This window comes from Argentina anserina, chromosome 6 (genome assembly GCF_933775445.1).
Source record: "Argentina anserina chromosome 6, drPotAnse1.1, whole genome shotgun sequence".
NCBI classification, from domain to species: domain Eukaryota; kingdom Viridiplantae; phylum Streptophyta; class Magnoliopsida; order Rosales; family Rosaceae; genus Argentina; species Argentina anserina.
In genome coordinates, this window is record NC_065877.1 from 2,712,393 (window position 1) to 2,773,721 (window position 61,329).

At 38.0% G+C, this 61,329-nt stretch overlaps 9 protein-coding genes, 1 long non-coding RNA gene, 1 other non-coding gene and 3 pseudogenes across 13 annotated transcripts; 12 read left to right on the plus strand and 2 right to left on the minus strand.

Annotated features, from left to right (window-relative positions):
- The first annotated feature begins 14,646 nt into the window (after nt 1-14,646).
- On the plus strand, nt 14,647-16,167 carry LOC126798880 (stress-related protein). Of its 2 annotated transcripts, none has more exons than XM_050525959.1 (3): nt 14,647-14,837; nt 14,936-15,160; nt 15,647-16,167. In XM_050525959.1, exons 1-3 carry the CDS (start codon nt 14,796-14,798, stop codon nt 16,040-16,042), a joined length of 663 nt encoding a protein of 220 aa, XP_050381916.1. In that variant the 5' UTR covers nt 14,647-14,795; the 3' UTR covers nt 16,043-16,167. The 2 variants fall into 2 exon arrangements, with proteins under 2 accessions (XP_050381916.1, XP_050381915.1); XM_050525958.1 differs by having other exon boundaries at nt 14,662-14,837; nt 15,626-16,167.
- A 526-nt stretch (nt 16,168-16,693) lies between these two features.
- Nucleotides 16,694-20,149, plus strand: LOC126801131 (ATP-dependent Clp protease proteolytic subunit-related protein 3, chloroplastic). Its single transcript, XM_050528598.1, has 10 exons — nt 16,694-17,040; nt 17,244-17,345; nt 17,606-17,728; nt 17,818-17,877; nt 18,248-18,344; nt 18,423-18,496; nt 18,744-18,797; nt 18,891-18,974; nt 19,062-19,192; nt 19,811-20,149. The coding sequence occupies exons 1-9, from the start codon at nt 16,765-16,767 to the stop codon at nt 19,155-19,157; spliced, it is 966 nt and encodes a 321-aa protein (XP_050384555.1). The 5' UTR covers nt 16,694-16,764; the 3' UTR covers nt 19,158-19,192; nt 19,811-20,149.
- A 289-nt stretch (nt 20,150-20,438) lies between these two features.
- LOC126801130 (uncharacterized) lies at nt 20,439-23,759 on the plus strand. The gene is made up of 8 exons (XM_050528597.1): nt 20,439-20,947; nt 21,731-21,808; nt 21,905-22,047; nt 22,134-22,204; nt 22,359-22,454; nt 22,643-22,735; nt 22,866-22,961; nt 23,115-23,759. The coding sequence occupies exons 1-7, from the start codon at nt 20,534-20,536 to the stop codon at nt 22,946-22,948; spliced, it is 978 nt and encodes a 325-aa protein (XP_050384554.1). The 5' UTR covers nt 20,439-20,533; the 3' UTR covers nt 22,949-22,961; nt 23,115-23,759.
- Nucleotides 23,760-24,355: 596 nt separating this feature from the next.
- Nucleotides 24,356-26,047, plus strand: LOC126799987 (uncharacterized). 2 transcript variants are annotated; one of them, XM_050527249.1, is made up of 3 exons: nt 24,356-24,489; nt 25,028-25,314; nt 25,778-26,047. In XM_050527249.1, the coding sequence occupies exons 2-3, from the start codon at nt 25,062-25,064 to the stop codon at nt 25,810-25,812; spliced, it is 288 nt and encodes a 95-aa protein (XP_050383206.1). In that variant the 5' UTR covers nt 24,356-24,489; nt 25,028-25,061; the 3' UTR covers nt 25,813-26,047. The 2 variants fall into 2 exon arrangements, with proteins under 2 accessions (XP_050383206.1, XP_050383207.1); XM_050527250.1 differs by having other exon boundaries at nt 24,392-24,489; nt 25,025-25,314.
- Nucleotides 26,048-27,378: 1,331 nt separating this feature from the next.
- LOC126800815 (uncharacterized) lies at nt 27,379-28,779 on the plus strand. The gene is made up of 4 exons (XM_050528228.1): nt 27,379-27,688; nt 28,156-28,274; nt 28,367-28,387; nt 28,471-28,779. The coding sequence occupies exons 1-4, from the start codon at nt 27,463-27,465 to the stop codon at nt 28,777-28,779; spliced, it is 675 nt and encodes a 224-aa protein (XP_050384185.1). The 5' UTR covers nt 27,379-27,462.
- Nucleotides 28,780-29,082: 303 nt separating this feature from the next.
- LOC126797657 (F-actin-capping protein subunit alpha) lies at nt 29,083-32,580 on the plus strand. The gene is made up of 10 exons (XM_050524337.1): nt 29,083-29,272; nt 29,432-29,547; nt 29,668-29,757; nt 30,287-30,351; nt 30,626-30,787; nt 30,971-31,049; nt 31,197-31,274; nt 31,832-31,906; nt 31,985-32,020; nt 32,198-32,580. Exons 1-10 carry the CDS (start codon nt 29,164-29,166, stop codon nt 32,303-32,305), a joined length of 918 nt encoding a protein of 305 aa, XP_050380294.1. The 5' UTR covers nt 29,083-29,163; the 3' UTR covers nt 32,306-32,580.
- A 40-nt stretch (nt 32,581-32,620) lies between these two features.
- Nucleotides 32,621-32,810, plus strand: LOC126801314 (small nucleolar RNA snoR127). Its single transcript, XR_007672808.1, has one exon. It is a non-coding gene; the product is annotated as a small nucleolar RNA snoR127 (small nucleolar RNA).
- Nucleotides 32,811-33,179: 369 nt separating this feature from the next.
- Nucleotides 33,180-34,687, plus strand: LOC126797667 (uncharacterized). The gene is made up of 4 exons (XR_007672451.1): nt 33,180-33,282; nt 33,452-33,779; nt 34,126-34,202; nt 34,377-34,687. It is a non-coding gene; the product is annotated as an uncharacterized LOC126797667 (long non-coding RNA).
- Nucleotides 34,688-34,804: 117 nt separating this feature from the next.
- LOC126800816 (uncharacterized) lies at nt 34,805-35,713 on the plus strand (annotated as a pseudogene).
- An 827-nt stretch (nt 35,714-36,540) lies between these two features.
- Nucleotides 36,541-37,818, minus strand: LOC126800817 (F-box/kelch-repeat protein At3g06240-like). Its single transcript, XM_050528229.1, has one exon. The coding sequence runs from the start codon at nt 37,816-37,818 to the stop codon at nt 36,541-36,543; it is 1,278 nt and encodes a 425-aa protein (XP_050384186.1).
- Nucleotides 37,819-39,181: 1,363 nt separating this feature from the next.
- On the minus strand, nt 39,182-39,529 carry LOC126797662 (uncharacterized; annotated as a pseudogene).
- A 3,585-nt stretch (nt 39,530-43,114) lies between these two features.
- Nucleotides 43,115-44,359, plus strand: LOC126800820 (F-box protein CPR1-like). The gene has a single exon (XM_050528230.1). It carries the CDS (start codon nt 43,115-43,117, stop codon nt 44,357-44,359), a length of 1,245 nt encoding a protein of 414 aa, XP_050384187.1.
- A 1,901-nt stretch (nt 44,360-46,260) lies between these two features.
- Nucleotides 46,261-47,505, plus strand: LOC126800821 (putative F-box protein At3g16210). Its single transcript, XM_050528231.1, has one exon. The coding sequence runs from the start codon at nt 46,261-46,263 to the stop codon at nt 47,503-47,505; it is 1,245 nt and encodes a 414-aa protein (XP_050384188.1).
- A 969-nt stretch (nt 47,506-48,474) lies between these two features.
- On the plus strand, nt 48,475-49,725 carry LOC126800824 (F-box/kelch-repeat protein At3g06240-like; annotated as a pseudogene).
- The last annotated feature ends 11,604 nt before the right edge of the window (nt 49,726-61,329 follow it).

The window sequence follows — 61,329 nt, forward strand, 5'->3', positions numbered from 1 at the left end:
CAACTTTCTACAGATATTGGTCGTAATCCATATCTATCCAGAGTCTGGAAACCTTACTTTGTAAGAGATGTTAAAAATAACATTACCAATTAATTATAATATCAACTGAATGAATCAATACATGCAATAGAGGCCCGAGTCACCCCCAATTTAAAAACCAAGGCACAGAGTCCATGATACAAAAATAATCAAAAATAGAAGCTCAATGTAACAAAAGAACTCTGTAAAACTAAATTTGGAACTAAAAGAATAAAATTTTACCTCAAAACTCAAAAGATTGATTAGAGCAAAACTTTTAGAGACAAAGCATTCAACTTTATGAAATTTCTGTATTATATTCCCTAACTTCATGAAATTTCTGTATTATATTCCCTAACTTTTGGGTTGCATGTATTACTTTTAGTTATGGGATGATGACACCCACTTCTACTTCTTGTTTGAAATCTTGTTGTACAACTCACGTATATTTTTGTAAATATTCTTTTGTGTTGGAAATGTAAAGGTTTCTTTCGTTGTAAACTTGTTACCTTACATCATTTCACTAAAAATTTAAGCAAGTTTTCAGTTATCGAGTGTTTTCAAGTTGAATTACATTCGTTTGTTCGCTCGTTAACTTTCTATTTTTCCATTTCAATACAGTCATTTTCCCTTTCGGGATGTGATACTAGGACGTCTTGAAGATCAAAGAAGATGGATTCTTGTTGGACGGTCTCTCTCCCGGAAGTTTTATGCTCCAACAGTCGACGCCGTATGTGGGAAAAGAAGAAAAGAGTAGTGAGACGTCCAAAAGCCATCGACCAAGACGCAGCCATCAAAACTAGGGCAAAAGTGAATGGGGACAGAACGGGTTTTTGGCGGACGATAAGAGAAATTTCTTCCTAGGTTGCACGGACACGTCCTCAATACGCGCCGGACACGCATGTTCGAATTCGGACACGCGAACTGATTTTGGACACGGCCCAGACGCGCGAGTATCCAAATCGGACACGCGGACACGCACCAACTCATAATAAAAGTGAAAGTGCTTATGATGAGAATCGAACCTTGTTCATCCAAGGCACTCATTAACTCCTCAACCATTCAAATAGATTTAGTTTTTGTTATATTTATGCACACTTTAATATATATACATAAGGAGAGAAACTCATGATAAAAATAAGAATGCTTGTGGTGGGATTCGAACCTTGGTTATCCAAGGTACTTATCAAGTCCTTAGCCATTCTAACAAGTTATGTTTTCATCATTTTAATGCACACTTTGACATATATATACATCTAAAATTCTAAAATACTTTCAAATTTATAAAATAATTTTTTTAATAAATATATATATATATATATATTAAAATAACATTTAATTAACGTGTCCACCACGTGTCCGTGTCTAAAAAAATTCTATATGCCGTGTCTATGTATCGAATCGTGTCCAATACGGACACTCGTGTCCGTATCCGTGTCCGTATCCGTGCTACTTAGGTTTCTTCAGTCTCATGTTTCATCTATTTATTATTTACTCAATTGATATGCGCGAGATTTTAAGGGTACAGTTGCTCTTCCAATCATCAAGTTGTTGGAGAATTGATTAGCTCATACACGTGTGAAGGAAAAGGATTTGAACGAGGACAAAAATCCCGCTGCACAAACGGGAACGGCCCCGACGTCGGTGCACCGCGCACCAAATGCACGACAAAGGACTGTGACGGGATGCAAGCAGGAATCCTACCTCAATAGTGTAACTTGACGCGATGGTCTTCCAGATAAGAGTTCAAGATTGTATCAAATAATAAAAACATATTTTGCTTATTTGATTTCGATGGCACAACCCTCTTACTGAGGAAATATTAAAATCTAACTCTAATGGTTTAACGTTGAGCTTAGGTTAATTTGTTATGCCTTGATCGTGGAATTTGGCTCTGTGTGGGAAAAGAAGTCGAGAAGCTTGACACAATTGCATCGTGACATGGGTACTTTCTTCAAAATGGCGACTTATCCTACTTCACTGATTAATTTGGCAGGTTAAGTCATTACTATTTTGAAATATGTGATATTGTGACTTAATTCTACTCTTAAGTGGCAGAAGTCAGGTTTTCATGTAGCATATATCTCATCTCTTTTGCATGGACGATTTCGTTGGCTATGCGAGTATGCGTTGTGCATTGTTTGTATGCATGGAAAGCATGTACATTCGAATTTGTTTCATTGTTAAACCCATTATTGATGAATCATGTAGTGATTGTATGTATGTTAATTAGTGTTGTAAAAAACGGTCTAGGCGGCCGCTTAGGCGCTATGAGGTCACCCACCGCCGCGCTTTTTGCCTCGGCGGCCATCTGTGGTGTTTTGTGAATTAGGCGGCCATATTCGGTCATAGGCGGTCTACCATAATTTTACTTAAAAAAAACTAAAAGAGGCCGCATCTCTCACTCTCTTTTCCGAAAACTGAATCTCGTCAGTTGAAGAAGATGAATGAGATATGGATATTCAGTTTGAGATTTAATATTATTGCATTTGTTTTATTATTTATCTTTTCTTCTAATATTTTTGTATAGACTTTATACTTAAGTTATTATAAATTTCGACTTATTTAAGTATTTTTAAAATTAACATTAAACATCATTGTATATTTTTAATTATTAAAATAGTTTAAATACATGTATAAAAATAAATAAATATTTAATAATTTAAAACCACATATGCGCCGCTTAGGAGGCCGTTCAGTCATCTAGGCATTAGGAGATGGTTGTTCTCTTGCATAAACCTTGATGTTAATTAGGTTCTATGTTCATCATTTTCATAGTTACTTGTGCTTCTTGTCGTTTAAGTGTCTCTATGCATGATATTTCTAGTGTAAGCCTGAGACTGTGTGGATCCTATATATATATATACAGTCTCTATCCAGAGTGAAACTTCATTCTGAAATTTCAGAGTGAAGTTCCAATTTTGGCACACTTTTCGGTCAAATTTTTTCAACATAAGCTATTCAATATTTAGGTATGTTATTCAAGATCATCTATACAACATTTCATCTAATTCGGACATCGTTAATGTATTGAAAATAGATTAAATCAATGAATGAATTAAAACTGTTCAACGTGAACCGTTCATGTAAATCTCAATTTTGAAAGCTCAAATCATTGTCAAATTGGATGAAATTTTGTATAGATGATTTTGAATAGCATACCTAAATATTGAATCGCTTATGCTGAAAAAATTTGACCGAAAAGTGTGTCAAAATTGGAACTTCACTCTGAAATTTCAGAGTGAAGCTTCACTCTGAATATGGACTATATATATATATATATATATATATATATATATATATATATATATAAGGTATGTATTATGCTCAATAGGTATATGTTACGCAGTTCAATGTTCGAGTTCATGCTACGTGACCTTCGTGTGCATGCATGGAGGCGATTTGTCGGGTATTTGTTATATATTGTTTGTCTACATTATGACCCTTTCTTTTATTCCAAAGCTCATACATCAAAGTTCACAACATTCAATCATGGTACAATCTTCTCGAGTCGTGCCTTAGGAATTGAGTCCAATTATAAGCGTCTCTACTATTATATGCATTATTCAGTGTGTAAGTATATATGTTTATACAATTATACAGTTTTAGGCTTCACATAATCTTTAATCTCTTATATTAAGATCAATTGTCTTTGTTTCTAATATATTTTTTAATTTAATAGGACAAACTGTCCCTAATTTATTGAAATCAAACTAACAAAGGAGGGGGACAAAAAACCTGACCTCCTATGTCTGATAAACTCTAACAAAGAGAATAAATAAAAGCTCAATCTGCATGTGTACACTCACCCATGCAAAACCATATATATATATATATATATATAACTCCTAACAAATAGCAAACCCTCAGCCAAAAAACTCTTAATTAAAGGACGGGATGAAGCTGGTAGCATTGGCTGACAGTTGTAAGATACCAAGAATAGAGAAAATAAACATATCGTGATGCTTCTTGTAAGGATGAAAAGAATGCAGATCAAACTCTCTGAACAATTCTAAAAGATGACGTTGAGCTTCCAACACATTAAAAATCTTACATTCGAAACACACCAGATTCCTAGTGATCTAAATAAACCAAATTAGATTACAGGAGACTATAAACCAAAGTCGACGTTTAGGTTTTGGGAACGCTGAAACACCAACACCATTAAACACTTCATCAAGGATACCCCAAGGCAAGAATGAATGAGAAAATAGAAGGCAAACCCATTTCCATAAAGCCACAATTTCAGAACAATGCAAAAGAAGATGTGTACCCGATTCCGCATGAGTTCCACAAAAGGAGCAACGAGATGGAAGTGAAAAACCCCACCGTTGTAAAACATCATCAGTTAGTAAACGCCCATGAAGAGTCTTCCAAACAATAAGAGTTTTGCGGGGTTGAATTGCTTTACTCCAGATCACTTTACCCCAGTCTTTATGCTCACCATGATTTGAGAAGAAAACAAAAGCTTCTTTTGCTGTCAAAATTATTGAGCAGGAGTGCGGCCATAAAAAATAGTCAGATGTGTCTGCATCAGGCAGAGCAATGCGCTCAATTTTTTCTGCTGCTTGAGGGAATGAAGAAATAAAATCTGTTGAGATAACCCAATGAGAATCAACAATAACATTATTCAACTTAGCATGAAGTGGAATAGAGCCACTTGTTCCAACACTAGTAGCAAGAGGCTCACCTAACCAATTATCTTCCCAAAAAGATATCCTCTTACCATCACCAACACTCCAATGTAAAGAATTTAAAAATATTTGCCAAACTTTTTTGAGACCCAACCAGACTGAAGATCTCTTGTAAGACTTTATAAGTTGGAAATCATCTTTCAAAAAACGAGCTCTAAGCAAAATAGAGTCTGGAGAGGAAGAAGAGAGCATCTCCCAACATCTTTTTATTAGAAGAGCACGATTAGCCTCAAATAGATCACGTAACCCCAAGCTTCCTTCCTTTTTGGGTTTACAACAGTGACGGCAAGCAACAATAGGCATGCCTATTTTCAAAGGGTCTCCAGTCCAAAAAAAGTTCCTGATCCAAGATTGAAGGTCATGAAGTAAACCAGCCGGCCACTCATAAATCTGAAAACTATAAATCAAAATGCCTTAAATCACTAACTGAATAAGTTGTAGCCTACCCGCTTGCGACAACATAAAACCTTTCTAAGAGGACAACTTGCATCTCACTCTATCTTTAATGGCCTGAAAATACACCCTCTTGGGACGTCCCTGGAAATCGGAACCCCAAGGTATGTGAATGGAAGAGACTCCTGCTTGACACCCAAAATTTTCTGGATAACAAAGCATCTACAGTGATCATATTTCCCAAGAAACACCAGCGATTTAGATTTATTGACTCTTTGTCCTGAATTCAAGCTATATTCCTCCATAAACTTCATTAGATTCTTCAAAGATCTCTTGCTACCCCGCATAAAAACCATAATGTCATCTGCAAATAGAACATGCGAGGGTGGAGTAATACCAAGAGGAGCTGACAGTAAATCAATAAGTCCATCCTCAACCAGCTTAGTGAGACCTCTACTTAAAACCTCTTCTGCAAGACAAAAGAGAATATGTGACAAATGATCTCCTTGACGAACACCACGAGAACAAGAAAAAAACTCTTCCATTTCACCATTAACTAAAATTGATAAGTGTGCAGACTCCAAAATTGCTTTAATCCAGTCACAAAAAGGATCTGAAAAACCAAAAGCCTTCAAAACCCGAAGTAAGAAACCTCAATCAAGCGTGTCAAATGCCTTTTGCACATCAAACTTAATTGCAATGATACCGCCCTTACAATTACGATCCAGGAGGTTAATGCATTCTGAAGTCAATATAACGGAGTCTGCAATATGCTTGATTGTATTGTGATTTCAAGTAAAACGTCTCTAAGTATGAAGGTTTGAGTGTGAGTATATCCTTTTGTCATTCTCCATTTCATTGTGCCTTATCTGTTTGAAGATTTCATTCTTTGCAATTAATATTTAGCGAATCATGAGTTGTTATATTTTGAAAGTGCTACTGGGATTGATCCTTGGTGATTACATGATGTTGATAAATTTCATTGGTTAATCGATCTGGAGGAACTAACAGTTGCCAAACTCAAGGTCTTGATCGATCTTATATATTTGATACGATAATTGCCTTACAGAATGCTTTTGCGCATGTGTTCTTATTACTTGATTTTATATGCATATAAATTTACTGATAGTGTGTACATACTAACGAAATGTGCATTCCCTAGTACTTTGATTTTGTTTTTCAACGGCTACCTACTACGGAATTTTGTTTAATAAACGCTATGAAGCTCATGACTGGGGGTAACTTAGTAGAACTTAATCGGAACCAAGGTCGACAAGACAAATCACTAATCATTTCGTGACAAACATAACTTGCAAACAGATAAGTGCTTAGCTTTTGAATTCACTATGCCTTCTCTTATTATCTTCCATACCAAACACCTTAACGAATAAAACATCCGGGCAGGGGTAAAACCTGGCCAAAGAAAGCCCTGCGGGGGTAAAACCTAGCCAAACCCGAGCATGGGGGAAAACATGACGTGTGAAGCGAACAATTGAAAAACGAGAATATATATCGAACAATTGATAAGAGCACTTTGTGCGACGTTCTTAACATGTTTTTACCTTCATTTGTACTTTGCTTAGCCCTTATTGTTATACTATTGAGTCATTGAGTCGTAGTAAGAGTCTTGGATGGTATTTGATGCATTTTGTGCTTACATGAGTTAAAAACGCAGAATTGGTCTAGAGTTCTAGTTTGAGTAGGAATCCTTGTAGGACTAGGAAACCTAGTTGGATTAGGAGTCTTCATCTTTCTACCTTTTGGTCGCATTGGCGATATTTTGAGAGTCATTCTTGCACTATGAATTCTTGTTGGACTAGGAAACATATCATTTGGGAGAGTCCTACTTGATCTGAAACTCTTTTTGCGAAACTTTCTTAAATGAACTTTCATGTTCTAGTAACTTTCTTGTTCTAGTAAGTTTCATTTTTGCAAATTAGAAACTTTCATAATCTAGGTGAGCTCATATATTACATGTGTCTTTTTAAGACAACAGTTGTCTAGATTAGGAAATAATTTTCGAAACTAATTATCTCTTACTTATAATTTTATTTTCTTATTTTCAAATTGGATTTAAGAGATAATACTAGAGAAAATAAAGGAGAGTCTTGACTACATAGAGAATTACTCACGGCTTGGGAAATAGAGTGTAACAAGGAGAAGCCATGCACATGGAGTCCTATCATCAACAAGTCATGCAACAATTAAATAGAATAGATAATTAAAGAAAAAGAGATAGAGCCAAGTCATGCAACAATTAAATATAAGATGATCATTAAAGGAATAAAGCAATGCATGAATTAAGACATTAAAGCATGAAGGATGAGAGTGCCCAAAGTGGAGGGAATTAAGAAATGGAGGATGAGCCGTGAGAAAAGAAGAGAGAACAAGTCATGCAACAATTAAATAGAAGATAATCATTAAATGAATAAAACATGACATGATTTAGGGAATAAAGCATGACATGATTTAAGGGATTAAAACATGACATTATAATAGGAATAAAGAGACAAGTTCAAACCGTGCATACCATCTCTCTTTCCTCCATATATACATGGCTTCACCTCTCAAATAATATCACATCTCATTTGCATTCAAGAGCCAAACCTTTGTCAAAATACTACCTCAAACATCCTTCACTAAAACAGCAAGTCATTCTCCCCCATATACAAATTCCATCTCCACCGAAATCATTATTGAAGACACACCTCTAAGGTTTCTACAACGTGTGATTCTCGCAACTCTTCTTCATGGGCTTGTTCGTTTTTTATTTTCTATAAGAATTTGTATATGAAGATTGTAGTATGATGTTTGTGTGAGATTATTATTTTGTATTAAGAATCAAAATTTTCAGATTGTTTCATTAGATTTTTGGTTCTTTGCCGAATTAATGGTTTCCTATAACTATTGAGTTTGTATTTCTATTGTTGTGTTCTAATAATCTTTCTCATACTTTTAGATAATTTTCAGATATGTGCATATGAATTTAGTGCTTAGATGCAGTTCCTAAGATTGTGTTTGAGTGCTAGATTCATCAACCATATTGACACAAATTGAATCATGCTATATGTAGGTTAGGTTTGTGTTGATTAAAAGTGGTAAAAATTATGGAAATTGCATGTGAAACATGAAACATGTCTCCAACAAAGATTTTGTGCTTAAATGTAATCTTATTTGATTTCTACTCTAATTATTATTGAATTTGATTGCATGCAAATTTAGATTAGGCTCTAAATCAATCTAAATGTTAAATGAAATCTTGCATGATTAGATGATCCCCTAAGGCTCTAATTGTAATGGTGTCTAAAAATATGTAATTGGTCGAATTAGAATGCATGATAAGTTCGATCTGGTAATTATGTGGTGTAATTGTAAATTTGGTTTAAGTTTGTTAAAAAGAAGTCGATCATGTAGATAATAATTTATGTTTTATTTTAGTATTATTTGTTAACACTAAAAGTTTAGAGTTCCTTTCAATTTCCCGGACTGAACGATCCCTACTTATTCTATACTAACGATGATGTTTTACAGAGTTTATTATAGACGTTTTAATTAACGCTCTATCAACAATTGTACAAAACATAATGTTATACGATACAAACATAATGTTATTGTTACTATAGTTACAAAATTCAATGTTTTTCATTACTTCTTATCAGATATGTGATTTGTAGGAAATGAATCATAATCTTCTCAAGAGCTCGTGGCAAAGGGTAATAGAGTACGATGTTCAACAATATCATTGTTAGCGTATGCGGTTTGAATTCTCACTATTATCATACCTTTATCGTGATCCTAAATTTGATGAATCTTATTTCAACAATATTGAGAAGTGTAATCGTTACTACTATTATTTTGTGTGTTTTTCCTTTCCGCACTCAAAGCTTGTACGGAAAGGAAAATGAGGCACTGTGGGAGAATAACTTTTCAGCTTTAGGCCCCTTTTTTATTTGACTGGATCCAATGGTTAAAGGCCAAAGTAACTTGATAGTTGACAAAGTAAAAGCCACTAAGCATGATTAAGTTGTGGGAGAACGTGATATAACTTCTCCTCCCAACTATGTCATAAACCTCTCACTACAACATAAATTTAGGGGCAAGGAAGCAATGCTTATATATTTACAAACTAAGAGATACATAGTAGGGGCTAGGCATCAGATAATGGAGAGGAATCATCGAAGGAAGAATGAAATCATCATAACGGTAACAAATATCAATTTAATTTTCTTTTGTTCTGTCTACTTAAATTGACAGTTATTTAAGCGTTAAAATGTCTTTTTATTTTACAAGTACCTCTCTTCTAAAATCTATCATGATAGTTGTATTTAGAGCTTCTCAGATACAAAATATGAGAGATTCTTATTGGAGACCCGGAATTTTTATGCTCCAACAATGAGCTTCAAATATTGATATGTCGGCCACTTCGTCGCAAGATATATTTGTTTGTAGTTGATGAGCTTCAAATATTGATATCGTGTCTTCTTCAAATATTGATATCGTGTCTTCTTCATATGTCGGCCTGATGCTTGGAGAAAGGGTTCCGTGGAGAATGGATTTGATGGGAGGAGAAGACACGACACTGTCTTCGTGGAATTACAGAAGACGTCAGCCAGATGTTGTTTCTCCATCTCTATTTATTTTACGTTTATACTCTCATTTTTCATACATCTGTTGCTTTATAATTAAGGGTATAACAGTCACTATGAACGAAATGAAGATATCAAGTGGCACCACTGTGAAAACCCCCAAGTAGGGGTACAATCCGGAAAAAAAAATTCAAATGAATAGTGCACCGCCTGCACCAACTTTAGTAGAAGTAGATATAGGAAATAATAATGTTCGGAGCATCGTGCTAGTTGTTTCGAACCACAAACACGTCAAATCAGTCAAATATAAGGAGGTTTTAAAAAATGAATTTTCTGATATCTTATTCATCTCACAGTGGAGGTTATATATAGAGATACAATACGTACAAACCCTAACCCTACATGTACTACACATCTAGACTAGGAAAGTAATAACAATTTAATTTACATTCCTAAACTATATACATGACTCACGCTAACACTCCCCCTCAAGTTGGCGCATACACATCCACCATGCCCAACTTGCCAAGTGAGTCATAGAAGGCCTTCTTACAAACTCCTTTTGTGAGTATATCTGCAAGTTGCTCTTCTGTAGGGACAAAAGGAAAGCTAATAATTTTAGCATCTAGTTTCTCCTTTATAAAGTGACGATCAACCTCCACATGCTTAGTACGATCATGTTGCACAGGATTCTGTGAGATATCAATGGCTGCCTTGTTGTCACAGTATAACTGCATGGCGCACTTGGGTTTAACCCTCAAATCTCGTAATACATTCTTCAGCCATAACAACTCGCACACTCCATGAGCCATACCTCTATATTCTGCTTCAGCACTAGACCGAGCTACCACCTTTTGCTTCTTACTCTTCCAAGTAACAAGATTACCTCCCACAAAGGTAAAATATCCTGATGTAGACCTTCTATCTGTAATATTTCCAGCCCAGTCTGCATCTGTAAAACCACAAACGTCAAGGACATTGTTGTGTTTAGAAAACATTACTCCTCTCCCAGGAGCGGACTTCAAGTATCTCAGAATCCTCACAACAGCATCCATGTGATCCACACTGGGATTATGCATGAACTGGCTCACCACACTTACTGCATATGCAACATCAGGTCTGGTGTGTGTCAAATAAATCAGACGTCCAACTAACCTCTGATAACGAGGCTTGTCAGTAGGTACCTGGTCAGGATACTCTGCTAATCGGTGATTTTGCTCAATAGGAGTGTCAATTGGAGTACAATCCAACATACCTGTCTCTGCTAATAGGTCAAGTATATACTTCCTCTGACACAGATAGATGCCTTCACTCCCCCTGGCTACCTCAATGCCCAAGAAGTACTTGAGTGCACCTAGGTCCTTCATCTCAAACTCTGTGGCTAACTGGTTTTGCAAGCTATCCATCTCAACAGTATCATTACCAGTAACAACCATATCATCAACATATATGATCAGAGCTGTTACCTTCCCTTGTTGGTGTCGGAGAAATAACGTGTGGTCTGAGTTACTCTGCTTATAACCAATCTTTCTCATGAACTGAGAAAATCTTCCAAACCAAGCACGAGGTGATTGTTTGAGACCATACAAAGATTTTCTCAATCTGCACACAAAGGTACCTGAAGGAGTAGTTTTATATCCAGGGGGAAGATCCATATACACTTCCTCCATAAGTTCTCCATGAAGAAAAACATTCTTGACATCAAACTGTTTAAGAGGCCAGTTTAAGTTAGCAGCAAGAGAAAGCAATACCCGGATAGTATTCATCTTTGCAACTGGTGCAAATGTCTCATCATAATCAATGCCATATGTCTGAGTGAATCTCTTAGCCACCAAGCGTGCTTTATACCGACTCACTGACCCATCTGGGTTATGCTTCACTGTAAACACCCAACGACATCCTACTGCCTTCTTTCCATGTGGTGGGGATACAAGCTCCCAAGTATTGTTCTTCTGTAATGCTTCCATCTCCTCATCCATTGCTTTCATCCACTTAGGATCTCCCAACGCATCCTGCACTTTGTTAGGTACTGACACAGCAGATATTTGATTCACAAATAATTCATATGACTTAGACAACCTTTGGGTAGACACAAAATTTGCCACATGATACTTAGCTTTGGCTTGGAGGGTAGGTTCATACTTTTTTGCTGGTTTACCCCTAGTAGACCTGTTTGGTAACACATATTGCCTACTATTAACATCACTAGTATTACCCCCAATGGAATTACTAACCTCAGATGGAAGATCTTCTATACCAGGGAGACATGAGTCAGGGGTACTAGTAACAGCAGGTGAAGCAGGAGGGGCAGGAACACTTTCAGCTTCTGGTACCTGAATCTCTGAAGCAATCACACCAGAATCATCTGGTGGTGCCTGTCTGTCATCTTCCGGTCCCTGAACCTCTGGAGTGGCTGGTGCATGTGAAACTGGTGCATCAGTAACCTCAACTGAATGACCTGTCTCCCCCTCTCCATGATACAGCTCTTCAAAATATGAATGCTCCCCCTGAAGAGCAGTATCAGAAGAGGTATAATAGCTCATGTCCTCAAAGAAAGTAACATCCATAGTGACATAATACTTCCCAGTAGGGGGGTGATAGCACTTGTATCCTTTCTGATGTCCCCCATAGCCAACAAACACACATTTCAGCGCTCGGGCATCCAACTTACTTGACCTTTGACTCTTTGGGATATGGACAAATGCAACACAACCAAATACACGAGCAGGGAGATTATAAAAGGAAGACAAAGAGACATAAGAAGCTAAGACCTCAAATGGTACTTTTCCTTGGAGGACACTAGAGGGAAGACGATTAATGAGATGGGTAGATGCGATGATAGCATCACCCCATAGATCCTTAGGACAATGGGCACTAAAGAGAATACAACGAGCCATATCAAGTAAATGTCGATTTTTCCTTTCGGATACCCCATTCTGTTCAGGTGTATAAGGACACGTTTTCTGGTGGATAATCCCATGTGTTTTGAAGAAAGACTGAAAGACACGGTTGACATACTCCCCCCCATTATCAGAGCGAAGAACTTTAATTTTGGCATTGTACTGTGTTTGAACTTCGGAAAGGAAGGCTTCAAAAGCCGGAAAAACCTCATCCTTAGTTTTAAGAAGAACAACCCAAGTAAGACGTGTACAATCATCAATAAAGGACACATAATATCGCATACCAGACACTGTGGGTTCTTTTGAAGGTCCCCAAACATCAGAATGAATTAATTCAAAAGGAACGACACTTTTATTTGAAATACTAGGCAGATAGGTTGAGCGATGACTCTTGCCAAAAACACATGTTTCACAATGTAAGACTGACTCATCCACACCAATAAACAAAGAAGGCATGGATTTTTTCATAACACTAAAAGATGGATGCCCAAAGCGTCGGTGCCATAACCAAACTTCACTTAGCCTGTCAGACGTTGACATTAAAGCGGTTCGTGGCTGTGCTCCTGGTTTCTTCCCTGCGTATGTCTGATCCAGACGAAACAGTCTGCCCCTCAAGTACCCCCGACCTAGTAACTCCCCAGTGAGAAGATCCTGAAAAATCACATACATGGGAAAAAAGGTCACAGAACATTTGGATTCAACATTCAACTGTGGGACAGATATCAAATGATGGGATAAAGCATGTACATATAGCACATTTTGTAGGACAATAGTGGAAGTGACACGAACTGACCCCTTTCCTAACACAGGGAAGGCCTCACCATTAGCATTAGTAACATATAGTACTGGTGGAGATGATAACTCAGCAAAATAAGATTTGTCATAAGTCATATGATCTGAAGCTCCTGAATCAATAATCCATGTATCACCACCAACAAAGTTAGAAATATTTAAAGCCATACCTATCATACCTATCGGTCTTGAGCACGGCGGCGTCTTCTGGGCACGACGGTGATTTCTGGGCTGGGCACGGCTGGATTTCGGTTTGGGCACGGCTGGAAACAAACCAACTCCGTGAACAGTAACCCGGGAGCGAGAAACAACGATCGGAAAAACTTCGATCGGAGAATAGAATAGAATCGTTGGGAAAACTTCAACGAAAAAGTGCAGCGGAAAAACAAAGAGACAAAGTCCTTTTGGATCTTTGCTCTGATACCAAGTCAAATATAAGGAGGTTTTAGAGAATGAATTTTCTGATATCTTATTCATCTCACAGTGGAGGCTATATATAGAGATACAATACGTACAAACCCTAACCCTACATGTACTACACATCTAGACTAGGAAAGTAATAACAATTTAATTTACATTCCTAAACTATATACATGACTCACGCTAACAAAATCTAACATGTTATCGACCCGGCTTTCCATAGAAAATGAGCCTTCGCGTATTCATAGTAAGGAAAATTCTAACAGGCTGATTATGTAAATTAATTTCTATGTGTCTGAAAAAAAAAACTAAAAAAATTAAAAAAGAGACATAATTAAGACTATAAGATCTAATTTTATAAAATTTAAATGGTGATTATTTGATCTGCATTATATCTGCATGATAGACGAACTATGAAAATGCCAAATCTCGTATTCCCTTTATAATCTCAATTAAAATTGATATAATTTCTGAAAGTATCGTGTTTGTTGTTTCGAATCAAGGACACGTCACAACAAACTTGTCACCGACTCGAAGATAGTGGGCCTTCAAAACTCTATCTTCTTGGGGGGAGCCCATAGCACTTTCTGGAAGCCTCACCCATAAGTCATAACCACCCCATTGAAACAGTCCAAAACTCCATTCTCCTCCTCTCCAAAAATCTAACCTCACCACCCTCACGGCGTTGAAGCCTCCCCAACTCCCAAGTCTGTAGTCCATTGACCCCTTCCCATGTCGACGACGACTCTAACGGTATTGGTCGTTAAGGCAGGCACAAATATACAACGGCAGTTGCGTTGCCTCAAAACCACCCGACGCGTGTTCGCATTTGACAACGCCTTCAAAATTCTTGGTTGTTGAGAAACCGCTGGACCTTTTTCTCCCTATAAAAGCCCTCCTCTTCTTCCTCTAAACACACAAACGTACCATATTTCGAAAACCCTAATTTCCCAATTCCCAAATCTCAACAGCAAAAAGAAGCGATTTTGATCATGGCCCAGCAAGATTCAAGTGTCCAGGAACCACAACAGATGGTATAATTTCATTTATGTTCCTTAAACTTTTGTTTTGAATTTCTAGGGTTTAGTGGTTTTGAGTTTTGATTGAATTGAATTGGGGGTTTTGTGTGTAGGGTGAGGAGGAGGAGCAGAGTCTCAAGTATTTGGGGTTCGTGCAAAATGCCGCCGTTGTGTCCGGGGCTTGCGTTTCGAAAGCTTACGGGTATGCGAAGGAGAGATCAGGTCCTTTGAAGAATGGGGTTGAGTCTGTGGAGGGGAAGGTCAAGACTGTTGTTGGACCTGTTTATGTTAAGTACCAGGAAACCCCAGCTCAAATTCTCACCTTTGTTGATCGCAAGGTTTGGGTTTTTTTTTAAATTCCCTTTTGGATTTTATTTAATTGTTATTGCAGAAGTGTCAATTTGTGCATGTGAGGTTGTAAATTTGATGAGTTAGTGTAAACTGTATTTCGTTACATTTGCCACACACCAAATTTGGTAGTTTCTTGATTGGATTGTTGCTTGCCTCGTTGATTTTGAGTTAAGACCAATCAATTGGGGTCTGAGTTGTTTGTTCGATCAGACAGTCATATTAGTACTTATTTGATTATCTGAGTTTTACATGTTTTTATTTAGCTTGAGATGTTTTCTTGCTTGACAATTAATGTCGTTGAATATGTTGATTTTAAATTTTGGTATCATTTGATGAGTGGAATTAGGTCCTTTTATTCAGTCATGTCTTGGTTGAAATAATTGTAGTGGATTGAAAGGTTTGTATTGTTTTTGGGATTGTGTAACTGATGATGGTTATTTGAACTTACTCAGGTTGATGAATCTGTTACCCAGGCTGCCAAGCTAGACGTGCGTCCAGTGATCAGGCAAGCCTCATCCAAGGCCTTGTCAGCTGCTCAGAAGGCACCAGGGGCGGCCTGCACAGCTTGTAAATCTGCCTACACCAAGATTGAACCAAAGGCTGAGGAATGTGCTGCTACTGCATGGAGGAAGTTGAATGAACTCCCCGTCTTCCCAAAGGTGGCTGGGGTAGTTGTACCAGCTGGGGCATATTGTTGCGAGAAGTACAATGAGACTGTGCAACAAACAGCTGAAAAGGGGTACAAGGTTGCGGCTTATATGCCTTTGGTTCCCACAGAGAGAATTGCCAAAGTGTTTGGGGAGAAGGTGCCTGAACCAGAGCCAGTGGTTGCAGCAAGTCATGGCGAGACTGATATTGCTGTTCAATAAGTCTTTGTTTTATGTTTTGAGTTGTCATGGTACATTACTAGATTTGTTGCTGGAAAGAATAAACAGAAAGAACCAACATATATGTAAGAATTGGGCATATAGCTGACAAGCCTGCCAAACTCAAACCTCTAGATGTACATTATTTTTTTTTTGTTTGATCTATTTTCTTTACGGGTATAATCTGCTGTCTGTCGATTCTTCCTGATGTGGTCGATTGCGTACTACTTTTCTTGAACTTTTTTCTACTCTAAAATTATGCCACTAATAAATTGAAAATGCGCCATGAACTAAGCCTCAATCATGAACATTCATGAACCATGAGCAGTACAATGTGCACCAACATTGGAGCACTATCACCAGCAAGTGAAGTTCTTCTACAAAAAGTTGAAACTCAGTTTAAGCCCTGTATTAACTAATACTATAATGTTGTTTCTGATCTAATCATCCATAATAAAGTACTAAGATTACGGTATCTGTCGCGCCGTGTAGTAGGATCCTTCAACTTTTGTGCCGATATCTTGTGGGCTGGGCCGGACATATAAATGGGCCAGCCAGATTACCCGCAAGTCAACACCATCCCCGGCCCAAAATCGTCCACGACATCTAAATTCCCAGCCAAACCTTCCACCTTTCACAAAAACCAAAACCAAAACCAAAACCAAAACCACTTGTTCTCCCATTTCCTAAAACTCAGAGAGCTCCAAAGCTCTGAAGCTCCAAAAATGGCGAGCAGTTTGCAGATACCAATCTGCATACCCACCTGTTCTTCCTCCTCACGAAAGTCTCGAACTTTCACCACCCTTTGCTCCATGAACGCCAGAGCCAAAGCCAAAATCCCAATCCCTCCTATAAACCCTAAAGACCCCTTCCTCTCCCGCCTCGCTTCCGTCGCTCTCAATTCGACGGAGACCCTGCTCAACCGCCCCGCCAACAGCTCCGACTCTCTTCCCTACTTGGACATTTTCGACGAGCCCAAGCTCATGGCTACCCCTGCACAGGTACCACTCTTTTAGTTTTTCTTTGTTTCTTTATGAATTTGAAATTTGAGGAGTTGAAAGTTTGGATTTTTAAGGGTTGAGTAGTAATTAGAGGGATGGTTTTACTTTTACATGTTAATATTGGTTTCATTGGGTTTATATTGAGCTTGTTCTAATGACTGTAATGTAATGTTTGGTTAATTGTGGTGTAATGGTTGAACCAGGTGGAAAGATCAGTTTCTTACAATGAGCATAGACCAAAGAAGCCGCCTCCGGATTTGCCCTCATTGCTACTTCACGGCAGAATAGTGTATATTGGCATGCCTGTAAGTTGTTGAGCCTTGGTACTTATATCGGTTATAGATTCCATGTCGTAGAATTTATCTGATTTTGTCATATTAGTCAAGCTTAGAATTCAGATGACATTAAATATATATAAAGGGAGCAAAAGTGTTTGTCTTGGGTAATATGGTTCCTAAAGGACAGACTACTAAATGAGATGGAAAAGAAAGGAAGAACTCCGGTCTTGTTATCACTTTGTTCTTGCATGTTGTGAAACCTCTCAATTGAATCTTGTGTGTTTCAGCTTGTACCAGCGGTCACAGAGCTTATTGTTGCGGAACTGATGTATCTGCAATGGATGGATCCTAAACAACCGATCTACATTTATATTAATTCAACTGGAACAACACGTGATGATGGTGAAACGGTATGTCGAAGTAAAACTGATATGTGAACTGATTCTATTCTTCGTGATAAATTATTCTTACTCATGTATTCCCAACGGTTCCTATTCAGGTTGGCATGGAGTCGGAAGGTTTTGCCATCTATGATGCGATGATGCAATTGAAAAATGAGGTATATACATTTTAGCTCCTCTTGCATTACTTAGTTTAGTAATTACATTCTAGATTAGCAACTCTGTTAAGGCAGAGATGCATATCATGGCTGTGGACTTTAGCAGTGTCTGAATTTTTGCATTGGAATTTGGTTATTGTTGTTTTGACATTGAATATTCTGGTTATTGTTGAGTCGTGTACATAATTAATATGAAGTAGCGTATTGCAGGTTTTAATTTGCACAATTTTGTTTTCCTGTTTTAAATCCTTTTTCTACCCTGAACTACCGGTGGCAAGAGAATTGGGCAATGAGAAGCACCAGCATCTTACACATATGTATATGATAAATATTATATCTTTGCTTTCTAACATAGTCATTCCTTATTCAGATACATACTGTTGCTGTTGGGGCTGCTATAGGTCAAGCTTGTCTATTGCTTGCAGCAGGAACTAAGGGAAACCGGTTCATGATGCCGCATGCCAAAGGTGTGATGAACTTTTTTTTTTGAAGTGTCAGTTTTATTTCTGAAAGAATGCTCATTATTTCAATCACTCCTGTTTCAGCGATGATCCAGCAGCCTCGTGTACCATCATCTGGACTGATGCCTGCTAGTGATGTTCTTATTCGTGCAAAAGAGGTCAGTCCCACTTAAATTGCAGTTCACCATTGAAGTAGGGACAAATATGACTGTTTCAATATTTTCCTTCGTCTTTGTTCTTGTCCTATGTACATGCTTGCACATTGTCTGGTTATTTGATTGGTATCTTCACTTGTTCAGAGTAGAAAGAGTATAAAAGGTTTTCAATCAAGTCATGATCACCTTTGCATCTTGTAATACAATAGTAGTCAACTGAGCACTGACTTTTCCTCAAGTACTTTTGCAGGTAATCACAAATAGGGACACTCTTGTAAAACTTCTGTCCAAGCACACAGGAAATGTAAGTACTTTTATAAGATGTAATCAATGTTTTAGATGATATTTAATGAACTTATTGTATCATGTGGTTTATCTTTTCATTTGTTTTTTTCAGTCCGTGGAGGCTGTATCCAATCTGATGAAAAGACCGTATTATATGGATTCTACAACGGCTAAAGAATTCGGTGTGATTGACAAGGTAAGTGCTTCTGGTGTTACTTTTGGATTGTTATGTACTGTAATTCTTCACTAGTTGTTGTAAGTTTACCAATATTGCTGCATGCAGATCTTGTGGCGTGGTCAAGAAAAGATAATGGCAGATGTAGCATCGCCTGAGGATTGGGACAAGAATGCCGGTGTCAAAGTTGTGGATGAATTTTAGTCTATATGAACATGGATGCTATGTTGTCATTATAGGTGAGTTGCCCTTCTTTTTTCTTTGGTCTACCATTTAATATTATTAACTACACCAAGTGATGGCAGTGCAATAATGTGTTTTTGGGTTGAATTACTATTATTAGAAACCCTAGTTCTTTTTTGAGGAGAATGTTGCATTATCATGCATTTGTGTGGTTGTAATTTGCATTGAAAGAAGATTGTAAAATAGGCATAAACTTTGATGTTATTTAACTAGTTGGTTAATATTTACCTATAAGGCTGCAATATGATCCAGAATGCACTTCAGATTCTGTCGGCTCTCTGAATTTTGATTTGCATTTACATACGACATTAATGTGAATTGATTACGGTCTCATTGAAGACTCCCAGAAAATGTGGAGACAATTAATCTTTTTTATATTTCAAATAATTATATGAGAAAAATAGTAGAATTCATTTTTCCTGAGAGGAATATAACTGTAATCAGTTGCTGGGCCAAGTGAGGGTGCCAATATAAATAAAGCTGATGCTTTAAGACGAGCTTTGTTAAAAATCTGTTTATGTTTGTAAACTACCTGCTGGATTAGTTTGGGAATATCTTATGTAGCAAGCATTTCTTAATTGGAATCTTTGATTCTTATGCTTCTCACATTGTAGGAAGCTATAAAAGCTATTACATGATTGGTCACTTGATGGGGCAATTGGTTGAAACATTGAAGCGTCACAATGAGTAAAACAATCTCAAAATTCAGACGTTGCCTAAATATGAGGAAAGTTTGGACGAAAGAGACTAAAACAGCGTGGTGATGCCAAAATTAAAAGGACTCTCGAGCAATCCAGAGGGTGTGCTAACTCATTTGAAACTTACACACTGCTCATGTTGTTTTGTTGATGATGTACACAACTATCGCTAAGCTTTTCCTTATTGGATAATGTTTCATGCCAAGAACAGAGCAGTATTTCCTCAATAAAATTAAAAGTTTGCTTGATCTCTAATGCTAGACTTGTATTCAGAGACGCTGGTTTATAGTCGCATTTAGTAATGATGCCTTCTCGTGTAGTGTGTCAGTACCTCGTATTTAGTCTAATATGATACTATAATACCATGTATACTTTTCCATTCTTGATAGTCAAGCGCACCAAAATGTAAATTAGCATGCGTCAATAATTGCTTCAAATCTTAGGTGGGGGCTTCCAACATACGGCGAGCTCTTTGGCCGGCCAAAGCCGACTGCTTGCACCTTAGTATCATGATGAGAGAACGATCAATTTACTTGTGTAAATTTTTCTTTGTGGCCTTTACCATATAAAACACACACAGCGTTGAAGCCTTGAAGTCTTGAACTATTGTGGAGACTGGAGAGAGGGAGGGGGTGGCAAATGGGGAAGCCCTTTGTATCCCTTAGATTGACACTTCTCTTCTCCTTCTCTCTCACAGCTTCCTACTCCATCACACCCGCTTCTTTTCTCAAACCATCTCCACCATCTCCCAAAGCCACTCCTTCCGACCTTCTCTCTCTGCTGGGCCCCAAATCCCAGTCTTCATCCATTGATCCCCTCCTGGCCCACCAACTCACTTCCTGTTTCAAGTTCCTCGTACCCTTTACTCCCAACTCCCCGGAGAAGCTTTCCGGTAGAAAAATCTTGAGGCTGAAGCAAAAGGGTCGACGAGAAGAGGAGGATGGGCTTGTTTGGTGGCCCCCTCAGCCGGTTTTGGACCTGGCCCGCCTGGCCGTTGACTCCGGCGGAGACCCGGCTGCTATTCATCGGGCTTTGGATCCGACTATGATCACTGTCAGTCTCTGGTTCTATCTTTGCTTTTAGTAATTTCCCGTGTTTTTTCTTTGTGTGCATTAACTGCGTTTGGTTCTAAAATGTGTTGTTTTTCCTAGTTATAAGATTTCACTGGCAAATACCCTTTTGTAAGTTGAAGTAAAAGCAGTAATAGGAGTTGAAGTTTTGATTGTTACTTTGTTAGTGTTGAAATGAATAGCTGGTTTGATGTAGGAAAGGTATGTTTATGTGTTATTGGTTACTATTACTTTAAAAGCCCTGAAAGTGTCATGTACAAATTGGGTTTATAAGATAATGATAGTGTAAATACTAATAAAGAACCGAACTTTGGGGTCATTGCTGCTCTGAAACCTGGATAAGTTAGTGAGTTACAAGAACCTTGTTGACCTGTTTGACTTACCCCACAGCTGATTATGTCGACTGGATATCTAGTTTGACGTGATTTCGTTCCTGTTGAAATTGGACCGCTGTGATTTATGCTCAAAATTACACCTTGGTGTTGCATTATTATGATCTTCCTTGCAACACCATTGAGTATATGTATATCTGGTTTGGTCTTCATTGTCTACCCCTTCTGGAATTTTTATTACACTCAATCAGTCAATTGGGAGATTTAATGTCGCCTGTTTTCGACATATAACCTGGCATGTTGTTTGATATACATGTATCATTGGCTTTCAATTTACATGGTGGCATTGCATACGATTTATGTAATATTTGATTTGTTATACTATCCGTACAGTAGTTGTGACTGGATGATGTTTATTCTAGTGATGTAATTAGGTACCTGATGTTGAAGGTTGTGTAGAGGACCAATGTCAGCTTACCAGAACTCCATATGGGAGACATTTTATAAGTGAGGTCTGCATCAAACCAGTGAAACTTTGTTTTGGTTTTATTTAAGGCATGAAATGAGTTCTCTTTTGATTGATGCTGTGTTCTTTTCTCGTACTGCAGGAGTTGAATTTATATATTAAATTTTTATTTGAACTTATTCTTGCCCGCGGTCCCACTGTTGGGTTGAATGTGTCATTGAGTCGCTATGATTTGTTCCATGGGCACCTATTTCTTGCCTTAGAGACCGGAAGACTTGGTATATTGTAAGTCGGTATCCTTCTCACGTCATTTTGTAAAATTTTGACCTGTCATTGATTCTGTTAAGATCACATCTTTTTACGTTTGGTAGGTTTCATGCAAAAGAATACCCTGCATTTGATAAAGAAGTATTCCCGTACAACATGGGTTACTGTCAAACAGGTAAAGTTCCAAAAGAAGATTTTCCTAAATTGTTCCTCAAATTGTAAGATTTTGCGTATTAAGCAATCAAAAATTTTCTATAGGAGAGAAAATATGGTAAATGGCGTGTAATGAAACTTTCATTCATCTTTTGTTCTGATGCCACCTCTTTTAGGGTCTAATGTGACATATGGTGACTCAATGAACCTGCGAAATATCCTCTGGCTAGCTCCATTGCCAAGCAATTCAGCCAAAGGCTGGGAAGCACCAGGTACCTCTTCTATATCACTTACAATTGATAGGAAGTTGCAATGTCTTTCTGGATCGAAAAAAAAAGTCTCAGTCTTTATGGGATATTTTTTTTTTGGGATAAACGCTGGTGATTTATCAAGAAGTGTCAGGTCCTTTCTTTTGCAATAAAATTTATATAATGTTATAATGTGCAACACTCACTTTCAGGTGTCTTGGTGGTGCTGGATGCCCGTCCGGATGGAATCATATATAGGGATCTCATACCCGAATATGTAAATTTTGTAAGGACTATATATGAAGGTGTGTAATTCCATTGATCCTATTCAACCACACTTGGTGTTGGGAAAGTTTGAACATATCTTAATCCATGTCATTTCTGAGTGTACATTCCAAAAGGTTAAGAAAATTCCATTTTTGGTTGTGCTGCCAGATGATCTTGGGGAGGTTGCAGTTGATGTCAACTATTTGGCTGTGGGAAATCCAGAGTCGAGGTTTCAACTATATATTTGCTGATGCTCAGTCTGAAGTAGGTCAAGTAGCCATATATATATATATATACACATCTTGCTCTGCTCTGTCATGTCATTTACATCTCTATTATAAATTTATAACAGTCCTCGATCATTTTCTTTTCATCCCAAGTAAATTTGGCTCAGCTTTTAATTTCTTTGGTGGTCAGGTGCAGATTATGTATTGGAGATCAACTTTAAACGAGATATTTTCCGAACTTAAGTTGGAATTGTGAAAGCGAAGTGATTCCAGTTATATGATTGCAGAAGGTGAGAGACCATTCTTTTTGGTTCTACTGGTGGCAAATTGCACGCCAGTCTTGGTGCGTGTGGCTAATCATGCTTTACTAATCATGCTGCATGATTAGTGAATAAGAAATGAGATGGATATATAAGGGTTGAAGTATCAACAAACACAGTATCACATAGCTCAATGTCTTCACTTTTGATAATTTGGGAATGCTCGAGTTTAGTCGCCTCTTGGAGCTGGCCCTCCTTGCCGTTGACTCCGGCAAAGACCCTGCTGCTGTTCAATGGGGTTTGGATCCGACTACTGCAAGTCCCTATCTCATTCTATCTTTGCTAGTTTGCTTTTAGTAATTTCCTCAGGAATTGTTTGTGTTAATTTAGTTCGGAACTGTGTTGTCTTTCTAAGCCTAAGGTTTCAGTGTTTCACTGTCAAGCACCCTTCAGTATTTTGAAGCTAAAGCAGTCGAATTTTCAATGAACTTAAAAAACAATTAGGCTACACCTTTGACTAGCTTGATTATATGGTAGTCATTGCATTTGTAGCATTGTACCCTGATTTTAATGCCTTTGTTGACTAGCTAGTTGAATTTTGCTTAGTGACTTTTTTGCCTGCACCCAAGCAAGTGTGGTTAGGAACTTGTTTTATCATCAAATCAAGGCCTAAATTAAATTGATCGGTATGATTTTGGTTTAATTTACTCAGAAAAGCCAATTAAGTTACTCACTTGACCTTCTTGCAAGAAGGTTCCCCACCAATCAAGTTGGATTAGGGAATTCTATATCGCTAAGCTGACTAGAAATCCAGAACATCCTATCTCCTCTTTAAAGGCTCTTAGCTAGCCAATGAATCAGATGAATTTTTTTTAAGGAATGAATTGTAATGCTCGAACAACGGCCATAAGACTTACATAGTTGCATAAACATCAGACATATTATCAATTCTTGTATGTACGGCGTGTATGATACATGACGCAATTTTTGTGCTAAGAAAATAATTTCTACCGATCAGAACTAAAAGCCACAAACATCGAGACCTAATCTAATTTTGCAAACCTATCTAATTGGCCAACTGAGCCTATTTGGGCACCAATCAACCAACCCGCACGGTCGGGTTCGGGTTTGGGCCTTCCCCGCGTGAATAATACTAATAAAAACAGCACCCTTTCCGATTGCCATCGTATTTTCACTTCCCTCAGTTTTTCAGCTCCGGCCAGATTTGCAACCCACAAATTACCTGCACCGTTTTGAAATCGGAATCAAATAATTGCTTCGCCGGAAAGGGTCTGGGATTACAAGGTGATTAGTATTCACTGCACTCGTTTTCATTCCCTCAATTTCTCAGCAAAGCAATCCTATAAGCTATGATTCTATTTCAAGCCAATCTTAGTTCTATGCAGCTTATATGTAGTTTTTGATCTTCAATCAAGTATGAAAGTGCCTTCTTGCATGTGCCCATGTCTTTAATTTGGGGATGTTTTTGCTATGTGCGTTAAGGGTTTAGCGTTTAGGGTTTATCATCCTCTACATTTCTTAAATCAGTTCTTTTTCCTCGTTAAGCGTATCAAGTTTTAAGCTTTCTGGAATATCTATGCCAGAGCCGAAGAAGCAATATCAATTCATAATTTACGATTTCAATATATGTATTGTGGAATACAGATTAAATTTGTGTGTGATCATACTTGGTATTACCGTATTAGACACTGATACACTCGATTGTCTACTATAACAGAGACTTGTAATTGAATTTAGGAACTGTTTGGTTATCAACGAATTGGTTTTGGGTGTTTTATTCACTGGTGTTTCTTGCATTGCTTCCATTGTTCAACTTCAGAAGTTTGGCAAGCTCTGAAGAGAACTAGGTTACAGAAATGGGCAGCGAGGAGCCGAGAGACCCGTTGCAAGGGTTGGATTGGAAAGCTGTTGGCAATGATATGCAAAAGAACCCTGGTGATAAACCGGTTATAAAGAAGCGGCTTCCCAAGAGGATTAGGCAGATACCAGAGTGCTATTTTCTCCCTCGAAGATCCCGACTATTTAACTTCACGTTTGTTAGCGCATGTATTGCTGGTGGAATTGGTGCAGGGATGCTGGTGGAGATGTGGATAAACAAGAAAGTTAGAGGTACACCCTTTTGTCTCCGTACTTATCCTCTTTCCTTCTTGTAGGATTTATCCTGTCGTCTTATGTGTATCAAACTATTGATTAGAAATTCTGACCTGTTTGAGACAACTATAAACACTGCTTCGTATTAAGCTATTTCATGGTGGGAAATCATGCACTCTGGCATTAATGTGTTAGGGTTTCTGGAATGAGATGTGAAATAAAAAATGATCAGATTACTGACGTATCGAGACATGTACAAGCATTTTCTTATGTACTTCAAAAGACATGGCATCTGAATGAAATATGAATATCTTTTGGCCTGTCGAAGTATTGTTCGCTAAGCATTCTATTATGTAGTCCGGCAGTTCTATAATGACCTCTACTTTTCTTTGTTTGAAACTTTTAAAGTATCATCCTTTGGTTTTTCATGTGTGTTTGGAATAGATCTTATGCTAATGTATATCATTTTTTGCTGTTGCAGAAGATGGAGGTGTCTTATGGGAGTTTGACAAATAAAGCCAGTGATGTTTTGTGAATGTAACAGCATTAGATTCCAAACTTCAGTAAAGAAGCATTGGCTGCAGAAACTCTTCTGCATTTGGTTTCTAAACTAGAATTTGGCATTGGAATTTTGTATCAGCAGAGACTTCTCTTTTGTTTCAGCTGTTGTTACAATGAGTACAAGAAATTGGCACAAAATTTGTCTTGATTGTTCTTCATACACATTGAAAAGAATAAGATCAGTGTTGCTTCTTCCACCTCAATCTCAACCTCTGTTTTTATTTTGGACATAAAATCTCAATCTCAAGTGTTCACAGAAACAAGTTGAACACAGGCATATATTGAAGAGTTTTTTTCACCAACAGTCCTTCAACTCTGGTGTACCTACCAATGTGATACCTCAACTCTTAATCGTACCAATGTGATACCCAGACTCTAGTATTGCTATCATTGAAGTACTTCCGTTAGTTTTTTTCAATTTTTCCGTTATCTTGGTGACGTGGCAGGTACGTGAGGCCCACAAAGAGGGTTAAAAGACAAAATTAACCTCATCTGAGAGGAGCAATGTTTTTTCCGCCCTTTACCTTGAGAAAGACACCCAACAATTCCAATTTTGGCGCCAATTTTCCCTCCCTACTCCTTAATTTGTGTCTCTTATCTAAACTAAAAAACTACCGCCAACCAGTCGACCACAATCTGATAAAACCTAGATCAATCTCATTTTCTATTTTTACCCTAGCACTTGTTAAACTAACAGAATAAATATAAAAATTTATATGGAACATCTCATTTCCACAATCTCATAAAAATATAGAAACACATAACTTAACGAAATTCAACTACATGTACCATTAGTTCTTACAAGCAAAAATCATGGCAGATCAACATAAAAGGTGGCAACTAATGATACTTAAACATGTATTTGAATTTCGTTAAGTTATGTGTTTTGATATTCTTATGAGATTGTGGAAATGAGATGTTCCATATAAATTTCTATATTTATTCTGTTAGTTTAACAAGTGCTAGGGTAAAAATAGAAAATGAGATTGATCTAGGTTTTATCAGATTGTGGTCGACTGGTTGGCAGTAGTTCTTTAGTTTAGATAAGAGACACAAATTAAGGAGTAGGGAGGGAAAATTGGCGCCAAAATTGGAATTGTTTGGTATCTTTCTCAAAGTAAAGGGCGGGAAAAACATTGCTCCTCTCAGATGAGGTTAATTTTGTCTTTTAACCCTCTTTGTGGGCCTCATGTACCTGCCACGTCACCAAGATAACGGAAAAGTTTAAAAAAACTAACGGAAGTACTTCAATGATAGCAATACTAGAGTCTGGGTATCACATTGGTACGATTAAGAGTTGAGGTATCACATTGGTAGGTACACCAGAATTGAGGGACTGTTGGTGAAAAAAACTCTATATTGAATCATCAAAAGAGTCAAAATGGGGATGAACAATTGACTCTTTTTTTACGAGGGTAAATAGGAAAAGTTTGGTGAGCAAGTAAAAATAAAAACAGGTACTGTAAAAAGAAACCAACCGACGATTTACTTGGGCACAAAGCACGTAGACTACACCGTTCCCTAAATCACACAAAACCAGCTTCCCTTCTGCTCTCAATCTCTCTCTTTTTCTCATTTCGTTTTGATCTTTACGGCGTCGTTTTGATGGCGGCTGCGAGGGTTGAGCGGGGGGATCTGTGGAAGACCAACGCCCTCTCCATACAGCGCCGGCTGAGGCAGCGCTTCAGAGTCGAGGTCGACCGCCGCCTCAGGCGCCACCCTATTTTCGCCGACGGTTACTTCTCCGGCACCGTGCAGCGCTGGCTCCAGCGCTTCCGTGATTTCAAGAGGAACTCGCTTCCGTCCTCCACCGCCTTCTACCGCAAACGAGGTCGGTGCTTTGCTCAGACTCGCCGTTTTTGTTTTCGTTGAAGTCTAATTGATTTGTATGTGTTTAAATCGTTACAATTTGATATGATCGCTATCGGTGAAGTTAGTTTAGGCTGTGAATGATTTTAAATTTTACTTTTGCTTAGTAAATCTTGCACATTGATGTAATTTGACCTTCGCTGGAGTCCTATGGTTAACAATCAGGTAAATTGAGTGAGAAGTTGAGCTTAATTATATCTGAAGCTTTGTTAAAAGTTCACATTTTTATATTAAGATCACATTATTGTTCTTATTAACTTAAATACTGTTAGTTTCTAATGTTAGGATAATAGGATGTACATAATGAAATGAAAATCTTTGAGTTTGAAGGTTTTAGAAGTATCTGTAATTGTACTTATTTAGTTGTTACTGTGTTTACATAAGAAACATGACTTAAGAAGGTAAACTGTGATTGTTCGGTGGGTGTAGTGGGCAATCAAATCAACGCTGAAGATGAGTCGGCCATACTTCGCATGGTGCAAGCTGTTGCTATGCCGGTCATTGGGAATGTTTGCCATGTGTTCATGAATGGATTAAATCGTGTTCAGGTGTGTGAATTGTGTGGAGTTGTCAATGTCCCAGGATGTTCTAATGTGTGTCATTGGGCAGCAATAATTTGATTCTCTGGGTGTTGTGACAGGTCTATGGTTTGGAGTTGTCAGTTCTGTACTGCTTAATGCTTTGATATCAATTATTTCTTTCTTCAATAGGCTTATTGTTCTCACCTATACTTTGAAAATGTAGGTGACGGTGGTTATTGGTGATCCAATCTACTTTGATGATTTGTTAAATAATGAAGAAGCTAAGCATTTATCAAGAGGGAAGTTATATGATGCAGTATCCTCAAGAATCGGTCATCGACTACGTCAACTAAAAGTTCAGGTAGACAGATTGGCTCAAGGTACCCAATTACTAAATGATGGTTCACTGATGGAAGAAATTCCAGAACTACACGTTGCTGGTACACGAGCCCAGGTCTTTCAATCGATTCCGAGCAGGTTTCTCAAAAGATGGTTGGATTGCCCTTTCATTGGAACATCAACTTCATTTTAATCATGACTTCTGTGCAAGGCTCTCAATTTCTATCACTAGTCAAACAAAATGTGCAGATCTCTAACAGTTAGTTAAGTACTGTGGTGCAAACCCTAATCGGCGCATCAATGAAACGGCAGCGTTTTGGTGGGGATTAAGTGTTCCAAACCCCACCAATCAAAATCATTTCTGGTCACATTTTAGCTCCCAAGTCCCCCTCAATGCACAGACTTGAAACTCGCAAGCGGTTGCAATCCTCTGCGACGCGTTCTCAGACATTTAAACAAATCAGTACCGTAAGATTCAAGGTCAAAGATTCACACGGTTGTAGCAGAGGGAGCCACCTTCTTGGCTTCTCCCCCACCCTGAATCCCAGAAAGAGCTGCGTTTTAGAGAATAAGAGAAATGGCGGAGGAGGAAGAAGAATCCGAGCTGATCGGGAAGCAGAAGATTGACATAGCCAAGTGGTTCCTCCTCAACTCTCCTCCCGGCGAAATCCAATTCGTCGCCAAAGGTACTCCTCCTCTCCTCCTCTTCTTTCTCTTTTCAGTCCCAATTCCAATCTCAAAACGACGCCGTTTGCACAGTTTCTACTTCTGTTCATTTCTCAAAAAAAGCCTCGTTTTTGTGTTGTTTAGTTTCTGATGGATCGAATCGATGACATTGTTGGCAGATGTGAAGGCGGTGCTAAACGACGACGTTCTGTACGAAGAGGCGCTGTCAGAGGCTTTCCCTCAGTACAACAAATCGCACATGATTTCCCTCGAAATGCCCGGTGGAGTTGGAGATGTGAGTCTATCAACAACTCTCTTCTGTTTTAGTGTTTGATTTATGTGGTTTTCTGAAGCTTTTGTTTTGTCCAATTTCACATTTGGATTATGTGTTGATGCATGTTTTGTGTGTGAGCAGGTTCTGGTTACATCTTACGGGGAGCTCAATGGGAATGAGTACCTTGATCCCAGGACTGCTCATGTTGCTGTGGTTGACCATATCAAACAGGCAAGTCTTGTACTTTTCCTGCATTGTTGATTGTACTAAGAAGTGGTGGAGTTTGTTTAGTTAAGGAATAGACTATACGGTAGTTACATCTTCATATTAGGGAATATGGGCACAGCTGCCTTTATTAGTTCTTTCACTTGCATATTGGGTATTCTTATATTACAACAATAATGCATTTATTAGTTGTTCATGTCATGATGGTTACATATGAGCCACCCACACCTTTTGTTGTAAGTTGTAACTGGTCACTGGCAGTGAGCAATTGGGTTTACTGCTTGCTGAGATTGATTTATAAAGTTTATCCATGATACCACTCGTCAAAGATAACATGTCCAGTTCTAAATGTTTTAGAGTGTAGTTTGTTACTTTCTTTTGTAAGTTTTTGGTATCTTGCAAACCACTTTGTCGACTTTGTGAAGCATTATCTCATCATGCATGTACTCTCAGTTCTCCTTGTTTTGTTCTCTGTATCACCTTTTTTTCCTCTAAATTATCTTTTACCAATTATTTCATGCTAAAATTGATTCAGGTTTGTACAGGCGTGAGGCCTGCGTTGGATGAGGAACTTCCATCTGCATATGTTGAGGAATTCAGGTACATGTTATAAGTTTTGTAGCAAAAAGTTCTGTAAATTTGTTTGATGTTTAGGTAATGTATTTCAAATTACCTTCTACTTTCATGTCAACTTTGATAGATCACATTATGTTTTGTGTCATTTGAAATTTACTTTTATGTGTCAATGGGTTTCAAATGACAGTGTGCACTTTCAGTATCATACAAGAATCAACAACTATTGGTAGATTGTGTTTGCATCTGTGGTTATGTGTATTTGAGTAGGGTTGTGTAATTCCTAATTCTATTGTTCTAGATGTGCTTTGGATGCTGAAATACTTAGATATGTGGGTGAAGCTTATCCAAAAGGAGTCTGCTCAGTGTACTGTGGGAATGGAAAAGATGCAGAGGGCCCAGGATCTGACTTTGAGCTTGTAGTAGTGATTTCAGCTGCTAGATATAGCCCACAAAATTTCTGGTGTGTAAAATTTGTTTAACTACCAGACCCGCAAATATCATTTACTGCTCTTTATCATTATATTTTAATGCACATAGTACCAACACCAGTTAAATTTCTACTGCGTCCTACTCCTGTAATTATACCAGGTATGTTCTTAGTTACAAATATAAGTGATATAATGTAGACTTTCATTTTAAATAGCAATGGTAGTTGGCGTTCGGTGTGGAGCATTGAGTTCAAAGATGAAGTGCAAGTGCTGGAATTAAAAGGCAAACTGCAGGTATTCTTTGTTTTGTACATGGTGCATGAGGATGTGCAATCGAGTTCATGTATCTCTTTGCACTTTATATTACGATATGCTCGATTCCTAGCATTAAGGCCTAACCAAGAATACATTGTAACTTTTCTATGTTCATGTCTTGTTCAGGTGGGTGCACACTATTTTGAGGAGGGGAATGTGCAGCTAGATGCAAACCATGAATGCAAAGATTCAACCATTTTTCAGGTAGATTGACTATTGTTATTATATTTTGGTTTAACCTGGGAAAACGTATCATGCAAGGTCTATGAAACTAAATGCATAAGGTATCATATCACTTTCAACATCAATTTTAATCAAGGCTAGCAAGGGAATAAACCTTTATGACTGGTGGGCAATACTTATTGAATGAATTTAATGCTATAGTCATGGCAGTTGGTGTTGCTAAGTTTGTAAATAGTAAAGAGTTTATATATTGGTTGTCTGGGTCATCTTGTCTGGTCCCTACTAGGATGTTGCAAGCAGTTGCCCGAACTAATCAGTAGACTGCATATTTTCTTAATTAAGTTGTAAAAATTCTTGGAGTTAATGTTCTTGACCTTCTGAGCAATTTAAAGTCTGAAAAGCTACAATTTATCTGACCTCATTATATATAAATTCTTAATAATTGGATATGAGGATCTTTGATCTTATTCAGTTTCCATGTCATGCTTCAGCTTCCTGTAGCTGCTTCAGTTTCTTTTTCTTTTTTGTCACGTAAGTTAAGCATATGACCATTGATTACTTCTCCCACCTCATTGCAGTCCTCCGAAGATTCTGCTGTTACCATAGGCAACATGATAAGGCAACATGAGGCAGAGTACTTGGCATCTCTTGAGGTTCAACCATTTGTTGATTTGTAAATGTATGGGGCTGTTTATGTTATGAGATATTTACTATCTGATTTACTCCTGCAGGCATCCTATTCAAACTTGCCCGATACCACTTTTAAGGTACCCATTTAAACTAACCCTTCCCTGAACAAAGTTTCTCTATGAGTTCGTTGCCTGGAACTCGTTCCAGAATTCATTATTAAGTATTTAATTACATTCATGTCAGTAACAGAAATTTCATCAAACTCTGACAAATAAAACTTATATAAAAAACACTGACAAATCAATGTTCTGCAGGATCTTCGTAGAAAGCTCCCTGTTACTCGCACCCTATTTCCATGGCATAGTACATTACAGTTTAGCTTGACAAGAGATATCACAAAAGAACTTGGCATTACAAAGTGAATTCGTCCTTTCATGAGTATGCTAGTCATGCATACAGGGTTTGCCTCCTTATCATTCCCATTCTCTCGAGTCATGTCCTCTGCCTTTGGAGCTACTCCCTCAGTTTTGTGCATTGTAATATATATGATATCTATGTCTGTGTATAGTACAGGGTTGAGCTGATTTCCTACTCATGGAAGATGTTGGAGAGTTTGTAAACTATATGTATTCTGATGAACTGCTTCATTCGTGCCTTATTCTTTCAAAGCCATTTCAATTGAAAACGTCATCCCTAAGTTTCCTTGGCTAACATGAAATGTGTGTTTTTGTTACTCTCTGGGATGATGTAACTTAGCCAAATCATACGTCGATATGCTCCAGGAGGCGTTTTCTCCTTTACCTTTGTTCTTACTGGGGAGGCCGTGCGTCTCTCTTTTAGGGAGATGGTAAGGCTTTGGAAATTCGCCTTCTGTTGAAGCGTGTCCTCTCTGATGATAAAATCGAGATTTGGTGCTGGCTGACCAGAGTTCATTTATCTGTACATTTCTTCTCTTTGTAAATAAAAATTACCAAAGATTTTACTATATTTCAAAACATTCTCAAACCCAGATATGATGCTTAGAAGCATGGTAGAAATTTTCATGACATTAGCATAGCTGTAATTTTGTTTTAGAATTTGGAACCTTTCTTCCATATCAAATCACGTGGTTAACTTGTGCTGTCAAGCAGCCATGCAGTCTTTCAACACCATCTGGGTGTAGACTCTGACGGTGAACCTATCTTCTTGCAAACCGCAAGTTACATACAAGCTTAGCTCACCCACCTCCTCTTTATCCGTAGTTGAACTCCCTGTTCCAAATAGGAAGATGGCTGAAATCAAAGCCGAGTCAGCTCACCGCCAACATCTCATCGTGTCGGAACCTGATATCACCGACCAGAAGCCATCAAAGCCGAAACGTTTATCTTCCCTTGACATCTTCCGAGGCCTCACAGTCGCTGTACTAAATTTGTTTCCTTTCTTCTTTCTATGATTATCATGATTTTCACTAACTAAAGTGAATAGAACAACTCGCTTTTTGAAGGAATACACTGTTGTAGTTCTGTGTTTGGTTTTACAGCTTAGTTCTGAACTTCTGATTAATCTGATATGTGGAATTGTATTTGTAGTTGATGATTTTGGTCGATGATGCCGGTGGAGAGTGGCCTATGATTGGGCATGCGCCATGGAATGGTTGCAATCTCGCTGACTTTGTGAAGCCGTTTTTCCTCTTCATTGTGGGAATGTCTATTGCACTTTCTCTCAAGATTTGATTTTTTTATCCATCATTTGGTGTCCCCAGAATATTTCAAGACTGTCAATAGTCACTGCACTACGTTGCATTCCGTGGTTGCTTGATAGAGTTTTTCTTATAGAGAATACCACACCAACTTTTGGCTGTCAAGAAGGTGATTCTTAGAACTCTCAAGCTCCTTTTCTGGGGTCTCCTATTACAAGGTCAGTGTCTTTTCTCCATGTTTTTTTTTTAACTTGTGAGGTTTTACTTCTTAGGTCTCCTTATCAGCTGCCTTGATGTAGGAAAGACATATACTTTGTTCCTATTTAATCCCAGAAAGGGGTGAGGAGTTGAATCTTACATTACAAATTGAAAAAGTCATTTCATAGTACTTGTTCTTCTATGATGGCTGTACTCTGCATACATTTGATTAGATTGGAAACTAATTTTCTTCAATTAGGCCTAGAGGTCACTTGCAAGTTGAAGGCAAATTTAATACATTTTTTTCTTCATCATAGTGTTTAAAGACTGGCAGTTATTTTAATATGCCTTCAAAATTTTCTGAAGGAGGTTTCTCACATGCTCCTGACAAGCTAACATATGGTGTTGACATGAAAGAGATAAGGTGGTGTGGGATTATCCAGGTATGGTTGGTAATTGATATGCATATGCATGCTGTTAGTATTTGATCACATAGTTCAATCTAAAGAGGCATGTCGCAGGGTGTACTAATCCTAGTCGCCCTCTGTAGAGAATTGCTCTTGCATATCTGGTAGTCGCAGGGTGTACGTTATGAATTGCAAGTTTCTTGCATGCAGGGAAAGCAGAAGAAAAAGATATGGTGAAGGATCCAAGCTGAGTACAGGGTTTGAGAGACAAACCAGGGGATCGGACATATTCCATCCCGTCCTTTTTTTACTTCCATTGAGACCAAGAAAGAGTTCAATTTTACATCCCTGTTAAAAAAAAATTAATACATGACAAATTTTATTAATTTCGCGCCTGAGAAGGTGAGGAGTAAATCAAAAAAAAAAAAGGGTGAGGAGTAAATCCATGAAATAATTGGAGGAAAATCATTCGATCTTTTTATTAAAATTATACCATGTAACGGTGCCATAACAATCTACAAGTGTTCTTAGTGCCAAACGTGAATCGATCTCTCATCCATCTTCATGGTACCATCTTATGATGCAATTTCTTATTAGTGTCCTGTGCTCTTGCTTTATGATTATTTATACTATAGCTAATGAACCAAATTAAGACAAAGGGACACAGAAAATATGACACTGCGACTAGGGAGATTGTTTGTTCGTTCCTTAATCTCCGCAGTGCAAATGAAGGTGATGAAGATGGCATTTATTCTGATGTCAAGGACCTCAAATTTCCTCCATCGATGAGTTTAAATACTAGGGGGCAATATATTCAGATACCCGCTACTGATCAACCTAATTATCATAATTGTGCATATATTATTGGTCAATGTTGTGGGATGTTTTGTTTTGACTCTTTATGCTGCAAAAGACCTTGTTTTGTACAATCCAGCAATCAAAGAATTCAGGCTTCTTCCCGACTCATGCCTTGATGATAAGAATATAGGTTCTGTGGGATTTGGTTATGATCCCTTGTCCGAAGATTACGTAGTCGTTAGCGTTGTAATTTGTGGTGAGCAATATTACAATGATCATCGTCTCGTTATTGGTCCTATGAGAGCAGAAATTTACACAAAAAGTACTGATCGTTGGAAAGAGATCAAGATTCACAATCTGGAAACTGAAACTACGTTCTTTTGGCCAAAACATTTCCGACTGTACTTCAAGGGTAATTGTTACTGGTTGGCACAGGAACAACGGAAGGAATTATTCACTCCGTACGACAGGAGTACTACATTTGGGAAGCAATTGTTTGTTTCGACACGACCGACAGGATTTTCCATAGTATATTCACTATATTGGTACCGGATTGCTTGTATGAATTTCCAGAGCATGATTTGGACCTTACAGTGTGGAACGATTCCATTGCTCTTTTTGGATATTATCGTGGTGGAGATCAACCCTTTGAGGTTTGGGTGATGGCTAATTCTGATGGTCCTGACCCTTCGTGGATTAAACAGTTATCGGTTGAGATTGCGGAAACTCCTATACCATTGATACTTTGAGAAAGCAAGAAGATAGTGTTGGTTTTCACACACACACAAATAGCTTTGTACGACTTAGTTACTGAGAAGTATCAGTATGTACCATTTCACCCGCACCATATTCTTCAGGCTATTCCTTATGTAGATAGCATAGTTCCAGTTACCAAATGAAGTTAGTTTAGTGAAAACATGTCAAGTTGTAAGTGGGGGAATGCTGCGAAGATTCGAATTACAACTTGTGAACACATGAGATATTGTTTGAGCTTTGAGGCTCCCACACTAGCTAGCCTTGGAGTGATAGCTCATTCACCTGTATTTTTTCAGAGTTATAATCAATACATAGTCATTTATATGGCACTTTGGTTGACATATCATCTTTGCAATTGGTATATTATAATAGGAAAATTGGTTAACGGTCCCTAAGCTTTTGTAACACGGTCAGTCAGATCATTGACATTTAAAAATGATCAAAATAATCTCACAAGTCATGTTTTGCTATCAACTAGATCAATCCATCTAATTTCTTTTATTGTTCTGTTAATTTCATGACGTGGATCATGCGTGTGCCCATATAGAAAGATGAAACAAAATAATGAGGAATTTTTCTTTTATAAATTATATATCTCAACTTTCATCAATTAATTTTTAATTAGACATATTTTTCAATTATAATTTTTTTTATCAATTTAGCACATATACTTTTGTTTCCAATGTCGCGAAGGTAAACTTTACAGTGAGATATACATACAATTACCTCAAATTGAAAATCCAAAATTAGCCACCTTAGATCACGTGGACAAGAGATATGAACACACATTTGATTACTATCAGTAAAAAAAAATCCGTCGCTAGATTGTATTTTCTATTCTGCAACCGCAGGCTAGCGACCCTTCGACAGAAATGATGCTATTTACAAAGTTTACAGCTTGCATATTGCGTGCGCCTTGCACATCTTGAATGGGAAAATGATGCAGCTTTTTGGTACCTAGGTTGTAGGAAACTAGACGACTGCCATGATTAACCATTATCAGCTCCTCACTATTCCAAAATACCAACGGAAATTGGATGTCTTCCACCGGTCCGAACGTTAAGTATTTTGTCCATGAACCTTTAACACCTGCAGACTCATCCATCATCCAAATATCAAAAGATTTAGGAACTTCATCAGCCGCTTCATAGGTCAAAAGAACAATAGATTCTTTCAACACAGCAAGGCTCCTGTACCGTCTGTCGTCGTTATAGAAATCAAAACAATCTGGCACAGGTATCCGATGAAACAGCTCATCAGTCATATCAAACGTAAGGATGAGTTCCTTATCCATTGGAGCAAATGCCCACCAATAACAAGTTCCCTTGAAGTGCAAGTTAAAAGAAGGAGCCCAATAGACGTAACATCCTATATCAACATTATCGAGCTCTCTCCAAGCATTAGCCCCCATGGTGTATACCTCTGCTCTTGTTGGGTGTTGATTACAAAAACCCGAAGTTGTTTCAACAACTCGAACAATCTTATATTCTTTAGCTTTGGAGTCGAGGCCAAATCCCATAGCAGTTGTATTTGACCATGGTGCAGTATATTCATCCTCATCTTCAGCTGTAGGAGGGAGATCATAAAGGACACAAGATTCGGGAAGAACTTTAACTTCTCTAATTGAAGGATTGCACAAGACAACATCAACATTATTGTTTAGACAGATGATTCCATTACAATGCCCTACAATTTGTAGACATGAGGGACTTATACCCGAAGGAAATGGAAGTTCAAGGTCCTCAACAACATATGTAAGATTATCCTCATCACCGTCATCATCGTTGCAAATATGAAGTAATGACAGGAGAAGATCCATGCTGTTATAGTTGCCTTCGAAAGTTTTCATTAAAGCAGCAATCTCTTTCTCATCCGTAATGCTTCTATCCTTGAGGAGAGTATGCTTGACAACGATGCAAGTGGCCGGAGCGAATTTATTGTGCATGGAATTGGAAAGGTTCTTGCCCATGAAGCTAGGATCATTGATGATGGTGCACCATAACTTACTGACGCTTCTGAATCGTACCAAAGACTTGGGTGGCAGTCTTGATAGGATTCGCACCACCATTTCTTCTAATATCTCACTAAACATCGTCATTTTTCCTCTACTTATCCGATCCCCCTCTCTTGCCCTGAATTACCTGTACATATGCACATCATATATACATCTTACGTATACGGTTCCCAAAAGGTTTCTATGTCATCTGGTGCCTGAAAATTTCAGATTCGACATGGTTGAAAGCAAACTGCTGAATTGATCCACTTAATGATGTTGCCTTTTATAACAATTTCGGCATGTCGATGTCGGAATAAGGTATTGTATATCTATATGCATATTGGATCCTGCTCTTCAGTCGTTCTCGTGCAGTAAGGCACTGAGTGAAATATATCCCCACCTCTCATCGTATCCAATTTATACCTTGTTTAGAAAGTCATCAAGAAAAAAGGCCATGTAGAGTTAAGAAACTAAACAAGGCAAACCGAGAGACTTCATTGGATAATAAGGTTTCGGAAATGTGGTCACCGGTTCATATAATAGCTTGGTGACTGATCCAAGTTAAGGTTAAGAGGGAAAACAGGTGTGACGGTTGACTTTTGAATTTAATTACTGGTTCCGAATTCATGCATCTCCTGGTTGACCTTTTTCAACTCTCGTCCTTCAACACTGAAATTACTCAAATTTGCATAAGCAATTGCTTAACAGCCGATTCACTCCTTGCTTATATATACTTCATACAGATTTTCTCAAATAAGGAGGTCCGCACTAATCGTTTTGGTGCGGATTTCCATTTTTGAACCACTTTTCAGTCGAATTGCCTCATCTCCACTGTCTAGTATCTTAAATAATATTGTGTAGATCATCTCTGCAAATTTTCAGCCAATTTAGTGATCGTTAAGGTCATCAAAATCAAAAAACAAGTGGACGGACTGAATTCTGTCAAACATGAATCGTTCATGTTTTTAACATAAAAACTCAATTTTAAAGGCCTTAACGATCACCAAATTGGCTGAAATTTTTCAGAAATGATCTAAATAATATTATCTAGATACTAGATGGTAGAGATGAGGAAATTTGATCGAAAAGTAGTGTAAAAATGGAAATCCGCACCAAAATAGTAGTGCGGACCTCCGCAGCCAAGAAGGGCTGCTACTTCATATATATACCATCATATAAAACATGTCAAACCATCCCTATGATGAATCACATGTATGAGTTGTATCTACATGATTCATAAGAAGCATGCCCATGAGATATAGTAATTACAATGGGAATCAAATCAACCTTCAACCTGATATGGAAGAAATGTCCATTGATCAATAGTAGATTTTTTTGTGTACATGACCACAGCACCACATAACTAATGGTCTGATACACTAGGAATGTATTGCAACGGCAAACTCTAGCAATTTCCCTTGTTCTCAAATAAAACTCTATCCCCTTCTTCTCATGCACTTCTAGATCAAAGGAGCTTAACACCCGCTTCCACCACATTATCTATGACAGCCTTAACCTTACCATGATACTTCTGTTCTCTCTTCAAGTGGACTGAGACAGCAGGAATATTGTTCTTGAGAAGCAGGCGCTCACCTAATATATTCCCTATCTTTTGCAGCAGCAGCAACATCACGATGCGTCTCAAAGCTTTCTCTCAAGGCCTTCCTGAGAGCTTGCGGATGAGGCTACAGTGGCAGTTTGGTGAGTGGATGACCTGTGCAGTTACATATTTATTTGTGAAGTGCATTTTCAGAACATACGGCTTTAGAAACTTCGTAATAGTAGGTGGCCTGACTGGAGGAGGAACTACCATTTCTGTTTTGCAAACAAGTTCAAACATATAAGTATCAATGAATTTCTCAAGATTGAATTTAGATAAATACTAGTGTTCGTCCTACACTTCTCAACAGGCTTGAGAAAATGGAGGTGCATAAAGAAACACATCATAACCAACTAAAAAGAAATTTTATAATTTGAAAACAGAAACAGCAATTCAGTAGCACCATCAAATAGAACGCCCATGCTAGACAGGCAAGCCAAAACATGTACAAATCCACAATAGAAAGTAACTAAATGAGACAGCAATCACAACGCAATTACTATTCACAGACATAAATAATACCACTAACAACGTATTAATTACTTGAGAAGTGAGAACTTGATACACATTACTATGTTCATTAAAATTCACTAAAAAGACTTCTATCTGAAAGTTATTGGTCTGTTGAGAGATATTATAAAGGTCTCAGCCTATGCACAGTTCCACAGTCAGGTGTGTTCTTCAATCAACAATAATTCTCTGAACTATCTTGTGCTCTTAGTTTTCAAATTTTATGGCAATTCTGTTGATAAAAATAATACAGGGTCGGTTGCCATATGATTAAATGATTTAAATCTGATACACACTGGCGCAACTAATTGTTTCAAAGGATAGTCACCATGAGAGTTTATAACTGAAACAGATAAAATTGATTGCTCCATTGTTGGCTCTTTGGTTTTAAATCATAACATCTCTCAAAACACTCTGCGCAACTCTTGTTCTTAATCTCCGAATAGAATCCTACTATCGTAATCCTTATTAAACCCAATGACATGAAGGAAAGAACAGCTATAACTCCACAAAAGTTGCAATTTTTCTAATTGAAATGATCTTGTTTCATGTAAAGCCAGATCTAAGTTGATGCAGTTTGATTCTTGATTCTTTCATCCGGATAATGGGAAACTAGAAACACCCTAGAATATGGAAATAAGAGAATTTCAATATGTGCCAGTTTGGCGCAACTTTTGGCACATCATTTTGGTCCAAAAGCGCTTTGGGTGCTTGTTTGGGGTGATTGGTGAACTCCATATTTTAATTTTTTAGCAAAAGCGCTACTGCTAAAATCTGAAAATCAAAAGCACGTTGGGAATAGCTTTTGTTTCTGCTTCTGCGGGGCATTAAATGATATTTTTTAACACTACCAAAATGATCATTGATGCTCTTTTGAATTTACATCAAATGTTCTAAAGAAACAGATTCTATGCACCTTTTATATTTCCGGTGTTTGGACACCGCCCAGTATAAATATAACATGTGTTTTCCACTATCAAACTATTTCATATTTTTCCTCTTTTACCCTTGTTTCCCACGTCCTCTCTCTCTCTCTCTCTCTCTCTCTCTCGCGGTTGTCTTTCCTTTTCGTATCTCTTACAGATCGAAGCCTTCAACCACCTGAACCCCACATTCTCTCCTCTTCTCTCACTCTCTGAAACCCACCCACTATCTGATTCCAACTGGGATTGATTTGCTTCTCATCCAACAACCACACCAATACTACTGCCTCCTCTGCTGCACCTCATCCCTCTTCTCCCTCCAGTCACCACCACCATGCCTTCAATCTCTTAGATAACAGAGCTGCACCACCCCCGGCCACAGCAAACAAAAGAAAATGCAGACCCAACGTCACCCCAGGTCCATATATACCCTTAGTCGAGCTGCCTCCACCACGACCCTTGTCACGCCCTCGACAATCTCGTCGGAATCAAGAAACACTTCTGGCGAAAGCACATCAACCACCCATGGAAGAGAGATAAAATGATAAATAAAATAGGATAAAAATATAAAACTGACACAAAATATTAATTTGTCATAAAATCACAATTCACGTGTCAAGCACGAAATTAATATTACGCTGGTGGCTACACACCAATGGAGCACCAAATAGACTCCCATGTTCTAATTTCCTTTCTAGAGTTTCAGTGACTTTCCTTTTCCCTCATTTTAATTTTATTATTTATCGTGAAAATTTTAAGAATACCCGAAAAATGGCTAAGTCTAAATTAAGGGTAATTTAGTTTTGTTAATTTCAAAATAGTACACGACATATAGATTTCGACCCAATACTTGTACCTACCGTTAACCCCTCCATTTGTTTAATAATTTTTCGTTTATTTTCCAAGTGTAATTTTGTGTCCACCATCCTTTTTGCTTCTCTCGCGTCCGCTTTTGCAACTCCATCCACTGCAACTAAACCTTCAACTGTCACATCACCATCCAAGCCCTTGACCTCCCAAACAACGTCGCCCCACCTGACACCTCCATGTGCCCCGCTCCCTTCATTGACACATCCGCCTTCTAACAACCCGTCCCAACACCCTCCCGACTTCATTGTCATCGACATCTTCCACAATTGGGCTTCTGACGTCATCGACTTCCTCTCAATCTCAAGAATTATCTTCAATAAGAATGGGTTCTTCTGCCACTAGATTATGCAGAATGTCAATCAATTTGGGCCATATGAGAAAGTGGGTTCCAATTTGAAGCTATCCTTATTCCAAGTATTCCTGATCGAGTCGAACTGATGAGGTCCCAACTCCCCATTTTCACTAGAAAAAATAATAAATTGGAAGACAAGAGCTTCAAGGTTACGGTGAACAGCGTCTATGAGTTGGAGTCGAGGTATATTGATTATTTCAAAAATGATTTTGGGAGCGGGATTGATCTATTTTCTCTATGCAATAGAGCGAATCTTTTAAGTCTGAGTGGTGCTTGAATTGGTTGGATTAGATTATTCAAAGAAACCCAACTCCGTTGGGCTTGGGAGGGATTTTGAGACTGATAAATGGTCTCCACCATGTTTGGGAGGGATTTTGATATACTTGTGATGTACACATGCAAAGAATTGGCCGAAGAAGGAGAAATACACTATTACCCTTGCAAAATAGAGAAAAAACTTTGCAACAAACAGAGGGTAGACGACATGTATAAATATTGGCCGAAGAAGGGGAAATGCACTATTACCCTTGCAAAATAGAGAAAAAACTTTGCAACAAACAGAGGGTAGACAACATGTATAAATATTGGGTAGAGTTATAGACGTTGTGTACCATTTTGAAGTTAGCAAAACTAAATTACTCTTAATTTAGAATGGGGTATTTGTGAGGTATGGTTCTTAAAATTTTCACTTGTTTATATATCAGGCACCGTACAGGGTTAATCAGGCAGGTTCTTTCCTTTCCCTTTATAACCAACAAAGTTCCTGTAATTCCTAGCCCTTGTTTTTCGGTGAAAATTCCAGAAAAAAATAATAATCAAATTATATGAAAGAAAACAAGAAACAGATCTCAGATAGACGATAACATTCTCTCTGATATCATCTCTCTCAATACTCTTCCGTGCATTTCACTTCGACCACTTCAGGTTAATTTGTTCTTCCCTCAGCTCTCTCCATTTCTCCCTCTTTCGTTTATAATCTCTAATATATTTTCCCTCGTACGTAGCTGCTGAGATTGATACTATATTACACTTTTGCTTGATTTTACGGTGATTTTTTTTTTGTTTTTGTTTGACCAAGCAATAAATTAGGTTAACCGGTTAGTTCTTGATTCTAATCAGCTTGTGTAATTTATCAAACCAGAAATGACAGAATTTTGCAAATATCCTGAAGAGATGGCCTTGCAAATCTTATCAAGGATGCCACCTAAAACTTTGATGCGATTCGTGTGTGTCCGTAAGTCATGGTGCACATTGATCAACAGTCCCAGCTTCGTAGACAAACAACTTTCTAATTCCTTGCACAACAAGCAGTCCACATGCATCTTTTGCAAGCGTTACGTCTTCAGAGATATCGCCAATAAAGATGTCGAATCTATAATTTCATTGATTACTTTTTCCTATGATGAAGTTGGCGATAATGACCATGAGCATATCTCTTATTCTATCCAAGACATCGATCTCCCGCTTTCTATGAGTGGAGTACCGAAGACCTATAGAAATGAGCCTGAGCTTCTCGGGGCTGTATATATTGTTGGGCATTGTGATGGAATCATCTGTTTAGTCCATAAAGAGATTGTCTTATGGAATCCAGCAATTAGGCAATACAAGGTTCTTCCCAAACCGCTCCTTGACGAGGGGGTCATTAATTCTCTAGGATTTGGCTCTGATGCCAAATCTAAAGATTACAAAGTTTTTAGCTTTCCAACTTTTGGTGGGGATCGATCGCAAGATGGGGAACGTGAATATAGTTTTCCTCCACAGGTTCAACAATACAGCCTGAGTACGGACTCGTGGACAGAGATCGATGCCAGTCGTTTAGAGACTGAAACTACCGATGTGTATCCTCAATTTTTTCAGATGTACTTCAACGGAATTTGGTATTGGATCGGATGTGAGCAACAAAAAGAATTTATGTGTGTTTATGATACCATGGATGAGGAATGGGTGAGGCAGGTGATCATTGTGTTTGATACGAATCATCAAATGTTTGAAGACATGCTATTTCCAAATAGTTTGTATGGCCCGATGGTTCCGTGTTTAGAAATGCGGATTATTGTGTGGAATGAATCAGTTGCGCTTTTTGGTCAGTACTTTTATAGTGACGCTGATGATTTATTTGGATTGTGGGTGATGGATGATATTGTCAAGGGTTCTTGGACAAAACAATTCACCCTACAGGCCATAGTTGGGGCTCGGATGGTTTTGGAACTTTGGAAGAGCGATGAGATTCTTATGGTGGCCAATGACAACCGTATATTCTCCTACAATATTAGAACTGAAGAGATTATATATCTTCCCATTAAAAGTACGTATCCAACTTTTTCCGCAACTATTCTATGCATAAACAGTATAGTTCCAGTTATTCATGGCAGGCAACAAGAGGTATAGAACTGTACGTAGCAATTAATGTATGTACGTACATATTTCACAACTCTTGTGTCCAGGAGCTTGATAAGTTGATAGTAATAAGAATAAACAGGATTATTGAGTTGAGAATATTGTGATTAATTTATTATCCTTATAATATTACAAAGCAAGAATGGTACTTGCATGTGCGGCGAGCTTAATTTCCATCTCAAGTTTCTACATTTCGTTCTCTCTTTTTTCAGTTGGTTTTTTTTTTCAGATTTTCTAAGAGGCTTAGTTGATCAGATTGGTGTACGTTTAGGGTAATAAATTGCGAAACAAAATGGTGTCAATACAGAATTTGTTTGTTGATTGAGAGGGATAGATTTTACTAAAAGTTTCATTATGTACCCAGCTGTTGGAGATGAGAGATCTCACATCTAAGAAGTGACAAATAAAATAGAAATTATAAGTGAGTGGATAATAACCAATTGAATCGAGGCATTTTGTGATTAAAACCCAATACCTGTGAGGTGGCTAAGTTGGGACAGTATCGGTACAGTTGATCCATGAGCCACGCTTTGTCACTGTTTAACATGGTATCAGAGCGGGTCCCTCTCCAGTCGCGCCTCCAATCTGTCGTGGGCCCGAGTTGGGTGCCACTTTGTCATTGGCCCAAGATGGGTGTCATTATCATGTAATCGGAAAGTTTCTAATTGGATGATCATTAAGTGTCGTTGGTTACTGGACCTTAATTTATTTCCTTCAAGTATGTGAGATGTTAATTTGTCACGTGCAGACCTAAAAATTAGGTTGCACGTGAGGGGGCGTGTTGGAGATGAGAGATCTCACATCTAAAAAGTGACAAATAAAATAGAGATTATAAGTGGGTGGATAATACCCAATTGAATCGAGGCATTTTGTGATTAAAATGCAACACATGTGAGGTGGCTAAGTTGAGACAGTACTGATACAGTTAGTCTACGAACCAAGTTTTGTCACTGTTTAACACGAGCAACGTTGGCTAGAAGGCACAATACCACATCGATCAATATTGATCTTCTACAAGGTAAGTTATATTAAAAGACGAAGCGTCCAAGCACAGTACCAATGCCCTCATTGATAATAAGCTCGGAGAGAGCGTCAAGCATTAGAAAGCAAACCGTAACGCCTAATTTTCGGACAAGTGTAAACCAGCTCCTTAGAGACCTCAATTGCTATATCTCTAGTGAACTATTTGTTTAACCAGTTGACCAGTATTGTTATTAGACAACAGACAACTTGACTCACCGGAATTTTTAAAGCGAGGTCAGAGGTACTTCAAAAACAAAACTCCAAGTTTAAATGGCATAGTGAATATTTTCGCACCAATTCCCATTACAGATTGGTAGTATATACTCGCATGAGTCGCATCAGTATTTAACTTTTTATTAGATCAGTCCAACGTACACTGAACAGCTCAACACTCAAGTTTAAGCCTGATACAATCCGGCAACCATGCGAAGCTGCCGGAGCAGATAATGTGGTCAGTTGAAGTTTGTTTAGTCCATATATTACGGTTCCAGCTAGGCCGGACTCCAGGTGCTCTAACGTCGTACGTTCTTGACTGTGTCATACTCTTATAATAGCTCCCAAGAAATGTCTTCATGGAGCTATTCTGTAGCTAGCAAGCATGCTCTCTAGGCCCCAGAGAAAACAATAATGAAAAAGAATAAAAAAATGTGTAGAGTTCTACTCTTCAACCTATTTGTCCTAACTGAATTACTTAAATCACAAAAACATTATAGAGCAGGTAATCATTTTCGATCCTCATTTCAATCTAACCATCCTCTACTTTTGTATGAATTAATCCTTTTAATTTCACCGTGCTATCGTCTTTGTTTGTGCATGTGACGGCTGTATGCGTAGGAACAGAAAAGAAGCACAAGACAAAGAAGGAAAAGATGCAAGCAAAAGTAAGAGAGCTTAGCAAACTGTCAGAAGAGATGGTGGTGCCAATTCTATCCAGGTTATCTCCCAAATCTCTGATGCGATTCAAGTGCGTACACAAGTCGTGGTATAATCTGATCGACAACCCTAGCTTCGTAGACAAGCACATCATGACCTCCGAGAGCAACAAACACTCCACATCCATCCTTTGCAAGCGTTTTATCCTCAGGGATGTCAGTACTGAAGAGAAGGAAATTGTGTACTCATTGATTACATTTTACAATGATAATTTTGATGATGAGCATATCACTGTCGAGGACATTGACATTCCGACTTCTATGGGTTTAACGACGCGAGGCCAATTTATTGGGAATGAGCTTCAAGCAGTTTTCCTTATTGATAAAGGACATTGTCAAGGGATTATATGTCTCTCTGATGCTTGGAATACTATTTTATGGAATCCAGCGATCAAAGAATTCAAGGTTCTTCCCCAGTCATGCATTCCGGATGCGAACATGAATTATGTTGGATTTGGATATGACCCCAAATCTAAAGATTACAAAGTTGTTAGTATTAGACAAGATGATCTAGCAAATGAAGATGCCCGTATCATTATTTATCCTCCTAGGGTAGAAATATATTCATTGAGAACAAATTCGTGGAGAGAAATCAGGACGGATAATCTAGAGAGAGAAGTTACAAACATTTGGCCGGAATCTTTTCAATTGTACTACAAGGGAGTTTGTTATTGGATGGGACGTGAACAACGAAAGGAATTTCTCTCCCTTTATGCTATAGTTGAATGTGAGGATGAATGGCTTCGTCATATGATCATTATTTTTGATACGAGTAATGAAGTATTTGATCACATATTACTTCCGTATAGCTTGTACGATCAGGAAGCGCAGTATTCCGACATGCACACTATTGTATGGAAGGAAACTATTGCTCTTTTTGGTTTGTATCGAATTGGTGGTCCAGATGCATATGGATTGTGGGTAATGGATAATTTGGGTAGCGTCAAGGTTTCTTGGACTAAACAGTTCACTGTAGAAGGTGTAGAAGGAATCAAGAAGGATTTGGAATTCTGGAAGAGTGATGAAATTCTTATGATCGGAACAGATGGGCGTATAGCCTCATACAACATTAGTACCAAGAAAGTCAATTATCTTTCTATTGATAGTGTCTATCCAGAGAACACGGAAACTGTTATTTGTTTAAACAGTATAGTTTCCATTAATAGAAAGCAACAAAATTAAGAGTACGTACTAGAATGCATGCATGCATCATGGATGCATGGATCGAACTAATTCTAGCTAGCTGTTGGATATTATACAAACCAGCTTCTTGTAATTAGTTTCCATTATTATTTCAAGTACTTATGTGAGTCTTGCGCGCTACCTTTTTAACAATTGAGTGATTGACTACCACTAGCAGTTTTACCACTTTTACGTGCAGTCCGTAATTAACTAATGATCAGTAAAATTATGTCAATTACAAAATAGACGAAAATTTTGATAAAACCATTCGAGCAAAATTACATATTATTAGATTCACATACTTTCCAAAGATTCCATCACCTTCTTGTGGTTTCAACTTGTTCTAGACGTACACTCGATATATGTACGTAGTGGTGTAGAACAATTGTAACTCTTTAGCCATCATAAAAGTTACATGAACTACGTACGTACAGTTAATTAATAAAAAGACTCAAAGAGATGGGTGGGTGCATCTTACTTTTATGAGTACTTTTTTTTAACACGTCCTAAGTACTCTATACACGTAGAGCTAGCTGTAAATACTTGATTAATACAATGACTAATTACTTATATTAGAAGATCCATATAGGATGAGTTTCTGAAGGTTTTCCATAAAAGGCGCTTAAGTTGGCGCACTTAACTTCCCTAATGCATGATGTAAAGATGTTCCAGCCTTCCAGGTATAGAAAATGACCTCATGGAGGTGTTTCATTCTTGTTCGATATCATCTACGTCATAGTTTCCGAATGCACCCCATTGAATTGCCATCAAAAGTCACCTCCCGATCGATGTGAGTTTGTCCTCCCAACAGTGCTCATTACATGCATGTTAATTGATGACTGCCTTTTAAGTTGTGAATAATTTTATTTGCTTATACATATAATAATTGTATTGCCTCTAGTAATGGGATTTAGCCTTTGGTCTACGATTGTAGATCGAACCCCAAAAAGAAAAGGATAGCTAGCAGAAATGGAAGAGTATTGCAAGATAACAGAGGAGATAGTGATGCAAATCCTATCAAGAACGCCTCCTAGATCTCTAATGCGATTCAAGTGTATTCACAAGTCATGGTGTTCTATGATCAATGATCCGCAATTTGCAGCCAAACATCTTCACTTTTACAACAATCCATCTTCCTCCACTTCCTTCATCGTCAAGCGTCCTGTCATCCTCAGAAGCGAAACGAGCAATGAGAACGTTGTACTTTCATATCTCCGTCTACAAACCTATAGTGATGGTGACGATGAAGACCTTAATTTCGTAGTTGAAGATCTCAATTTTCCACCTTTTAAGGGTCTAAAGACTAGGGGCCAATATATTGAACTCCCTGGACATGATGACTCTGTGTATATCATTAGTCACTGTGATGGCATCATTCTTCTGAGTCTGTATATCGGGGACCTTTTCTTGTACAATCCAGCAATCAAAGAACTGAAGACTATTCCGGAATCATGTTGTCATGATTGTTTCTGGAGCATGGTGGGATTTGGATATGATCTGCAATGCAAAGATTACATAATTCTAGAAATTGCTTGTTATGGTGAAACAAACTATGATGCTCCTCAGCGTCTCGTTGTTGATCCTCCTAAAGCTGCAGTCTACACACTAGGCATTGATTCATGGAGAGGAATCAATACCGATCACTTACAAACTGAAGATACCTACTTTTGGCCTACCGCGTTCGATCTGTACTCTAAGGGTATGTTCTATTGGTTTGGTTATGAGGAAAAGAAGGAGTTTTTGGATGACATGGAAAGAAGTGAGGAGACAAACAAGCAAGTGATGATTTTGTATGATACAACAGATGGGCTATTTCACGTTAAAATGCTTCCGGAGAGTTTCAATGAGCCTGCATGCGGCGTTAATGATATTCATGTTGCATTGCTGAATAAGTCCATTGTTCTTTATGGTTTTAGCGTTTTCGAATCAGTTCATTCCATTCAAATATGGATGACGGATGACATAAGAGGTGGTGAGGAATCTTGGACAAAGTATTTGTCCGTAGAGCCGGTAGATGCTGTTCGGAGGTCATTGGCCTTTTGGAAAATGGACGAGGTTCTTATGATCACCAAAGATGGCCGCGTAGTCCTCTATAACCTCCTTACCGGAAAGCTCAGATATTTTCCCATTCATGGCCTGCACCTAGGAGATGATATTCAGGGCGTTGTTTGTGTGGATAGTATAGTTTCAGTCAAGGGAAAAGAATAATCAAGGGATTAGAACATACAATTATGTTTCACGTACTATATTTATCTGTAAACATAATTTTATGTTTTTTCAATGAAAAAAGACAGCAAAATCTGTATGAGCAGAAATGTTGAACTAAGATTCTTATTCCAGAACAGAAGAGTTGATTCTACTGCTACACAGTCCCTATCCAGAGTGAAGCTTCACTCTGAAATTACAGAGTGAAGTTCCAATTTTGACACATTTTTTGGTCAAATATTTTCACCATAAGCGATTCAATATTTATATATGGTATTCAAGATCATCTCTAAAAAGTTTCATCCAATTTGACATTGGTTTGAGCTTTCAAAATTGAAATTTACACGAACGGTTCACGTTGAACAGTTTTACTTCATTCATTGATTTAATCTAATTTCAATACCTTAACGATGTCCGAATTAGATGAAATTTTGTATAGATGATATTGAATAGCATACCTCAATATTGAATCGCTTATGGTGAAAAAAATTGACCGAAAAGTGTGCCAAAATTGGAACTTCACTTTGTAATTCCAGAGTGAAGCTTCACTCTAGATATGGACTGCTACATGTAACTTTAACTTATTAATTGGCCTCCTTAAGAAAAAACTTGCGTCAAAACTACCGAATATGAACGCAAAACATACGTTAAGTCGTACATATCTGCAAATTCACCAATTGATTTCGGAACCTCAAAGTACATAGCGAACTCACCAACTTTTCCCTAAAAACAAAAAATTGGTAATTGGTCATGTGATACACATATTACTGGATGTATATGATCTCAACTTTAAAATCGTTTTTATCTACCAAATAATAGATCGAAAGCGGAAGCAGGTGGACGTTATGAATTGCGCGCAAGTTTCTTGCATGTAGGGAAAGTAGAAGAAAAAGATGTGGCGAAGGATCCAAGTTGAGTATTGGGTTTGCGAGACATACCAGGGGATCGGACAATTCCATCCCGTCCTTTTTTTCTTCCATTGAGACCAAGAAAGAGTTCAATTTTCCATTAACATGAGAAATTTCTTAAATTATTATGTGCCAAATATTTGTCTAAAGCCATGAAAATAATTGAAGGAAAATCATTCGATCTTTTTCTTAAAATAAGTGGTGGTGTTCTTAGTTGGCCTCCAAAACGTGAATCGATCTCTCACCCATCTTCATGGTACCATCTCTATAATGCAATATCTTATTAGTGTCCTGTGCTCTAGCTTTATGATTTATACTATATCTAATGAACCAAAAACAAAGAGGGTAATTGATTATAGACCCCAAAATCAACACCCTTTTAAATCTAAACTCACCCTTAAAACTCTTTTATTTATGATGAATAAGAAATAAAAAAGATTTATTTGCTATAAGAAATCAAACTTATTCTTGATGAAAATTACTTTTTTGCCACTGATACAAATACATTTAGTATGTTTCTAAATTGCTTAATTGTAGCTTCAATTTAATATCTCATCATTTTATATTAATCAATTCACCTTGAAATCCCTTCATTTATGAAATTCCTGGTCACCTTCAAATCTCTTACCCCAAGTACTACCTTAGAGTATGTATTTTTGTTATTCTATGTTTTCAGTGTGTGTGTGTTTCCTAAATCTGAAGAACCTATGTAACCGATAAAAAGTAAAATCCTTATTGTTCAGTGGAGCACGTGATTTTACGAAATATGTATGTTGTAATATCCCGAATTTTTGGGTTTGATTTGTATAGATTCTTGTAAGTCATTTAACTTTGAAATTGAATAAAATCGCATTTTATTTTCGTTTTTCTCGTCGATGTCAAACGAAACGAAACCGACTTCAGAAATTTAAATTGAAAAACGTTACGTTTTCTTTGACTCGAGAGTCGACTTTTATTCCGTCGCTCGTCTCCGAAAACTTCCTTCGCAACAGTTGTAGAGCTTGTTGATACGAGTTCGTGGACATGTCGGGCACCTTAATCGGACATCGTATGTAAAAGTTATGGTTGACGGAAGTTGGTTTCCGAATTTGGAAAATGTATAAAAAGGGGGTTTTTGGGAAACTCTAGTTTCCAAAAACGGAAACACACACACACACACACTCTCTCTCTCTCTCTCTCTCTCTCTCTCTCTCTCTCTCTCTCTCTCTCTCTCTCTCTCTCTCTCTCTCTCTCTCTCTCTCCCGACCCTCCCTCTCAAATTTCCTCCGTCAATTCCCCTCAGCTCCGACCACCATGGCTCTCACCGCCGGTCCCAAGACCACCGCAAGCTTGACCACTCCAACCGCCGGAAGCCTCACCGACGAACGCCGTTTTCTGCAAAAATCTCACTGCCGATTCAATCTTCACCGCCGGTAAATTGAGCCATAGATCCTTGCAAATCGTCATTTGGGCTGGGTTTAGCACGAAATTGGAACTCAAATCGGAGGTTTTAACGTCGGAGGTGAGCTTGGAATTACCGAAGCTTTCCGGCCATTTTCCGGCGATTTGAATTACCTTACCTTTGTGATCTCCTTCTCATGTTCTTCATCTTTCATGTTGGATGTATGTGGTTTTGTTGAGTTTTGAGTGGAGGTGGTAGAGTCATGCGTGTCGCCGTCTGTGGTGGCGTGTGGGAGGAGTTGAGGGCGGTAGGGGCTACGTTATCCAAATAGGACGGCGTAGGAAGTGGAGTTGCAGGTTTTGGAGGCTGCGTGTGAGGTCATGTGCGCCAGTTTGGGCGGTGCGTGAGCCCCACGCGCGGCTATTGTTGGTGGCGTGTGAGCGCCACGCGCGGTTGCCGGAGGGTGGCGCGTGAACCCCACCTGCCGGCATGTGCGGCAGCGCGTGAACATTATATTTTTTAAAAATAATTTCTGAGCAGTAAATTATAAAAGTAATTTGTGAGTAGTAACTTGTAAAAGTAATTTCTGAATAGTAAATTGGTGAACAGTACTTACATGAACAACAATTACGTAAAAACCATAATTTTGCTGAACAGTAAACATTGTACTGTTTCGACATCTGAGGTTTTACGTAACGTTTCTAACCAGTTTATTATACAATTAGGTGACCGACAAAACGAGTGAAGGAATTTCTTTCGGTGTCTTGGGAATTACGCTCAGGAAAATAAGGTGAGTAAATCTCATTATAACGAGTTTATCCTTTGCGGTGACTCATGTTTATGTTTTATTAAAGAGATCGAACTATGACATGTCTTTAATATAGTGGGTTGTGTATGTGTATAAAATGGTAAATATGATACATATATATGGTTGTTATATTATATACTGTCACATTCTTATTCCCAAATGAGTTATGTTGTGACAACTATATTTATTTTATTTGAGCAAGAGTCGCTTGATTATAGTACCAAACATATGTGTATTATTATTGTACGTGGTTTTAACATTGAGTCTTATTAAAAAAAATTTTTGTCTTCGGACGTGTTGGCAGTAATCAAAACCAGGCCTTGGCTGGGTGTCAGTTACGATTCAGTTAGAGCTCTAGTATGTCTGCCAGTGTACTGCATGAGAGGTAACATATGGGTTGCCTAGGTCTCATGAGTACCTATATTTTTTGTGATATTGGGTAACAGATAGGTTGCCCAGTATCTGACAACGTATTGCATGAGAGGTAACATATAAGTATCTAGGTATCATGAGTACCCGTATTTTAAATGTAATTTGGGTAAACAGATGGGTTTCCCAATGTCTCATGAGTACACATATTTTCAGATATTATTGGACATCCAGATGGGCCGCCCTGTGTCTTATGAGTACATTTATATTTAAATGTCATATGTATACGATGTATGGTATATTGTTGATTTACTCATACGAGCTGCAAAGCTTACCGGGTTTGTGTTTACAATCCCGGTGCACCTATTCGATGGTGTATGAGATAGTTCTACAGGTGCGGATTAGCAGACTTGGAGGGTTTTCTCTAAAGATTGTCGAAGTTCTTTATTCTATTGTGGTGAGGATTGAGAGGATTTTACATTTCTATTTGTTATAATACTTGAATTATAAACTGGTTTTGTAATAATCAAATCGATTGAGTCGTACCTTGAACTCAGTTTCGATACACTGTGACTATAAGATGAATTCAATATATTTGAGATTGTTTTGGAGTTTTTCATGGCTTCGATTTCGTGTTTTGTCACTCGAATTTTGGGGTTGTGACATATGTTTTTCTTTAAGTCTGCTAAATATGTGAGAGAATTCATATGGTTACTTGTATATTGATTGTGATTTGTAGGTTTCTTAATTATGTTGAGTAAGTGGGTTTCACAATTTGGTTTGGATTTGAATATGTAGAGTAATTCAAGTCGACTGAGTCATGATGTGGACTCAGTTTCGATACACTGTTATGATAAGATGATTTCAATATATTTCAGATTGTTTTAGAGTTTTCATGGCTTCGAATTCGAATTTTTATCTTTCGAAATTCGGGGTCGTGACATATACATGTTAAACAGATGCAAATCATGTTACCTACTAAGTAGATTTTAATGCTCTATAGAATATAACTTCTTACCTCATCCTTAGATGGACAACAAAACCACATAATACACAACAAATGAAAAATGTAAAATTCACTCAATCCTCACCACAAACAGCAGAAAGAAATCTTCGACCATCTTCAGCGACAGATATCTAATTATGTTAATCCACACCTGCAGAACTATCACCTACACCATCGAATAGGTGCACCGGGGTTGTAAACACAAACCCGGTAAGATTTGCAGCTCGTATGAGTAAACTAACAGTATAACACAGTTCATATTTGTTGTTTACATAGTACTATTCATTGTAACTGTTCATGAACACTGTTCAAAATACTGTTTATGCGGCGTCACTGTTCACCACCACAACCTAAATGACATTCCTAACAACTTCATAGTTCACAACAAAGTCTAAATTAAAAGCTTAAAACCTCCAAATCCAGAATTTCTGAAAAATTTCAAATTCGTCGAGATGTACTCGTCGCTAGAGTGTTGTGTAGGTAAGAATAAATTGAAGAGTGGTTTAGTTTATGTTTTTCTCATGGTGGTTCTTCCCAGGTTGCTCGCGTGCACAAAGCGTCAACCGTCGTGGAAAACGCCGACTATCCCAACGAAAGGTGTTGGGTCCTTATTTGAGTGGTGCCTCATGTACTACCATGTTCTTGTTGAGGTAATGCTCTATTTAACTGTAACAGTATTAAGATTGAAAGTTTATACATGACTCTGATACTGCATGAATGTTAAACATTGACATACTCAATATTTGAGCTTCATATAATCCCCTCAAACTTCATATATGATTGTTAATTTCATGTAATTGTATCATTGAATTGGTAACTGTTATGGGAGTCAAATATAGGGGATCAAGCTTCTCGTAGCCTTATATTCCGATGTGTCAGCTCAGTAGGAACTGCACACAACACAAGTCAAAGTCAAAGGCCCAGCGGGGCGCCGGCTTTTGACATTTCGAAGCTTAAGTTAGTACCATGTACGAAATAAGTTCAAGAGTTAAGGACTTAGGAATACATTACCCCTTTTTAGGTGTTTAGGTAGCCTATTTATAGGTGCGTTGGGAAATATGCATAGTTCTTCCTTTGATGTGGGAATGTGTGCCAGTACATATCGTCCATCATTTAGGCAAGTCACCATGGGTGGCGTTAATGGCGGTACCTGAGCAAGCAGAGAGGCTACTGGATCGGCTTGCCTGCCTATTGGGTCTCTAGGTCTCCGGCCACTGGTCCGGCGGCCGGAGTAGGAGGAGATTAAGCCGGAGATCACCTAATTCAAGGGGTGGTGTTAACAATAACTGTTTAGAATTTAGTTTATTGTAATCGAAGGACTAAATGATAATATCTAATCTTTTCTTAATTTGTCTTGTAAAGCTTTCATCATTTAATTGACTTGTTGGAAATTCAGTTGGGAAATGAACTTATGATTTTGTTTATTTTGGGGATATGATTATAGATATGCATCACTGATGGCCATAGAGAGTATATCAAAACTAGATGATGAGCAGTTCCGTCATTCACTGAAGCAAGGACGCCGACTCACAATGTACGTCAATGAAACCCAATTTTTATACCTCCTCGATGTATAACTTCCGGTGACAATCTTGCTCCGCCACTAAAATTTCCAGATTTGATTTCGGTAGGTAATCCTCACCTCCCTTCCATGTCTTCACTACTTCTATGTTGTATTAGATTGATTCCTAACTCGGCTCTTTGATTTTAGGTGAATTATAGTAAATGATTGAGGTATATTTGGATTTTGAGCTTTTGGATGTTTACAATTATTTAGCTATTAGTTTTAAATTAGTTTGGATTTGGACAGTTTCGGTGAAATGTGGAATTCATGGAGCTTAACTTCGCCCGAAATGACTTTTTTTGTTGGTAATGAATATATTCATTAAGGGAACAAGCCCCAGCCCGAAATGCGTTGATCGTTGAGATGTTCCAGCATTTCCTCAAGGAAATAAGGTATGAATTTCAAAAAGTAAAGCTGGGAGGCATTTCTCTGTGCTATTAAGTCTGTATATACAGTTAAACGTCTCACACTATTTGTTTCATTGGAGTACAAGTTTTGAGTAAATATGGTGTTGTAAGCTAATCGTTATTTATGTCCCTTTGAGTGCTTTATAGGATTATCACTCAGAGAGTGTTTTTTCATCGATGGAGCCAAGTATGACCCTTGTCATAGAAGAAAGTGATGATCCAATTAGAACTTCTTTCTCCCTTGTTAGCTAGTGTGAAAAACGATGATGAAGTAAGTTTCTGCTTTTATGCTTGATTGGTTACTGGTTTTATCTTATTCCTCTTCTCTTTTCAATTTACTGACTGGTTGCTTTCTTGACTTCCCTGGACGTTCTACCAATTTCTCGAAAGTTGGGTGAAAGAATTATCGAAAACTTTGCTAATAAACTGAAGACCCACTTGGAACAGGAAGTAGCCTTGGCATTACATTAGGTGATTTAGTGAGAAAGGGAGTTTACCTGGTAAATAGTGTTCCAGAAAATATTATGTTTTAGTAGTTCAAGTTTGTGGGTTAATTTAGCTGGTAACTAAGAGGCTCTTCCCATGTGCAGGTGGTGGTGCAGCACTTATATATGCCTCTACAGAGTTGGATGAATTACAGACTGCAAACTTTGATCAAAAGATTGGTGTGCAGATCATTCAGAATGCTCTTAAGGTTTGTTATATGACTATCCTTTAATCGTTCTAGGGTACTCTTATACGATGCTGAAAAGGGTTTGTTTTTCTTTATATCGTTCAATACCAGAACGGTGTTCCATATAGGTGTGGGTCTTTATATCGTAAACATTTTCAATAACTAGCTATTCAGCATTGTTGTGTGTGTGAGAGATCAGGGTTGTTTTGATTTGAGTGATCCACAGTCTGACTTGTAGTATTGGACTGCAACAACTTGCGAATTTGAACTTGGGAAAGAGCACCTTGAATCGGGTTGGTTTGTTTTAACAGAATAATCGTACCTTGTGAGATAGGCTCACATGTGATGATTAATCTCTAGTTAATTAATTCAATCAATTACCTGCCTATATATTCATGACAGTTGATTGACTAGTCTTTTACTATTGTTTGTAATGTTATTGGAGCGGTTATCATCAACATTGGTCTATATCTTGTTCTCTATGGAAAGGAAAGGATCAATTGATCTCCTGCATGGCTCCATAACAGTGTTGCATGATCGATGAGGTAACACCACTAACACAAATATGCTCTATCTATGGTCTTGTTTCAATAGTTCTAAATGATACTCTACAAATGTAGATAGCTATAAGGGTACTTGAGTTTTGTAGAATGATATTGTAGAGACCCCATGTTCACATAGTTTTGCTGCATATTCTGTGTACAATTAGTAGCTAAGAAGTTTAAGCTTCTTCTTAGAGACAGCATCAACTTGGATTTTCTATCATTAGTTTTACTTATTCATCTTTTTTTTAGCTAATTGCGTGTTTCTTTCAAATGTGTTTCAAGAGAAAAGACAGTCAAGACAACGTATGAGACTCATCTTGCTGCTGCTTTGGGAATTCACTAGGCTCATGGTAAAGGATGAAATTATAGTTGTATGTAGATTAGGATCAACATGTATTAATTGCAAACTATATGTAATCTATATTTCTTGTGTAATATTGTAATAACCCGATTTTTTCGGGGTCAATTTGTAAGGATTCGGTGTTTAAAAAAAAACTTGTTAAAGTTATTAAATCGTGTATTTTTCGCTTCATGACTATGTTAAATCGAAACGGAACCGCCTTCGGAAATTTAAATCGGAAAAATGTTACGTTTCCGCGACGCGAGAATGGACTTTTACTCCGTCGCTCGTTTTCGAAAACTTCTTTCACGAACGTTGTAGAGCTCGTCGATACGAGTTCGTGGACATGTCACGCGTTCTAATCGGACGTCGTACATGAACGTTATTAACAACGGAATTTAGTTTCCGATTTTGGAAGAGGGTATAAAAATGAAATTTTGAGAATTGGGGTTTCCATTTTCGGAAACCCCTTTCTCTCTCACCGCAGCCTCCCTTTCTCTCTTCTCTCTCTCTCCCTCATAAAACAATGTCGGCGATCTCACCGACCGGACCTCCATGGTTCTCACCGCCTCGCTCAAAAGCTTCGCACGGTCCACCGTAGTGACCTTCGAGCTCGACACATCTCCGTGCGCTGCCGTGAAGCCTGCGTGACAACTCGAGCCTCTTGCGATTTCCGCCGCCGTTCGAACTCCGCTTCCGGCGATGCAGGCCCTCGGCGCTCATCCCCCTCCCCCACTCCTCGTTCCCAGTGTCACCAACAAAGCGACCGGAGCTCGAATCGCATCGCCCAATCGCCGCTGTCAATTTTGACTCCGCCAGCATCTCGAGTCCTCCGGCGACCTCTGGCTGTCCTAGGGCATCGTTTCGGTATGGTAATGCATTGAATTTAATTATATGAGTGATTTTGTGAAGTTTGGGGAAGAATTGTGGAGAATCGGAGGAGGAGGAGAAATGAAGGATACCGCCGCCTTAGGCGGCGCGTGAGGGGGCATAAAGGGGGCAAGAGGCGGCCTTGGGCCGTGGAGGGGAAGAGGGGAAGGAAATGAGCGGTTTTCGGTGGCGGTGGGCAAGCCACGCGCGGTGGTTCGAGCGGCGCGGTCGCCGGAGGTGGCGCGTGAACCCCACACGCCGCCACGTGCGGCTGCGCGTGAACAGTAAATTTTCAAATAGTAATTTTGTAAAAAGTGATTTATATACGGTGAATATAAAAAATAATTTACATACAGTAAATGTAAAATTATTTTACGTACAGTGAATGTAAAATTATTTTACGTAGAGTAATTGTAAAAATAATTTCTGAAGAGTAAATCGGTATTTAATATTTACTGAGATAGTATTTACGATGGAATAGTACCTGGCTGTACAAGAATACGTAAATAATATGTACTCATACAGGAATACGTAAATAGTATGTACTTATACAGTAATACGTGAATAGTATATATGTGAACAATAATTTCGTAAAAACTGAAAATTGCTGAACGGTAAAACATTAATACTGTTTCGGCGTTTGAAGTTTTACGCAACGTTTCTAATCACATCTTATGCAATCTAGGTGATCGACAAAACAAGTAAGGATTTGCTTTCGGAATTGCGGAAATTACGCTCAGGAAAATAAGGTGAGTAAAAATCTCACAGTGACGAATCTACCCTTAGCGGAGATTCATAATTACGCTTATTTAAAAGAATTGAACTATGATATGTATATGATATAGTGGGTTGTGTATGTGTATAATTGGTAAAATCGATACATATATATGGGTTGCTATATTATATACTATCATATGTCCGTTTGCAAATAAATTCTTTTATAACATTGATATTTAGTTATTTGAGCATGTCATTTAGTTTTGTACAATAATATGTGAGATTGTTTTGTACGTGGTTTTAACTTGAGTTATGTTAAAAACGTTTTTTGTTGTCTTCGAACCTGTCTTCGGACGTGTTGGCATGTCGAAATCTAGCCTTGGCCGGGCGACAGTTACGGTACAGTTAGAGCTCTAGTCTGTCTGTCGGTGTACTGGCATGAGAGGTAACTGATGGGTTACCGGCACTTGGGATTATTGGGTGACAGATGAGTGGCCCAATGCCCGGTGGTGTATTGCATGAGGGATAACGGATGAGTACCTGGGTATCATGAGTACCTGTATTATAAATGTAATTGGGTAAACAGATGGGTTGCCTGATTTCTTATGAGCACTTATATCTTTAGATATTATTGGACAACCAGATGGGCCGTCCTTGACTCATGAGTACATTTATAATTTGATGTTTCAATATTTATTCTCGTATTACTATGCATGTATCTTATTGTTTTACTCATACGAGGTGCAAAGCTTACCGGGTTTTTGTTTTGCAATACCGGTGCACCTATTCGATGGTGTAGGGGATAGTTTCGAAGGTGTGGATTAGCAGAATCAACGGACAACTCCGAAGACTTCGGAGTTGCCTTATTTTATTATATGGTCAGAATTGAGATGATTTTTACATTTCCATTTGATATAATGCTTGAATTATAAATTTGGTTTGTAATAATCAATTCGACTGAGTTATATTATGAACTCAGTAATGATCCGCTGTGACGATAAGATGATTTCGATTTATCAAGATTGTTTTAGAGTTTTTCATGGCTTCGATTTTGAGTTTCATACTCAAAATTTCGGGATCGTGACAAATATTCTCAAGTAAAAGTAAATGTAATTTTTATTACTTTTCAACATGTTTTATACCAATTTATAATTATATTATTTCAAATAAAAATCTACCTCCAAAATTTGCTTGTCACCTTTTCATTTACTTTATTAATAGAACTTACCGATGGCAAGCTTACCGTTGCCTCGCATTAGCAGCAGTGGTGGCGTAACCACATATTTGCGATGACAATTTTCAGTTGTAAACTATCGCAAATATGTTTTGCCGTCGCCAAATAAGTTAGCCACGGCTAATTATCGTAGAAGTTGAATTTTGCCACCGACCTATGTGCAACACATCAATTGACGTAGCGACACCGTCGCCAATGAGCATTTATGACGGCAAATCGACCTTTAGCTATGGTTATGCGTTGTGGCAAATTGGAAATTTTTTTGTAAGGCGGTCTAACATCTCCATCTATTACGACATAATAACACTTTAAATGTAGGCTAATCTACAATGTTAGAATTTTGTTTCAAAAAAATATGCATGTATGGTTCGACATCAAACTCATTCAACATCGTCATTCTTTGAGATCTCTCTTTGGATTTGTATTGACATTGAAGCGTCCCCCAATAATAACCATCATCTAAGAAAACAGACGAGTGAGTATCATTGATCATAGATCAAGTTGTGTCATAACTCGCATTTAGCAAGTATGATCGAACCAAATAGTCTCTTTACACTTTCGTGAGAACCACAGTTTAGTGACACCATCTACCACATTTATAGAGTCATGACGTCACCAATAAAGGGTGACTATATGTCTATTTTCGGACATCAATCCTTACATGCATAGTTACATCATGTATATCCAATCTCATCACTTTAATTTATGAGACTATTAGGAACATGATGAGACACAGTGGGACAAACTACGACAAAACCAAGTCGTTTAATTTGAACAAACTTGTTCTTCTCTCCCCC

Bases quoted from the DNA above. Each gene is read 5' to 3' on its own strand.
- LOC126798880 (XM_050525958.1), top strand. From the start codon at position 14,796: ATGGCCCAGCAAGATTCAAGTGTCCAGGAACCACAACAGATG. The intron at 14,838-14,935 runs GTATAATTTCAT...TTTTGTGTGTAG, and splicing joins TCCAGGAACCACAACAGATG to GGTGAGGAGGAGGAGCAGAG. The intron at 15,161-15,625 runs GTTTGGGTTTTT...GAACTTACTCAG, and splicing joins TCACCTTTGTTGATCGCAAG to GTTGATGAATCTGTTACCCA.
- LOC126801131 (XM_050528598.1), top strand. From the start codon at position 16,765: ATGGCGAGCAGTTTGCAGATACCAATCTGCATACCCACCTGTTCTTCC. The intron at 17,041-17,243 runs GTACCACTCTTT...TGGTTGAACCAG, and splicing joins TCATGGCTACCCCTGCACAG to GTGGAAAGATCAGTTTCTTA. The intron at 17,729-17,817 runs GTATGTCGAAGT...GTTCCTATTCAG, and splicing joins CACGTGATGATGGTGAAACG to GTTGGCATGGAGTCGGAAGG.
- LOC126801130 (XM_050528597.1), top strand. From the start codon at position 20,534: ATGGGGAAGCCCTTTGTATCCCTTAGATTGACACTTCTCTTCTCCTTC. The intron at 22,455-22,642 runs GTACCTCTTCTA...ACTCACTTTCAG, and splicing joins CAAAGGCTGGGAAGCACCAG to GTGTCTTGGTGGTGCTGGAT. The intron at 22,736-22,865 runs GTGTGTAATTCC...TTGTGCTGCCAG, and splicing joins TGTAAGGACTATATATGAAG to ATGATCTTGGGGAGGTTGCA.
- LOC126799987 (XM_050527249.1), top strand. From the start codon at position 25,062: ATGGGCAGCGAGGAGCCGAGAGACCCGTTGCAAGGGTTGGATTGGAAA. The intron at 25,315-25,777 runs GTACACCCTTTT...TTGCTGTTGCAG, and splicing joins GATAAACAAGAAAGTTAGAG to AAGATGGAGGTGTCTTATGG.
- LOC126800815 (XM_050528228.1), top strand. From the start codon at position 27,463: ATGGCGGCTGCGAGGGTTGAGCGGGGGGATCTGTGGAAGACCAACGCC. The intron at 28,275-28,366 runs GTGTGTGAATTG...GTGTTGTGACAG, and splicing joins ATGGATTAAATCGTGTTCAG to GTCTATGGTTTGGAGTTGTC. The intron at 28,388-28,470 runs GTTCTGTACTGC...TTGAAAATGTAG, and splicing joins TCTATGGTTTGGAGTTGTCA to GTGACGGTGGTTATTGGTGA.
- LOC126797657 (XM_050524337.1), top strand. From the start codon at position 29,164: ATGGCGGAGGAGGAAGAAGAATCCGAGCTGATCGGGAAGCAGAAGATT. The intron at 29,758-30,286 runs GCAAGTCTTGTA...AAATTGATTCAG, and splicing joins TGGTTGACCATATCAAACAG to GTTTGTACAGGCGTGAGGCC. The intron at 32,021-32,197 runs GTACCCATTTAA...AATGTTCTGCAG, and splicing joins TGCCCGATACCACTTTTAAG to GATCTTCGTAGAAAGCTCCC.
- LOC126800817 (XM_050528229.1), bottom strand. From the start codon at position 37,818: ATGACGATGTTTAGTGAGATATTAGAAGAAATGGTGGTGCGAATCCTA.
- LOC126800820 (XM_050528230.1), top strand. From the start codon at position 43,115: ATGACAGAATTTTGCAAATATCCTGAAGAGATGGCCTTGCAAATCTTA.
- LOC126800821 (XM_050528231.1), top strand. From the start codon at position 46,261: ATGCAAGCAAAAGTAAGAGAGCTTAGCAAACTGTCAGAAGAGATGGTG.